At 39.5% G+C, this 56,630-nt stretch overlaps 1 protein-coding gene across 1 annotated transcript; it reads left to right on the forward strand.

Moving 5' to 3' along the window:
• Positions 1 to 10,997: 10,997 nt before the first annotated feature.
• On the forward strand, positions 10,998 to 53,884 carry FRMPD4 (FERM and PDZ domain containing 4). Its single transcript, XM_009578546.1, has 14 exons — positions 10,998 to 11,116; positions 23,367 to 23,412; positions 32,622 to 32,726; positions 33,868 to 33,975; positions 37,141 to 37,272; positions 39,321 to 39,440; positions 40,185 to 40,321; positions 41,456 to 41,582; positions 43,964 to 44,053; positions 44,647 to 44,829; positions 47,941 to 48,079; positions 48,678 to 49,739; positions 50,069 to 51,340; positions 52,536 to 53,884. Exons 1-14 carry the CDS (start codon positions 10,998 to 11,000, stop codon positions 53,882 to 53,884), a joined length of 4,989 nt encoding a protein of 1,662 aa, XP_009576841.1.
• Positions 53,885 to 56,630: the final 2,746 nt, after the last annotated feature.

Genomic DNA, 56,630 nt, shown 5'->3' on the forward strand with positions numbered 1-56,630 from the left:
TGCTCGCCATCCCTGTCTTCCAGCTCAAGTGGCTGAATACCCCTGAGCACTTTTTTCTCTGTCAAGGTGGAAGCAGCACTCCCTGGGATGGGAAGGAGATAAAGAGAGTGACTGGGAAATGAATAAAACCCTACTCAGAGCAAAGTGTCATGGAGAGGTCTTGGTATCTCATGGTCCATTGGTATAATGGTGTAATTTTAATGAATTGTGTAATGGAAAGCTGACTCAGGACTTCCTGAAGATGGCAAGACCTTTCTCTGGCTCTTTGGCATGCTGATGCTGCATCTTTCTGGCTTCCTGACTCTCAGAGTTAGTTTTTAGTATCATAATCATATTTACTTCCCAGACTACATTTAAGCTATTAAGTAAAATGAAGAATGATGCCTCCTGAAGCTCTGTGCGCCCGTAAGGTGGCTGTCCCTCATCACATTAGGGTCCAGTTACAATAGCTATCTCTACACTTCCATTTCATATCCCTGCTCTGACAGCAATGTTGCCTTTCAGTCAGCCAAAGGCATGTGGGGGTGACGGTGCTTGATACCAGACACTTGTAGTTTGTCTATGGAGCTGGAAAATCACAAAAATAATAGAGATGAGAAGTACCTGGCTGAATACTAGTCTGATAAAACTCTCTCAATCCAAACTTCTTTTTGATTCAGAGATGTCTAGACTTAATTGTGTTGTAAGAAAATTGGATCTGGCTCTCGGTGCAGTTGACTTTAAATTTTTATGACTCTCTTTACGTTGGCAAGGCCCAATTTTTTTTTGGAAGCTTTTTCAAAAATACTGAGAAATAAGATTAAAAGGCTTAAGATTGTCATTAGCAAGTCCTTTCTCTTTCCTGCTTCCCTCCAATAAGAATAATTTTGTGACTCAGAGTCTCTCTTAGCAGTTGATAGTATAATGTAATTGGAATAGAAATGTTGTAGGGACTTCTGTGTTGGTTGATGGACTAGAAAACTTAGAACACAGAATTAGATCATATTTTTAATTTACCAATAGTACAGCCAACAAGGACTTCCCAAATTGCCAAGAGATTGAGTATCTACATCTAACTTTATCTGATATGCCCAATCAGAAGGTTAGTTAAAAAGGAAGGAGAACAGTTACCTATATTCTGACTCATTAGTCCCCAAAATGAGATTCTTCAGTCAAATATTACCACTGATTGGGATGACTTTGGGTCATAGTGGAAGGTCAAAGGGCAAAAACATTTTTTTCTCATTAAACAAAGGATCTGAGACAAAAACTAAGTAGAAAATAAAAATGGCTAAAAATAAATTCACCTTTAAAAAATATTGAATGCTTCAAAAGGCAGCTTAACGCGGTAAATTTCTGTGGGATTTATTAGTCAACTCTTCCTGGTTTGATTTCTGATGTGACAATTGATCATGTGTAATTTATTACAAGCAACACATGAAAAACAGTGTAAGAGAAGCATTTTAGCTTTAGCTTTAGCTTTTTTTAGGCCTTTTCCCAAAGATACTATTCTCTGACTTTTTGCTTGACTTGAAACATCCAAGTCTTCACAGGCCTCCTGGAAGCAGCAGCAGTAATAGGGGAAAGACGAATCACATGTATTTCACAGCAGGTGACTTCCAAAGGATGTTGGTTTTAGTCTTATTTTGTCTTCATCTGAGAAACCAAGAGAAACTGGTTCTGAGAAACCAAGAAGTAAGAAATATCAAAATAGAGACCGCAAATACCAAAACAGAGACTGCAGAGATAAACCCAGATTGCCATCAACCTCTGCTACCCCAAAGGCATATTTCTTACATAGTATGTGCTGAAATGTTAATTGTTCTGTTAGCTCTTATTCCTCTTCATGCAGACTAAAGCTTAATGTATTTTACTTACTGCACAAGGGAAAATCCCTGCGGTCCACTGTCTATATTGTTAAATAAAGTAAACCAGCTTGGTTGGAGGTTTAGTTAAAACCAAATTTGTTCAGCTTATGAATCAAACAAGACTCCAGGAGAGGCAAAGGTCTTGTCATCTTATGTCATAGAACCTGCCCATTTTATGATGATCACTTCAGCTTTTCAGCAGGTCTGTTATTTAGAAGGCAAAGACACAAAAAGGCCGTTGTTCTTCTAGAGAAGAAAATTGGTTGCTATAGCAGTTTAAAATCCTTGAGGTCATCTCTATTTCATAAAAACTGTAGGAGTCATGAAGTTTAATCGTTGCACTGAAATCTATGTTCCATACATTGTCTTTCTGCCCAATATCCTTTTCTATGTGTCATTACAGTGTGCCTGAGACTTAAAAAGAAAATATCATCTGCCTAAGGGTTTATCAAGAATAATAGCAACAACTCTCAATTCTGGAAGACAGCAAAAAATTAAAACTATTCATTAATTGAGTTTGCAGTCCAATTGCTTTTTAATTCTTTATCTTGTGTCATTCTCATACTGCTCAATTTTACATGGAAATTATACTTTTGTGATGAGAAATACCCTTTTGTTCTGCATTTTATCTGAAATTCTGTTTGTGTTCAAAGCCTTTAATTAAATATTAGAAAAAATGCGTTAGTAAAGATACCGCTTTTTTCTCCTTAAAAAGTATTGAAAAAATTTCTTAGTGTTCTACACCAATTATAGTCATGTTACAGTGTCCAGCAGGCTTGTTGAGTTCATTAATAATTCATACAAACTACCATGGGTTTAAGGAAGGAGCTGTATCACATATTGACATATGGGACTGAAAGAAAACTCAACACACACTTTTGCAACCATTTTTTTGTTGGAGAAAGAGAAGATTGTATTATTTATGCTCTGAGGTACATGGACTGAGAATACAGTTTGCTAATGTAAGTCTTATGGCTGTTTATTGGACAAGTAACGTATCATAAGCATGCAGGGTATCATGAGGCTTTTGTAAGTCAGGCAGCAATAGCCGAGCTACAGCTCCTGGGAGATGCTGAGGAGTTCAGGAGAGCAGAGCTGGAGGTCAGCGTGATCCAAGGCAAAGCTGGTACTTCAGGCTGACAAACTAAGCACGTCAGTATTTTATAACAGAATCATAGAATCATAGAATAGTTTGGGTTGGAAAGGTCCTTTAGAAGTTATCTAGTCCAGCCTCCCTGCAATGAGCAGGGGCGTCTTCAACTAGATCAGGTTGCTCAGAGCTCCGTCCAACCTGACCTTGAATGTTTCCAGGGAGGGGGCATCTACCACCTCTCTGGGCAACCTGTCCCAGTGTTTCACCACCCTCATTGTGAAAAATTTCTTCCTTATACGTAGTCTAAATCTACCCTCTTTTAGTTTAAAACTATTCCCCCTTGTCCTGTCACAACAGGCCCTGTAATCTGTTGTGCATTTTGGCTGGGGGATGACAGTCCTTCACGGCCCAGTCTTTGTGGGCTGACTTCCTTGCAAGCTGTTGATGATGCATAGCATTTGCTAGAGCAGCCTCAAAGAAATCCTGTGGTGCCTGCCATCTTGTAGTTAACTGTCTGTGCAGCGTGGTGTTGCAGTAACCTCATGCTGGGTCTTCCCACCTCTAGCTGATGGCACCACTGTCACGTGGCAATAGGTGGCCAAATTCCAGAAGTTCAGAAATTTAGGGAAAGGAGCTTTGAAAGTCGTGCACTGGCATTGCAAAGCAGGTGCTATTTCCCAGCGCAGTGTGTTGAATATGGCCTCTGGTAGTAAAAGCTTTGCTTCAGAAGAAGACTGGCCAGGGTGAAGCACAGGGTGGATATGTCTATTGCTCGGAGCAAGTGAATTAAAGCTGTTATCGTGAGCATTCCTGTCTTGATGCCCTTGGCTCGCAGAACTGAAGCTCAGCCTAGGGTGAAACTACCAGAGGCTGTTAAGAGGCAGCATTTCGTGCCTCAGCTTGCCATTGCATTAAATAATTCATTGAATCTGACCTTTCAGAGCAGTACATTGTAGCTGACAGAATGAATATAAAAAGGATATAAAAGGGAAAAGAATATCAAGTGGGAGTAGAGAGGCAATATAAACTGTATATATAATCATAGAAGGTCTGCAGTGCTGTCCGTTTCTGAAAGTGTGCCGGTAATTGGACGTAGTTTGGGAAGAGCAGCAAGAATGAGCCAGAAGTTGTCCCTTTTATGAGAGACGTAAGAAGCTCAGCCTAGTTAGGTTATTGCGGGAGAGATCAAGATGGCTTTATCTGAATGTGGACATCTGAACAAGGAAGAACTTGGATAGCAGGCACCTCTTCAGCTTGGTAGAAAAGTACAAGAAGAAACTGCAGCTAGTGAGAGATGAGAGCGAGCTGTGGTCATTCTCCATGATTTCAAGACTTTAAATGAGAATCTTGTATCTGTTTGGAAAGATGTGCTGTAGCTTAAGCAGAAGTTAAGGCCTTCACAAAACATCTACCAGCTATGGTTAGCAGGGGAGTTTGTGTTTTGCAGGAAGTCAAATTAAGTTGTATGTTGGTCTTAGGATCTTTGAGTGCATAGGAATAATAAGACTGCCCTATCTCATACCTGAATTCTGACTATGAGCAGCTCAAAAAGCTGTGCTCAGTCCCTGTGGGATTATCAGCCTTTACTGGGAAGGTGTGACTTTTCCAGGAAGGTGGCAAAGCGAACAGCAGTATCTTACAGCAGTAAGATACTTATCTTACAGCAGTAACTATCTTACAGCAGTAACTTTCTGCTCTTGGGCTCTTGCTCACTATCACCCATGCCCATGTTCTGTCTACCTGCACTTATCATCACGCAGAGTGTCTTTCAAAGGCTTGCCCATAGCTGGGTGTGTTCTCCTGCCTTGCAGCCTCACCAGATATTGACACTATGCAGGACATGACTTCTTTTTTTTTCTTTTTGGGTTTTGGTTTTTTTTTTCTTTTTTTTGAGGTGTGCATTATTTCACTGGAGCTAGTGAGCGGTTTTTTGAGTGGAAGTCAAATGCAGCATGATAAGCAGTTACTTTTCTGGTACACAGTGCTGAACATACGCAGATTACAATTTCTTCAGCTTTTAGTACTAATTTTTTTCTGCACTGAATGCTTGGAAAAGTTCTGTTTTGGCAATTACAGCTCTGAGTGTCAGAAACAGTAGGAAGAAATGATAATTTGGTTTGGTTGTACTGTGCTGAAAAGTATGGCATAAATGGCTTAATCTGATAGGATTTACTGATCTAAGACTTAGTTTTATTTGAGCAACAGTTTATTTACAGTAGGGATTAATTACTCCTAATGTCTTGATTAGAAAGGCGACATTTTACCAAAGGGCAGCATGCAGTAGGTACTTTGAATAGCTACTTTACTGCACATTTTTAAAATGTATTCATATATTACACTTCATATATTTCATAGAAATCGTCTATTGAGTAAATAGTAAACTTTAAAAAACTATTCCAATATGTCCTTATATAAGTGTTTGATAGATGCTTCTGAACAGTTATATTGTCTCAAGCAAAAAATACTGGGATTTTGAATTGCCTCCTGTCTTCATAGTACTCTCTTCGTGACAGATTACCAACATCTCCATGAGAGTTTTTCCTTCAGCTGCTGCTTTAGAATAATTACAGTGCTTTTGCATATATGTCATTAACAATGAGGGGGAAAAAAAAGCTTTTGTCAACTCTGTTCATTTAGATATCTGATCCATGAGGCAGGATAATATGAATTTCCCAGTAGGATTCCAGTTGCTGCTCATAGTACAGCACCAATGCACTGTTCTGTTATTTCAAAGAAGGTAATATCATGGATTTTTATGTCTAGCTTAATTTATAAAGACATTAGTGGCTCTTCGGTCAAAAAAACATTTGTTATGATAGGTGTTTAACAATACTATTATTATTGTAAATAGAATAACAGAACGCAGCATTTTACAATTATTAAACATGATACAGTGGTAGTAATAGTGCTGTTTCCCCCTATCCTGCCAGTGCCAGATCTATTAAAACTCCTGCCCATTAAACAGTCAAGTGCAAATAAAGCAATTCTTCAGCTTCGTAAATTAATTATTTTTATTTATCTGAGATAGATGGTGGATTTGTTTTTGCAGGCACAGAGAATAATAGCCATTTTAATTTCTGTTTAGAGACAGCTCTGAATGTGATTAATATTCTGTATGTTGAATCTATAAATGATGTGCCCATAACTATAAATACTAAAATGTATACTGCCTGTTTCTAGAAATACTTATCTTTAGCTTTTTGGGAAGAAGATGCCTACTTCTTTAAGGCTTTGTTAAGGGAAATATTTGACAAAGATTTCTTAAAAGCGACAGGAAAGGTGTTGCGTTGCCACCTGTGCTTAGTTTACTTGAAACTTCAGTGATGTTCATCCTCCAGCAAAATGGGTCTGATCCAAAGCCTGCTAAAGATGGTGGAAATCTTTTGATGGATTTCAGGGGGATTTGGATCAGGCTGTTTATGGATTACCCCACGGATTACTTGTAGTGGCTCTATTTGTAGCCTGCCGGTTTATTTAAGATATTGCTGTCAAATGGAGGAATAATACGCTTTAAGAAAGCATTTACCTATTTGATCTAGGGTGGTTCAGGGAGTGGTTTTGTGACATGCCATTCCCAGTGGCTACCCATGCCAGCCATGGCAGATCCCTTTCCCATCACTCTCCCTAATTCTCTCCCTTCACTTTCCCATCACTCTCCCTTCTCTGAAACTGGGTGCCTACCAAGGGCTTCAGAAAACACGAAGTGAAGATTAGGTATTTCAAGTAGGCCAAACCCATTTTTAAGGTAGTGCTATATATTGCAAAACAAAACCATAGAGGAGCGAGACACTGGAGGAGTTTTTAGTGTGTTAGGTTTTATGACTCTGTACAAATGACAATAAATGATGGTTGTAAATAAATGAAACCATGGAGAGCTTTAAAAGTTTTGTGGTTATTTTCTGCCTCAGTAGGATGGTCTATGCCTGGCTTTACTACCATTTTTTCACTGCATCACCCTCTGTTTTCTCCGATTTCACATTAGCATCTCTGGGGCAGGGTGCGGAGGCGCATGGGGCACAACGGAGGGCTGTTGTAGCTTGCAATAGCAGCCTTCGACTTCGCTTTGTAACTGCAAGAGAGAAGAACACTGGATATTTTTTATGTAGTTGCTGAACAAAAGCAGGTGGTTGGAAGTCCTTTCCCTGTATTTCTCTCATGAGTCCAAATTAAACCGTTAGGTAATTTTGTTATGAGTCATGAAAAAGTGAAAATCCCCCTCTTGTTTAAGTGGAAGAGTCCAGTCCTGTTGATTGCAGAAAGAGCAGAAAATCATGAGCTGTGAAAGACCAAAAATGAGAAAACAGAAGATCCACAGTTTATCATAGCTGTTATTATGGCTTTTAAGTCATGATAAACTTTGATACACCATTATTTAATGCATGAGTTTGGCAGCACTGAGATAACGTTTCTGATATAAATCAGTTCGTCTTCTTTTTCCTGAGGCTGTTTTACTATGAAAAGAGGTTAGAGGGGGAAGAAAGGGAGGCCATGCCCAGGAGAGCTGCCTTTGCCCCATCTCCTCTGCTACTTCTGTCTTCATCCTCTTCCTCACAAGTGGTACATGTAGTTTAACCATTTACCTGATTGGTTGTAAGAACTACCTTCATATGCATCATCATTACCACCTTTGCAGTAAGTAATAATAATAATAATGGAAAAGTTTTTTAAATAAAATTTCATTATTTTTCATGTTTCTGTTTTTACTTTTCTGAAGTTAGTTGGTTTCATTTTCTAGTCCTCAGTACAGTGTTAGAGCTGGAAACCCAAAGCAGGCTGAATCAGAAATGTTTCCCTATTTAAAATTCTGACCTACTAAAATAATCTTAAATAAGTAAAACAAAATATGTGGTTAATTGACAGCACTCTTCTTTATAACATATATTTTAATGTGTTTTTCCGTGAAATCATCTTACTTTCTCAGCTAAGCGTTTTGTATGGAGGAAGTTGATTAGATTCAGGACTTACAGTTACATTCCATGTAACAGATATTTCAGTGGTGATTGCTGAAGTTCAGGAGAATTTTGAGAAGCAAATGTCAACCAAAAATGTCAGTACTGTGTGTACTGGGTAACCTCTCAATGTGAGCATTATCACAAGCTTTTACGAAACAAATTAATCACTTGGAAGGGGAATACAACAATTTAGGAACCACCAGACCAAATCAGATCCAAAGTCCATTTATTCCAGCGTTCTGTATCTGATAGGACTGGCTCCAGTTGTTTCAGATAAAGGTCACAGAGACCACACGATGACTTGTTTACAGAATATTCTCTCTTGGGGAAGTTTTATTTCTACAACACTTTTAATTAGAGAAAGCATAAGCATTTTTCTTCCTCCCTTCATTTTTGTACACATCCCCTAACAGTCCTGAATACTCTTGGTAACTTCTGGTCTTTTTTTTTTCCCTTAAAAAGCAGCAAAACAGGAACCTACAGGTTCTTCCCTCTCCAGGGAGGGAGATGAAAGGAGTGGCAGGTCTAAAGTCAGTGTAACGTAGCTGTAGGGATCCATAAGCATCTCCGGTGGCTGGCTTTGCATCCAATGATTTTGGATGGAAACCACCAAAACATGCGTTGCCTTTGGGACACCTGGGATTTTTTGCCCAGGAAAGGAAGAGCTCTTTAGGCCTCTGCTTGGACAGGGACACTGCCCCAACTTACAGCAAGGGCAGCAGCAGCAGCACTGCGAGTGAAGTACAAAGTCACCACCACATTTTGCACAACATTGAGGTGCATCAGGCTGAATAAATAGGTTAATGATACTGGCAACAGCAGCATGCAGAACAGCAAAGCAAAAGTTAGATATTTGGTTTCACAGGACGAAGCAAAGAACTAGGAGAGTGTATTGTTTCTAATTGCCTTTAAAAATGATAATACTACGTGGTTCAAATGCTGAACTTCTGGATTTTGAGTGGCAAAGATCCCCTTCATAGGTGACCTTCCTGAAACTCCCCGTCTGGAGATTGGATCTTCAGAAGAGCCACAGGGAAGGTACAAACTTTGAACATTTCTCGGGAAGCTGCAGCTGGGGAAGAGGTAGAGGGAGGAGAGCAAGCAAAATAAATCCTCTCAAAGCTCTCTGATCTCCCTCCTCCACTTCTCTTTTTAATTATTAGCTTTGAGAATCTGATTCTATAAGGATACTTCTCTCTCCTGCCTTTTTTCTTTATATAATTTTGTGGCTCTTGATCCTTTGTAGACTAAGAGCTCATGCCCTGAGATTATCTTTTAGCATCACTGAAATGCAAAAAGTCAGGATAGGACAGAATTAGGGAATGAAAAATATCTTGGGGGGAAAAAAAAAAAAGGATTTGCAAGGTTTAAAAAACTTCTAATAGTTGGATCATTTTCTGTAGAATCACAGATTAATAATTTTGAACTCTTTTTTTTTTTTTTATTCTTCTCTTGCCATAGATGACATAAGGAATTAGTGAAATGCACCTGGCCAGTTTTGTATCTAGTTTGGGTTGCAGGTGATAAAAATGCATTATCAGTGTTCTGTGACCTATGTGTTTAGATCTTGTTCTTGCTCTCATTCACTTTTCACTGACAGATTCAACCTAAAGGCCAAAATTACGCATGAGGATGGACTCTAATTGTTCTCCTCGCTTACATGCATGCAAAAAACTACTGACCTGTAGATGTGAAGAAACTGCCAGCCAGTACTCATAATCTAGCACTTTGCATCAGCAGTAAATGTAATTTTAAAATAATGGTTTAATTGCTTTTTTAAAATCACATTTGCAATCTAATTAGACTCCAGAGAAGTCTCCAGGTTGCCCAGAAAAATTACTATGTGACTACATAATGAAGAATATTATGTCCATTGGAACACAGGAGATGTTACGGTGATTTCTGCCAGACTTAATTTTGACAAGTCTATTTTTCATCTTGCAATTTGACGTATAGCCTTTAAAGAACATGTATCCTTTGCATGCTAAATCCTCCGTTATGTCCCCTTTGAGAACTGAATTCTAATGCACGTCCTTGGAACAAGGAATTTATTCTTGCACGGATAGATCATTGTCAGTGTGTACAAATGAAGAAGATAAGACTTTTGAAGCTTTTTTTTGATGCTTATCTCGTGATTGCAGCTGAAGTGAGGGGTATCTGTGGTGCCTAACAACTTCATCAACTAGCTCTAAATGAAAGTCTTCAACATCCTAACGATGAAGCAGAAGTATAAGCTGTTCAAGAGAAGAATGGGAAGTTTACCCAAGAGAAGAAAACTGCAACCCCCTAAGTTGTCCTTTATAGGAGTTACTTTGTAGAAGGGAAACCTTGATATCGCATACTTTTCAGACTCGTTGAAGTTGGTTTTTTGCTTATATGGGAGACATTTTTATGCAGCATACTTGAGTTGGCTCAGACTACAAGAGCCAGCCCTGCAGTGGCCAAAGCCAGGTAGTGGAGTGGAGGTGCCGAAAGTCCTGTGTGCAGCCTGCAGAGCAGCCTGCTGCTCTGCTTGTCCATCTGACAGGCCAGGGTTGTTTTTCAACAGTAAAACTGCTCCCATACCTGATTGGAAATCCACCTCTATGAACTCCAGCTGTTTAAAGTTGGGCCTTTTGCCCAAGCTAGTCACCTGTAGCCATGCTGAAGATGGGAGAAACTATTTGCAGCTGTCCCTCTGATTACAGAAAGCATCTAGAGAAGTACTCTAAGCTGTGGTACCTCATGCCATTAGACAGCTCGAGGTGAATCTCGCCACCAAAGTGCTGTTAGGCCGGGTGCGGGGGGAGGTTGGCTGTGCTGGCTGGACTGGGCCTCTCAGCTGCGGTCTCTCACCTCGGCCCGTTTGCAATTCACAGGCAAGCGTCTCTGCGCTCCGTCCCAGAAACCTGCCGGCAGCGAGCGCAGCCCACGCTGACAGCGCTGGCTTCTGCCAGAGGAGATGGTTATTGACAGGTTGATTCAGAGCTGCGGCCAGAGGCAGCAGCAGTGGTGCGCCCTCACCCCTGTGGTATAACGGCTGGTGCTTAGAGAGCGCTGGCGTGAGGCCACTCTGCCTGCTTACGGGTTTTGTGTCAAATAATTGCTCGATGGGGTAGAGCGACTATGCCGGGAGCAGAGGCTGCGGCCTTCCCGGGGCGGTCTCTGTGCCAGGGCATGGCGCGCTCCCTCCCCAGCGCCGCCGGCCTCGAGCCCCTCTGTGCAGGGCGCTGGAGCTCTGGCGGGTCCGGCCGTCTGCAGGGGGGCTCAGCGCTCTCCGGGGAAACAGAAGCGCCCTGTCAAGCCACAGGGGATGTAAATCTAGCTGAAAAAATACAAGCATAATAAATAAATTATTTAGAAAATACCTATAAAATTAATTTAGCAAGTCGCATGAAGTCGCTCCTTTCTTCTTTTTTCCGAATACCAATATCCATCTTCCCTCCTACCACCTTCTGGCTGCAGCTATATGGTGAGTTATGTATTCGCCTCCTCCATGAACAGCTTCCCTCCTCCCCCTCACCATTTTCCTAAAGAGCAGAGAGATGTTTTACTGTCCTTCTCTTCAGTCCTGACTGTTACCCACAGCTTTGAAGGAGCAGGAGAGGACAGTGATAAAACTGGTAAATTTTCACTTTTTTTTTTTGCTGCAGCGCAGCGCATGGCAGCGCTGCGGAGGCGGTGGGCTGGGGCTGGCCTGAACGCAGCGCCTGGGCGCGTCGTATCCCCGAGTGAACTTTAATCTGACTGGTACGGAAAACGAAGCTCTGCAAGTGTGGGCGTTTTCTGGGGGGGAATAACTGATATTGAAGAGAGCGGCATCGTATTTTTACTGCTGTTGTTACCCATGGTATCTAGACTAAAACTCACATTGGTGCGTCCGACTGCACTGCAATTACGACTTCGTTTTCTGTGTGGAGAGAAGAATGCAACTGTTCAGCATTTTATGCGTGATTTGTGTCTGCAGGGTAATTTTCTTCTCCCCTTTTCAAACGTGCCTTCCCCCCCTCTGTTTTGCAATATTTTTGCATTTATCAAGGAAGAATTTCTGCTTAAGTGTAATTTAAGTTTTATCTTAAGTTTTATCTTAAATGTACGTGCAGCGTACATTTGCTTTGTAACTTCTCAGCGAGACTTATATTGGTGATTCTTTGTCCCAAGGAAAATGTAAAACAAATTATGTACTTCTAGTGACACAAAAGGGGGAAAAATGAAGGGTATAACAGTGTAAATACATTATTAAGTTAACCAGCATAAATATTTAGATGTATTACATGAAAATTAACAATATGATTTTGAAAGGCTGGACAGAGCTTTAAATAGAATAGATTTTTAAAGTCATATCTTACTGATTTTAGCACAATAAATAAATATATCCTTTAAAAAAACAAAGAGGGGTGAACCTTCGAATTTTAAATGTTCTAGATATCTGGTATATATTCATGGCAGGACTTTTTAATAACTAATGCAATTTAACAGAAGCAAGAGGTTAACTGGCTGGCAACAATTCTGACTCAATTTCTCCTCCTATGAGTCTACATCTTAAATGTATTAAATAATGTGTGGGGACACTATAGCCAAACAGCTTACACGTCGGGATTGCTACTCTCTGAATTACTGTGCCATGTGCGTGGTAGCTTAAGAAGAGTAGCCTCTTTGGCCGCCCGTCCAAATCATTACAAAATCACATTTGCCATCACTTATACTGCTTCAGTGGCACATGGATATGTCTTTGGCATCTGACCAACCAATTTTCTATTCCAGAGTCAGTAAGTAAAAATCATTCTGCATTAGTCTCTGCAGCTCAGTATCCATCGTCTAACCTTGCAGATATAACAATAATAATAATAATAAAACCTACAAAACTCAAGCCACTGACCACTGAAACTTTTCTTAAAGAGGAATTGAATGAATCTTGTTTTGTTGGAACATTTATTTCTTAAAACTGTCTCCGTCAATCTTTAATTATTTAAAACATAGCAATAGCAATCTGTTCCATAATAAAGAATAGAGATGCTCTTAGATTGGATCAGATAGTCTCATTCCAAAAAAGCAGATAAGACTTAAAAACAAAAATAATATTGCTCAGGCATCTGAAAGAAAAGTACCATTTACTCTTTGAATGAATGTGTTTTTCTTAAGGAACAATAATAAAGCCAATAATACTGAACCGAGAACAGTATATAATATAGTGCTTGAAAGTACAATATTCTTCAGAATTCAAGAGCTTTATCTAATTTCTGAATGCATCTTCCTCTTCTTAATTTCTTTTTCTTTATTGGCTGGACTACTTAGAGCTAAGATAACGTCTGTGAAGGACTTCCGACACAAAATAGCCCTATGTGAATGTTATGCATTATTAATAAAAACTTAGATAGCTCTCTACAACAAGATGCTCCTGAAGCATTTAACATTTAATCACCAAAATTTATCTGATGATCTGCTTTTTGAAAAGCATTAAGGAAAAGAAAAAATTGAATAGCTGCAGGAATGAAGGATGCATGTGAAGGCCGGACCTTTCATTACTACATACACAGTGCCCTAACCTGAAAGTGAAAATGCCAGTGCCATACAGATTATGAATAGCAGCTGTAATGATTTCTAATGCTTCAGTACAAATGACAATAAAGCACTGATCATAAAAGATTATGGTCAATTTGTTACATAATAGAAGTATCTTTAAGATTTTCTCATTTTGAGTGATCTTTCCTCCTCTTTAATATGTAACTCCCATAGATCTCTCTTGCAATCTTACTGATACAGGCATTGCTCCTCTACAGTTTCTGACATCTTCAACTATCTTTTATTTCACTTCCTTGTTTCCAGTTTGAAATGTGATTTTAGAGTATGTGATTTCCTTGTTTCTCAGCAAGGAACAAGTTTATACCAGTATTTATTTTAATTCATTGCTGTAATTATTTATTCAAAGTGTTTGGCATTAGATAATGCATTTTATTGAATTACAGTTTTTATTGATCTCTTAACTGCCATACTATCTAGATTGACCAAACTTGGCTGTGCAAAGTGCTGCACCAGCATATACAGGAAGCCTACTCTCTGTCCAAAGTATGTCCACCTATGACAAAAAGCAGAATAGGGGGAGTCACTGTTGGGAGAGTAGAAGCACTAATGAGGCAATATTTGCATTATATTAGTATCAGTATATCAACTGCCTAACTTTTGTCAAGACTTGGTAGGCAAGGAGGAGCTCCGCTAGAGGCAGGGTTTTGTTGTGGAAGGCAGCAGCGTCGCTTTGCCTGCTGCCAGAAGGTGCTGTGACCGTCACAGCAAGCGCACCTCCCTTCACATCCTTTCATGTCATTGTGGCCGTAAGCAGTCACTTGTCAGTCCAGCTTTGGTTTCACGGTTTGTGGTAGCAGAGCTGCACCTTGCCTGTTCAATCACCAGTGCGGTTTTAACCTGGGCACAGAGTTACATTTCTGTGAAATTAGCCATAAGATATGCCATGAAGTTTTTGTTGTCTTTTGTGCTAACTTTATGGCATTTGCTGAAGGAAAGACAATACCTGATCCTGTATAAAATCTGTTTTATTGGAGTTTCTGAGCATGTTGGTACTGATAGACACAATTCACACACTGCTCCACAGCTGTGCAGCACACGGCCACAGATTTTTCAATCCGGTACTGGAAGCCTGATTTAGTGTGGTCAAACCATCACCATAGCTGTTGGTCTTTTGCTACTGATTTTTTCCCTGATACTGTGTGACTATTCAAAGAATTGTTATTTTTCTTTTGTTCTTTTTTCCCCATTGTCAGGATGTCCTCATCTAAAGCATGCTGCTCTGCCACTTAAAACAAAGAGAAGTAGCCCAGCATCAATGAAATCAAAACTTTCACTTCCCATGGGGCATGAGAGGTCTGCTGCAGCCAGACGAGAGAAAAAAATTATTAACTAAAGGCATGATTGTTACCTTCTAACATAGTGTCATCAAAAACAGACATTAAAAAAAAAAAAACAACATTAGAAGAGGGAATTTCTTTTCTAAGTGGAAATTTACGTTGTGTCTCTTTGAAAGAAAAAAAAAAAAGAAACCAAAAGGCTTCATTATGTGAATATTAGAGTTACATTTGCTCTCTGAAACATCCTTTTCAACTGCTAGATCGTATTGTTAATCTATCTTCTGCACTGAGATAAGTGAATGGAATAACACCAATTTTCAGGGTTTGGAAAGTTACCCCATCATTTCCTACAGTCCTTTAAGCTTCATTATTTTGTCTCTTTCCACTATTGAAGAAAAAATTCAAGTGGCTATCTGACTGCATCAGGATGTCTAAGCAACTGCTGGAAATTCAGTAGAGCACAAGAAGGCCTCTCTTAATCTAATTCAGATAAGGTAGAGGAACATGTGGGACCTGTACACTCAAGGTGTTGTAGTCCTTTTCCTTCCCTCTCCCACGTAAATGAACTCTGAATCCAGTTTGAACATCCAGATTTATTTACAAAAATTTAGGAAATTAGTAGAATGTAGTAATTACATTTAGCGTTTTTCAAATTAGATTTTGCTGTGACCACGTATGCAACTGTAACAAAGTCATGATGGCTTCATTTTTGAAGGCTGAAGTTAAGAAATAGCGGAGTAATCGGATTAGATTTCATAATCACTGCTAGGTCTCTGGTGGCTGCACCAGAGAATTGCTTCATGCCACTGTTTCAAAGCATAATCTGTTTTGTCAGCATTGGGTTGGATTTTGTGGAACGGTTAGGATTTACCATGTTGTGCATTTTGTTCTGCAACCTCAGTGTTTCAGTACAGTCCAAGTTCCTGGAAGTCCTCAGTACAGTAAGGATGTTAGGCAAAAGATAAGTGATCCCAAGTTAATGGCATGAGTTTAACGTACCTGAGTAGTGTGTACGGTGGGCAGCCGGCCTCTGCGCATGGGCAGCTGCAGAATGGGAAAACGGAATTGCACTTAGCTCACTTAGAAACCCTGTCTGAAAGGGCTCGCTCAAAATGCCCGCAGAAATGCCATTTAAAAGTCATTGCAGTCTGATGGAAACAACATAGGCTGACAAACAAAGAAGAGAAATTTTCAGGAGAGTGGAACTGCCCTTTCCATGGTGAAACCACCCTGTTCTGTAAATGCTTTACTTTGATAGTATTGTATAGTAGCTTCATAGCATCATTCTTAAAGATGTCTCATCAGCAGACATCTTGGGGCTGGCTTATATTGCACTTTGTTCATTACACTTTGATAATTAACTTTTCCTCAGAGCTTCTGAGGCTTTGGCAGTTAATGATAGGAAAACTAGCACTGAAACTTTGGCCGGGATGAGTGACCTGAGAGACCAATATTATCCCTCTTTATCTGTCTTTGATCCTTTAAAACTAATGTGCAGAAAGGCTAATTAGAAGAAGACAGCTGAACAATTAATTAATAGGGGAGTAAGCGCTACATTTTTCTCCTTGGCAGTATGGCATCTTCATGCAGCGTGAAGTAATTTATGTTGTGATCGTGTGGCAGTAGCACGCTAACAGTCGGACTTGGTGAAAGTCTCGGTCCATCAGACATACATGCATGCCCATCTGGCTCTCGGTTTTTACACTGGCTAAAACGAGCAAATACTGATTCTGTTGGAGTAGACAACTGCAGTGTTATTAACTCCTAATATGTCCTCTACTCTGTCGTGAGGTTTAACCCCAAGTTCTCTCAGAGGCTGAGGGAGACGGTCATGTATCTGTGTAAGTAGGAAAATGGTTGCCTAAGGAAGGCGACCCAGTCAATGTAGAGTTTTCTGCGTATTGCTGATATTAAGAGTTGCACTCCAGAATTAACTGAAGGCTGATGTAGTAAGAAGGAGCTGGTAAGACACTGTCTGGTAGAGGACTGCAGGTAACATTGCTCAGCAGTTAGATAGCAGCGTAACACTGCTGTTGGTATTCAAGCAGCCTTACCAAGGCACTCTTGTACAGTGCACACAGGTGTTTACTGTTTGACTAACATTTTGGAAACTCAGTTACAAAGATTATAGCCTTAAAGTTGAGAATGTAAGCAACCAGACAACTTTGGGTATTTGTGGAGTGGAGGATTATTTTGGCTAGAGGTAAATATAGGTCTTCACAAAGCACTGAAATTCAAGAACAACTTCTTTATAGGGCTTACCTAGCCACAGTGCTAATAAAGGAGAAAACGGAGTGAATTTGGTACATGTGAAAGCTTGACAGATGGACAGATTCTCCCATTAGAGAATGGGAGGCTTTTTTATTCTCAAAGCCTTTACTGCAGAGGCATCTGAAATGACATCTCCTGTATGAAAGCCCACCAGTGTGCCACAGCCCTGATCTGAAGGGACCACTTCTATCGGAGGAAGCGAGCGTAATTCAGCCTGCAGACACACTCGCTTCTTGGCCCCTTACGGAGACTGCCAACAAGGGTTCCAATTAGTGCCAGCTGCAGACTGTGACAATTTTAAAGATTGACTTTCACACCATGCCAGACCTTTAAGAGAAAGAAGAACATTTATATAAAACACAATTTGCTTTGACAGTAATTTTCTGTATGCTATTATTGAAGTTATTTATGTTCGAATCAGGGTATCTTTTCTCTCAGCTGTGTTTCTGCTGCTGTTTGATCCTGCAGTGCAGTAATAATCCCATGCTTATATCTTTTATACTTTATGTGGCAGTGGTCATTTCAAGCATCCATTACTTGCACAGTTTTTAGGGCTCAGACATTCGAACAGCAATCGTGTAAAATTCCCAGATTCCTGTGCAGATTGCTTCTGCCACTGCAAGTCCTCACATATTTAATAGCAGATTTAAATTTTAAGGACCTTGTGAAGCAGCAGGGATATTCAAATGAAACTGTGGGCTTCAGGAGTTCACAAGTTGAAGTTGCTTGGATGTCAAGAGCATTTCACTGTATTGACAGTGAGGCTAAGGGCAGGTAATACCATTAACAGTGGTGGAAGAAGCAGCCACCAGCTTTCCAAACGTGAGTGTGATCCCTCTGCCTTCTGATACCAGGGATTCCAACACACCCTCCCTATCTCCAAAAATAAGACCTGAACACCATGGTCTTTGTGTTCTGTGGTGTGTCATCCCAGGAAAAAACAGCATCTAACCTGATGCTCCCGTTCATCTCTTAGGTTGTTCCTCAGGTGTCCACCCCCAAAGCAAGACCTTGGCCTCATGTCCCATCTCCTCTATCCATAGACCATGCAACCTTACTCCTCCTCCCCAAATTGGGACCCCGCACCTCACTTTTGTGGTAGTGTACCTTATTTCATGAGCCTCTTGTTACATTTCTTGCCTGCTGCGCTCCCGCAACTGTCCTCTGAAATGGAGTTGGGGAAGTAATGCCATGCGTGGCATACCCTGCCTTGCCTGCATAGCGTGATGGCAGGATAGCCCATATCTAGCTGTGTACAGGATCTTCAGAGAGACTTCCCGGAGGCCAGTGCAGCCAGCTGGACAGGCAGAGACTGAAATCCCACAGCCGCCCTTCAAGCAGTTCTTGTGCCATGTATAGGCAACCTCTTGAGAAAGTATATTTTTCTGTGCTCCCCTAAAAATTGTCTGGAAAATATCCTCCTCCTAGGCTTGGAGAGGTCAGATTCTTCACCTGCTACTAAAACAACGTTCATCTATGGGTAGATGTAATCAAGAGGCCAGAAGCAATCTGCCCACAGTAGCATGGCTTCCAGCCTAGTTTAATCTATTGTACTTCTCAGTTAGACGCTACTGAGTCATGGAAACGTTGCCTGTAGTTTGTGTGCTGCAGTGTTGCCTTTGGAAATGGAGGGGGGAAAGCCCCACACACCATGTCTCTTGCTGGAGGAGCTCTCCAGTGCAGAGGAGCTGGACTGCGTGGGCTTTTAGCTTGTGTGTTTGTGTTTGCACAGCGCTGCTTCTCCTGTGACAAAAATAGCCTTGGGGAAAGGCATAATCTTCTTAAAGCCTCTCTCCCCCTGTCCCTCTGCATTGTTTCATGCGTGTCAAAGAATACCGAGTTTGTCCGCTAGCTTATCAAGTTTCCCCTATTCCACTCACGTAGGTTGGCATCATTGCAGGACCTGAAGGCACACTGTGGGGGGCTGCGTGATAACAGCGGAGGATGAGGCAACACTGGGTTAAGATGGGTCTACTCTGTCCCGCCAAGGTCCCTCCAGAAGATGTCTCCGGCCCTGGAAATAAATCTAGGCAGATCTCTGGGGCAAACTGTTCTTTTCCACAGGAACTGTTGCTCATAATAAAAGTCTGCAGAAGTGAAATGAGGTGATCATTACTGTAGAACAGGTTTTATGTAAAGATGTATATACAGCTCAAATCAAAATGATCCTTTTGAAATAATTAGAAATGTATTACAATAGTGTGACTTTGCAAACTCTTTGTTCGTTATTACTGCCTTAATCTTCATAATAGTGAAAGACATTCAAATGCTGAATGATTTTTCTCTGGCCTAGATGCTAGGATTTGAAGATGAGTTCCACTTTCCTTAGCTTTGAATAGGGCATCTGAGCTAACCTCTTACATTTTGTAGTTAGTTTTTGACCCACTGATTTCCGTTTCCGTACTTCAAAAATGTAGTGTGAAGCATACTGCAAATCGTGGCATCACACTCCACAATTGTGAAATTCAGACCTTTCTCATCAATAGTGAGACCAAAAGTGAAACAGAGGATCCTGAAATAGCAGAGAACAAAGCATTTCAAAACAAGAGTTTCAGAATTTGATGTTGGCTGTGAGTGAAACGGAGATAAGTTATGGTTAAGAGAAAGATTTTTCTTAATTGCATTCCCTGTAAATGATATTATTTATTACATGTCTATTCCTAATTAATTCATCTTCACTGGGAGAGAAACCTAGTACTCCTCCTATGTAAAATTGCTAAAAGCTTTTAAATTAGCATAAACAATAATTTTCCATTCTCAGTTCTTAAGAGTGAGTAGAGGTAATATATATACTTTCTCTTTATTCATATGCTGTATTTGCTATAGGATGCATACAAAGAACAGAGCCACTTATTCCGTATGGCTCAGATACTGGGAGTCCCCCCCCATCCCTCGTCTGCCCTCGCATCCCTTCCTCTTCTCCAGCTAGAAGGAAGCAGAAGAGAGACAGTGATTTCCAGCCGCAAGTTCACAGATAAAGTCAATGGCTGGCATTGTAGCTGAGTGTTAACACCTCATGTAGCCTGAAATGAGTGATACTTAGTAATACAACTTTAACCTTTATAACGTGCCGTAATTTGATTCTCGAACCATCTATATTCTCTCCTTGTTACAGCCTAAGTAGCTGTAAGGAGTAGGGAGAACAGACAACTATAATCACCACGCGGGGCGCGGGGAAGGACAGAGAGATGAATCACTGAAATTCCCATCGCAGTTTTCAGATTTTAGCCTTGTTCTCACCATTTGATTCTAATGTCAGGAAATGAAAGAAACATGATGATATTTTATTGTGGTGTTGGTGTTAGCTGGTCAGATGGCAGAGCACCCAAAAAGTCCGCAGCTGTTGTCCAAGCTTGGAGTTGCAGATGTTTGGTCTTGAGTGGCTTCAAAAGAGAAATAATTAGGTTGTGGTTAAATGAGTATGAAAGGTAATAATATATCTGTAATATATACTCTTCTTTTTTTTTTCTTTTTTACTTTAGTCACATTCTTAAAGGAGGAAAGACATTTCAGGGGGAAAGTAAGACTGCAATTGTTTTTTTAGCCTTTGCCACTATCTTTCAGAAGTTGTTTAAAAAAAGTAGGTCGCGTTTAAGTGTGGTGACGTACCTAGTTTATGTAATCTAATCTAAACTGTTTATATGTTCTACTGTCACACGTGGACATACGTATGTACATATATATTTAAGCTATAAAACTTACAGATCACAGTACGTGGTCAGTGATTCCATTTTTTCCCATTACTGTGATATATACAATATATGGTACGACTGACAGGCTCCAGTGCTGTGCAAGGGTTATCATTTAGATATATAGGATTTGCTAACAGTATTGGAAGTAGAAAGTGATGTACTGTGGTATGGAGTTTTGTCATCATGAATTGAGAAAGTTTTAAAATGAGCAGTGGAGTCATGACCGAGTACTGCAGATCAAAAAGCTGCTGATTAAATATTTATTTCTCTTGTAACTCTGCTATGTTTTGTATGTAGCATGTGTTTTATAGATAAATGTTTTCTCTAGGAATGAGGGGACTGTACATGGTGCTTGACATCTGCTTTGTGTATGTGTAACATGCTTGGGTCCAGACACTCCAAATGGCCTTATTCTAGCCTCAAATATTGAATGAAAGGTCCAGGGTCTAAGCATCCTTCCAATGCAAGTGATTATCCTGTAAGAAAGTCTTGTCTCCAAAATAAGTCTTTTGACCTTTTGGTTTAAAAAAGCTTTTGTTAGTCTAGGATGAATCTTGCCTACACTGGCACCTGGACAGGTTTAATCCAAGAATAATGAAGAGCTGAAAAACATTTTCAGGAGAAGCTGATTTTCTTTTTTAAAGGCAACTCTTTAAGGTAGCTCGACCGCGGGAGACAGGGGGTGGTGGTAATCTTATGTTGCATGAGAACGTAAATTAGTGGGTTGAAAGTAATTGAAGAGGTCAGTTGGGCATGGAGTAGTTATCCCAGGGCTGCAGTTTATCCCATAGCTAACAACTGTGGGCTTTTCTGTCTACTCATATGCCTAGCTTAATATGGTAGTGACAAATTGGATAGATGTGGATAGCATAGATGTGACTGTGAGATTCTTGAAATAAATCACATTTCTTATCATGCATTTTCAGATTCCCAAAAGTGTGGTGGGGAGGTAGAATATAAAAAAAGTAGAGGGAATCCTGTTGTTAGCCATAACAGAATGGAGGTTGCTTTTTTTTAAACTGTAAGCTATAAACTCTTCAAGAATAACAGGGAGAATAATAAAGAATAATTGTGGAGGTTTCCAAAACTGTAGCTTACAGACCTTAAAAATTAACTGTAAATTTTCAGAAATATGAGCACTGTAAATAAAGGCTGTTTCATGATTGAATAAATAATTTCTGGAGTTTAACGTTGGAACATGTTTTATTGAAATGAAAAATAATTGTGGGAAATTCCTTGAAGTAGTTATAGTTATATCTAAAGGGGATAAAATTATGCTGTTTTGGCAGAATATTTAATGTTCACCACATGTAGCTCCTCATTAATTTTTTTTAACTTTCTAACTCAGTTTTATTTCTGTTCTTCCAAACACAGACAAGCAACTAAAGCCTTCAATCCCTCCTTTTGAAAAGTCTACCTGTACTCTTTTTGTGTAATGATACAAATATTTACTTAGAGGAGTAAAAATTGAAGCTTAACAAATTTTTCTTTAGTTAGGGGATATTTGGTCAGACTTTCACCCTTGCATGACTGATGGCTTTGACAGAAGTAGAATTTGCTATCCCAGTTGGCCTTCAGAGATGTGTTGGCTTCATCAAGTATAGTCTGACTTTCCAGACTAATTTTCTGACCGAGCCTTCAGTGTCTCCTCTTATTTTCTTTGCTTTTTGGCTTTTTAAGTTGTGTATCAGTGGTGTGAATATGCATATAAGGTGACACTGTATAAGACCAATACAGTGTGATTTAGTTAGTTAGTTAGTTATTAGTTAGTTAGTTAGTTAGTTCTGCTGAACAGGTCAGGCATGCCAAATCAGTTGCACTTCAGTTAGCCAGGCAATGGATCACATAAATAAACAATTAATTGTGTTTGAAAGTAGTAAAACCAACAGAAAATCAACTCCATCTCAAAAACAGGGCAACTGACCTTTTCTTAGCTAGTATTGCCCTCAGCAGCCATGTGACCAACAATGTAATACAAGAGATACTGACTCTGATGGGCTTCTCTTCCTTCTTCCACCAGTTGGGGTTTTTTTTAGAGATGCTTATATGTTTTCCATTTACTGGTTTCATCCTAAAGAAGAGCTGTTTAATTTTAAAGAAGAATCTTTCTTTAGCAATCTTGTAAAAACATAAAAATTCTGATGGGGGTATTCACCAAATGTTAATCTTTTTCCACCCTTTTAAAAAGGTGAGATAAAGAAGAAATGGGGGCTAAATTTTGTCCTTATTTTTGTTTTGAAAACACTGCTGTCTTCAGATAAATTTGGCATTAAGTGTATAAGAGCTAGATGGTATAAAAGTGACTTGCATTTGTAAGGTAGGTGAAAGAAATTAGTAGTCTATAGATGCTGAACTGAAAGGATTAATCAAATGTTATTCCATTCTTGCCGGAGAAAACCATTATTGCAGCAAGCAGGTCTCTCTGATGAAGCAAATATTTCATAGAATAAACTGTAAAGTTAAGTCAATTTGTTAGATTGGAAAAAACCTATTTTCTAATATCCATCGTTATTTTGGCATATTATTAATCTCTGTAATTCTCTGCTATGTGATTGTAATAAACATTTTGCCATATTACTGCAGTTTTCTCTGTTAAAAAGAAAAGCTGGTTATCTGTAGTAAATAAAAATATGAATCTTTACTTGATTTTACTTCTTTTTTTCTTTTTGTAGAAGCTGCAAAGAATCAATCCTCCTCACTGTTGTTCAACCTTACCCTGTAAGTATCGTCGGTGTTTTCTGAATTAGTTTCCTAGCAACATAGCAGATTTTTTTCCTGCCTATATTCTGTCTGTGTCTCTACCTTATCTGTGCAATAAAAAGAAATAAGTGAGGTAAGGGCTGTGTCTCTTAAAGGTGATGTTTAAGACTGCGTTACTGCGTCCTGCACTCAAAGAATGCATTAGCAAGTTAAATAATAACGGTATCTTTAAACTCATACCAGGAAAATAGGTAGAGCAGGGTGCTGAGTTCTGCTTCAACTTCTGATCCGTTGCAGCTCCTGGGTTTTTCTTGATTCTGCCTCCGTCCCACAGAGTTACGCTGCCTTATCAAACCAGCTGTACCTTACGCAAGGGAGGGCTCTGTCTGCATCTCCAGCGCAGGGCGTGTGGAGGTGAGGGGAGAAAAGAGATAGACAGGCGATTGCGTGAGGCCAGCTTGAAGGCACTGGGAGAAACTGCAGCCCACCTCAGAGCTGGCTGATGCGACGTGCCTTTGCACCTCACTCAGCAGTTTGTGGGAGTGGGTTCATGACCTGTCAGCTCAAACCCATCTGCCATGAAAAAGGAGAGAAACCAAGCCAGGGGAGGAAGCACATCTCTCTCTTCCCATACATCCATGCATAGCTGTGCATACCTTGCAGGCTGTTGAGGAGCCTCAGCCATGCATCAGGAGTGATTTCAGCTTCAACAAGTCCATTCAGCTCCCTGTTGGCTAGCCTGATACACAACAGTTTTGATTAACAAGGGATAATTGCATCCTTTTCACCCAAGAATAAGAGATGAGATGGATTTGACACGAAGATGTGAAAACAAGTTTATCTGATGAAGCTGCCAAAATACACATCTTGCAAATGCAACTTGGCCAGTGCTGTGTGGCTTCATAGTACTCGTTAGCCTTTCTGGCTAGTTTAGAGGTGGCTGTGTAGTTGTGCTGGTCCTGTACCCTTTTTAGAAGCCAGTCTGCACAGCAACTAAATCATGGGGGAAAAGCACGCAGTCCGCAGCAAAACCAGGCAGGGGCTGCCGTGCTGCAGTAAGACCACTGGCAGGAAGGTGAGCTGGGATCTGGTCGACATCAGCCACCTTAAATGAAAATGCAGGCATGGTCTGACTAAATAAAGAAACCTAACCACCTTTAAAGATTGCTGGATTACAGCCAGTGGTTTTGATCACAGGGAATATATATAATATGGGGGAAAAGAAATCCTCACCCACTTGCCTTTTTTATATAGGTTGCCTTATTTCATCCATTGACAGGCTTTATTCTTTTCTTTAAATGTCAGGTGAAGAAAGGGCACGTGCTTTAGTGCAGGTATGCGTAGCCCTTAAAAGCGGACAGTAAAGTGTAGTACGACATGTCTGTGAGGTGGTGTGGCCTGTTTTCACTCTGCTGCTGGTATGAGACCAAGCCTGTATGTATTGAATGTAAGGGAAGCTGAAACCCAAATGAACTGTGCACTCCATGTTCAGTGGGAGACCTTACAGCACAGGTATGGTCCTCCTCCAGCCTTTGACCTGGAGAAGAAGAAAAGTCATGACCTGCTATCTTCCCAGCTCTTGGGGTCCAAGCCCTGTTTGAGGCCTGACAAGGCAGAATCTGTTCCTCTCATTATGTAGCACCAAAAGCTGATGTCACTGAGCTAGGAATGGCACTGAAACACTTTGCTGTCCTGTCAGCCATTTGGGCTGATGTGCCCATCTTATACGTGTATTTGTGTTGCCCCACTCTGGCGTGTCTGTCAGAGTCCCCCATCTGTACCTCAGCAGACAAAGCACACATGGTTTTGGGGGTGATGGACATTTTATCTCACATAGGCATAAAGATTGTCTCCCCAAGAATGTCCACAGAGCGATCAGAAGATGCAATTGATGGAGGTGTATTGGTGCAAGCTTTAATTGACTCATTTTTGTCCCAAAGCTGGGATGCTTCAGTGGCATGAGCTTAGTTGGGAGAGCCTCAACTGCAGGACTGTTGCATCCTGCAGATTTTCTCTGGTTTGTGCACTCTTATTGTACCTCCCTACCTGTCCCGACCAGGGTCTTGTTGATTCATGGCATCCTTCCCTTATCACTTTCAAGCCCAAGTTTTCCTGCAGTGTGCATAGGGATGGGGAGCAGTTGGGATGCTGCCCGTGTGTGCAGCCAAGTTTGAGCCCTGAAGCAGTGCAGGGTTTATGCAAAGCCTGGGCTGTGAAGACTCTTGGGGACTCCTGGGTCACCTTGAACATCTGGCCCATCTTGGCATTCATACTGCTGCAATGTTACTGTCAGTAGTGCCTGAGCCTGCTACGTGACACCCCTCTCAGCAATGCCATCCTGGGTGTTGCTGCACTCCGGCTATGTACCTGTCCTGGTCTTCTGTGCAGGGGGTCCTCTGGCAAATACATTTTGTCTTACAGTTTGGAAACAATCCTTATGTGTTCAAAAATTATGATGCGCATGTGTTTTCCCCTTTTCTTTAATTTTGCCTCCTCCATTTTTCCTTTTCCTTTTATTTTGCCAATAAAACTGGAAAGATGAAGTAGAAACCAGACAAAGGAAAAGTGAGAGCTTTTAAATAAAGACTGAGCTTCTTCCCTATTCTTGGCAGAAATACATCTTTACAAACATTTCATCGATCTCTCTTCTTGATGGTGAACCTTTTTCTTTCTATCATTGCATGAAAAATATCTGCCAAGATGGATTACAAGAGTGCTGTTTCTTAATTGTTTTTATTTGTACTATTTAGAGTGTGTTTTGTTTTCATGCTTTCAAGTAAACATCCTTTATGATTGCAGGTGAAAGTAGACGTAATCCAGATTTATAGTACACTGTAGTTCACTTAGTACTTTTTGAAAGCTTTTGTGGATCATTTTTGCTTAAGTGCATTCAGTTTTGTTTAATGCTTAAACTCATTAAAATTTCATTTTAATTACAATCAAACCAAAGCATTAGGCTATCTTTTTCTTTCCATCAATCTACAAATCTCTGCTAGGTTCATATCACCACTGCTCATAAGGAGGTCACTGAACAGCTAAAGCGGTTGAAGCAGTTCACTTTTGATTTCTGGAAGTATGGCATTTGATTATAATTTCTGACCATTTTATTCTGTAAATGGACTATCATTCTGATTGTTGCTGTATTAAGTTTTAAGCATTACTCAAATCAAATAACTTGCCTCTTTTGATCTGTTCAGATTTTATGTGTAGAGATCATTTGATAGGTTGCTTTCATGATTAATCTCTTAAGCTCCTTGGATGTAGTCCAGGCCCAACTGAGATCTATGGCAGTTTTGCTGTGCATAAGTTCTGCAATGGGAAAAGGATAAGATCTTTTTCTGTTTTGAAAGAGATGCTTCCTGTTGTAACACAGTTACATGTCTGAGACATGACGTTTGCAGAAAAACTACGATAAATAACACTTATTTATGGATCGTAGTGATTGTGGCAACAATCTTACTGAGAGTCTCACAGTATTTTTCATGGTGCTTTGCCTTCTGGAGTCGTGTAATAGCAGCAGCTACCATACCTAGACTTGTGGTTGTAAAGAAGGATATAAAAAAGAAACAGGTTTGTCACAAAGACTTCAAAATCTAAAGTGAAAAAGACTACCAAGGTGTAGTTTTAGAAATCATTTGGAAGTCAGACGTGAGCATTTTGAACAAGATGATTTTTGACTGCTTGAAGTTGTGAAGAAACGATGGCTTTTTTTCTTTGAATGTGTACATTTTTTACAGTCATCCTGAGGACCTTTTCCAGTGCATAACTTCCACATCAGCTTTTTGGTATGGTCAGTTCCGTACATAGCTTTAATCCTACACAGGAGAGGATCATGATGTGGTTAATGACAAACTTGCCATGACTGCATTGCCTCCTGGAAGTGCTGGCTGGTCCATGGCCACTGTCCAACCACTCTTTGCTGTTTGAAGCAGCCTCCTTTCGTGTCAGACTTGTGCTGCGCAGCCTTTCTTCTTCCATCTGCGTGTGGTGCAAATCCCAGTGAGCACTGCTGCTCCTGACCTTTCTTCCTGGAGGCCTCCTCTTAGGCTATATGGATTTTTCTGGAGTGTAGTTGTACAAAATACATGATCTTTTCAGCAGTGAAAACCGTGAGAAAATTCAGTGTGAACTTCCATGTTAATTGTTTCAGCAAAGTGGAAAAGAGCCCCTCCACCCTTCACCCTGTCCACCATTTTCTCTTTGTAGTTCTCCCCTCCCCGCCCCCCGCCCCAGTTGCCTTTAGGTCTCTTTTCCCTCTTCATTAGCCCTTTCTCCTATCTCAGGTGCATTATCATTCATATAGTCCTTCATTTGTTCATTTTAGCCTGGGTTTGTATGGGGTGAAGGTTTCCTTCATTCCCAAAGGACCTCATCCTTGCAGAGCTGTAGGGCTGAAAGTAGTATGGCATGGCTAACTTTTTTTGTATTTTTCTGCACTTAAGATCAGTCACCTGTGTATGAGAGGTAATCATGAATGTAAAGGAGTAATCCATGAATGCAAAGAGCTGAACTTTGGAGAGGCAGAATCCCAAAAGGCCACTGGAGGGGATTTTATGGAAGACCTCCACGTTTAATAAATAATAGGTGGCCCAGGACCATCTAGTCATGAGATGCAATGTGTGCACGTTCCACAAAGTCTAAAGCTGACCTTTGGTTTCGCTCATGTTTTTTGGGACAATCACAGTAAGCTAGGCTGTCGTTTGCTGTAGGTGGAATGGATTGGATTTTCTCAATGCCTGCATTAAAGTAAGGTTTGGCTATTCCCCACCTTACAGGTACATGTTATACATGTATGGGACTAATGATCAGACTGTGATTACCATCTAAAAATAGTAAAATATAAATAATGCAAATAGTAAAATGTAATTGTCTATGATAGATCACCAACTTTTAAGAGAACCCAAATCTGACCACTATTTCGGTAATTAAATTTGTGCCAAGAGTTTAACAAAGAAATATCCCTGATGATCAGCTGTCAGTGCCCTGTGGTTATAACAAATTACTGCGTGGTAAAACAGCTCCACATTATTGCTTCCGTGTCCCTACCTGCTCTTCTACAATGCTCTTGTGAGCCAGTGTAGTTGTTTCAGCCTTGCTTACAGCTTTTACAGTATTTAGTTTGCCTTTGGGCATTATGTAGCCTTTGAGCATTATGTACTGTTCCACTTAATAAATTTAATTCTTCTTCTTATTCACGTTTTATTTGCTAGCTAAATTTTGTCTCATAGAGTTGCCTTTAGGGATGGACCAAAAAGTCAACACATTTTTGCGGTCATGCAATTTTTCCTTATTTCCTAACAAACGTATTTCATATTAAACTAATGACTACTTTTAAGTAACAAACTAAAAATTCGTTGAGTATATACAATTTGTGACTATTTAAAACTTCAGTATTTCTGACAGATTTTGACACTCATTGTCACAAAGCAGGTTTTCTTTTCACCTTGTGGCTGTCCCATACTGCTGCCTTGTTTCGTTTCTGTATGGTAGCTCAGTACTACACTATCCTCTTCTAAATACTAAATCCTTCTTTTTCTTGAGCATGAGTAAAGGTTTTGTTGTGGCAGCACCTCTACTGGCAAGAGCACTCAAAGGGGCTTTTGCAGCAAATAATCGCCATTTCACTTGGAATCTCCCCCAAATTACAGTTTACCTGCAAAAGCAGACAAAGTACTAGACATTCTTATTTTCATCGAAAAAGTTTCCCTCAAAATGAAGGATATTGTTTCGAAGAGCTATGCGAAAATGACCTGCTATAATGCTGCTAAGTAGGATCTAATTTTGAAAAGTCCAGAAAATGAGAAAAATAACATTTTCCAGAAAGGCTCCTCTTGTTATAGTAATCTCGCATGTTTTGACACTGCTGATGGGATGCCTATAGATTGCAGTCCCTAGTAAGTAGGGTTCAAAGGAGGGTCTCAGTATCGTTTTCTCCAAGCAAATCTCTATGTAATGCTTCATTTCTCTTGTTAGCGGTTTCTCCAGGTAGTGTTGAAATGATCAGCTGAATTTTTACTGAATTTGTGTAAACAAGTAAAAATTATTTAAATTCCTGATAAATTTGAGCTTTTAACAGGAAGCAGTGCTTAGGTCACACAGTGTGAAGTTTGTGGGTTTTTGAAGTATTTTGACTCCTTGTTAAAATATATTCCCTCGTTTTGCAAAAGTCACTCTAAATAAGCTGTTTTTATCTGTGACAATGCAAATACTTTACTTGCAGTGATAAATGTTCTGCATTAGTGTAAACACCTCCTGCTTAAGGTCATTAACTGAGGATAATGGCTTCCATTTGGCTAAAAGATGGAGTATCAGAAACAAATGAACCTGGCATTCTCAGAATCATTAATTGATAGCATTCTTCACCTACAACCTGAAGACATTAAAATAGAATAGAGCAGCACATAATCATGCTGATGCTTAGACAAGCAAGTTTCGACAATCAAACCCAACTGTTTTCCTAGGTATTTGCCGCACTCTTTTGAAACAGTTCCTTTCGCAAAGAGAAAATGTCAAGTGCCAAGTTGATGCAAAGGTAGAAACAATGAGATTGTGCAATTAAATGCAAAAGCTGTGCTATTACTCAAACCTTTAACCAGCAGAGAACATTCCCCCAAATACCTGGCGCAGCTGTTGTAGTTTTTCTTACACCCCTGGTTTATAGCTTTTTACAAAGCAATCTGCTTCCAGGCTCACCCAGAGTGTCTGGCAAGGGGCTGGAGTCCTGACCACGTTGCCACAGCAGAAGTGGGAAGGGAGGGAAGCCTCACGTTTTATGGCAGGCCATGGTGTGCTCCCCTGGCTGTGCAATATGTACATTAAATCCCACATCTCGGAGGGGTTCTTGGGAACTCGCGTATGTTCAAATCTTTCAGTTGTGTTGGACTCCCCTATCACATTTTTGTAATAACATAATTTAAGTGTTTATGCCCCCCACAAGTGACTTTTGAGGTGGTAGAGAGGAAAAGAAGGAGGTTGTAGAGAGGTTGTAGAGAGCAACAGAGCCACATAGCGGTTTGCCAGATTTGCTGTATAGGAATAACCTTGCCAAAATCCAGAAGAAAATTTGGCAGTCTGCCTGTAAAGAGAGCCAGACTGGTGACTCATCTGCAATAAGAGCAAACAACTGTAAAAAGCCTCTTCCAACAAGAAGAGTAAGTGAAAGCCGCTCCTTTCCCCTTGCCCTTGCACGGGAGAGCCAGTCAGCCTACTCCTATAGCTGTGCTGCCCTGTGGCAGCAGGGATCAACAGGTTGCGGTTACTTGGATGGCATATAGACTATCCCCCTTACACACTGCAGAAAGGGACTACGTGGAGAGCAGGGAAATCAGAAAAGGCATGTGTACAATTATTACATTAATCTTGCTATTACTGTATACTGGGTCTTTCTAGGAATTCATCGCTAGAGTACAATATGTAAGCATGCTTCTTCAGCGTTTCCATGTTGTCCCTTCTTGCTGTAGAAATGTTTGGGGTCCCCCACCCTGAGACATTGGCTTTTTAAAAAAAAAAAGAACTTTTTTTTTTCTTTCTTTTTGGTTGTTGCTTCTAATCTTCTGGGGTCCTTTGCATTTTTTCAGCACTGGCTTTGGAAGCTGAGCTTGGTTTGATCTTGGGGTTGAATTTCCTGTCACTTACTGTTACTGTTAAAAAGATGTATGGTCATAGCTGCTAGAGAAGAGGTAAGAATGAATGAACCGTAAAAGTGAAGAAGCATTCATTTTTATTTCTTGGTTCTATTTTGTGCTCCAGGAATTATCGGGTGGTTCTGATATTTCCTGGGAGAGCGTGGCATCTTTCATTCCTTGTTCACTGGTTGATACTGAGCCTATGGTAATAGTTACCACATTTTCGATGTGATAATAATTCAGTGGCATACAGAAATGAGCTACACTTCTTCCTACCAGTTTCTAGAAACAAGGCTCTTGTATCACAAAAAAAAAACTTTTTAAGCAATTTCAGCAGAGATCAGAGGCGACAGGAGCACATGGCCTTGGACTGCTCCATCACTCCTGCAGGTTGTTAGTCGAGTCAAAATTTGAGTGATGGTGACAAGACTGTCTGTGTTTACAAGGGCTGCTGTCATGCCACATTGATAATAGGAAGTTATTCCAGGATCATCATCACTGATGCCTGCACTAATTTCTCGCAGGCAAAACAACATGAGTTAGTCTTTTCAGTATCCAAAACCAATAAGGCCACTTCTTAGGAGTTAGGATAAGATTCTGAAAATCTTAATTTACATTCTGTTGAAACTAATGGACCAAAACCTGGCCCAAAGGAGCCCAGTGATTTTCAGCCAAAGCCAGGATTTCTTCCATTGCCCATTACCCACGGTTATGGAGTTAGGCAGTATCAGAAGCTCTGTGTTTGTAACTGACCTGAGAATAAAACTACCTTGCTTCTGCTGCTTAAAACGGAAATCCCGTTGACTGTGAATATTTAATTTGTTACTAAAAATGGGTTGTTAGTCAAACTCCTCAAACGGAGAGAGAATTTTTTTCCAAGGGCTGAACCCTTGATCACAGGTGAATCCATTGAATAATGTAGTAGGTAAAATTTTCTTCCCAGAAGAAAATTAGGGATGTTTCTGGACTTCTAATCCACGAAGTCCCACAAAGTGTCTGATCTGTTGTAGCTAAGCCTTTCACGGGGCTTGTGTAGGGGATACATTCAGGGGAAACCTGCTGGCCTGCAGGTGCCTTTTGGTGGCTCTGAGCTGTGTTTTGAAGTGGACTAATACAGTGAGGCACCACTGCGCTTGGAGAGCTCTGACACTTCTTTTTGCAGAAGTTGTGTGTATATCTGTATCTAGTGGATCATAGATTATGCAGAAATTTTCCATTCAGTGTTTGAAGGAAGGGTCACTGGCTGGTCACCGGTCGGTGTCCGTTCATGCGAAGAAGTTTGGTTGACAGCAGTCGTTGTGGAAGCACTACGAGGAATTTGTATGTACACTGAGAGCCTTTCTCATCACTCCAGTCTGACAGTGGGATAATTTTCAGTGTGTGCAGTATGCATCAGTGATTCTTTATGTGTATGTGCATATGTATTATCTCGGGAAGCATTATGGTTCAACTGTATTTCCATTCTTCAGTGACTGGTTTGCAAAGTGTTGCTGTATACATGGAGTTCCCAATGTGTAAGAAACAGGGGGAATAACTGAAAGAGGAAAGATAGGTTTTAACTTGAATTTATGTGATATATCTTGTCATCATTTTTCCTTCCAGTCTCCTAAATCAGCTTTTATTAGTGCTGCAAAAAAGGCAAGATTGAAGTCCAATCCTGTCAAAGTGCGCTTCTCAGAAGAAGTAATTATCAATGGCCAGGTGTCGGTGAGTATTCAACTACTAAACCTCAGGAAGGACTGAGCATTTCATCCAAAGGTACGCCTCAAGGCTGGAAAGCGAGGGAATTGTATGGTAGGAACAGCGGTGACAGGCTTGCGAAGGGAAGGGTTTTTCTGTTTCTGAAGTTTTAGCAAGATCCATTTTTGAAGTCCATTGGGCTCATAATATTGAGAAAAATTTGTCCCTTCTTAAAATAAATCTAAAATGCTAGCAAATGCATTTTGTGGTGATAGCACATATATGTCTTTTCGTCTTGATAATGCTTGCTTTTTTTTTCAGGGCAATTTTGTAACAGGAAAACCTATAAACTCAAGAGAAGTAGCATGCCAGGAAAACAGATTAACATTACCATACAGACCTCTTTAAAATTTGTTTTATCTACTTGAAGCTATTTCCAGCCCTCAGGCAAAGTCACCCTCCCTTTGAGAGGCGCTGAACTCCTCCTTAAACATGAACTCCCGGCTCATTTTCATTATTTGCCAGAACATCGTTTCACACTGATGTCTTTATCCAACTCTCTTCCAAACATGAATTGATACTGCATTTTGTCAAAAGCAATTTTTGCCTTTTTTAAAGCCTGGTTTCCCTTCCTTTTTCCTGTTTATTTTACTATCCTTGTTACGAATCGTCATAGTTAAGTAGCAATATTATATGTTACTCTTTTTAAATGATGACAGATATTAGCATTTAATATCCAGCTATAAAGAGAATGTAAAACATCTTGATTGTAATTCTTACTAATGAATTCCCATTTTGTAGATTCAAGACATTAAATAGCTCACTATATTCAGAGAAAAGGTAATCTCTTTTTCTGTTTTATTGAAAATGTTTCAACTTTAGAGGTAGCATTTATTGTCAGAGAGATAGTATTTAGGGAAAGAAACTCCAAGCTAGACATAAAATGTATGTGAACACTTACATTTTTCTGGGAAAGAGACCTATAGAGTGCAGCTGTAATGAGCATGGCTAGACACTTGCAGGGCATTGCTAATTCTGCTTTCAATTTGAGCCAACACAATCCTTTTCAGTTGTTACCTTTCCATCTGAATGATATCCTTCTTTATAGAACAACATCTAGTTTTCCCTTGTTACATGTTGTAATCTGATTCACTAATTTGCTTGGCAGGAAACAGTTAAGGACAATTCACTTCTTTTCATGCCAAATGTTCTAAAGGTGTACCTTGAAAATGGACAAACCAAATCTTTCCGGTTTGACTGCAGCACTTCAATAAAGGTAGGCTAGATGAACCTGGGTATGCAATGCCAAAAATGCCAGTTAACTCTTTTCAAGACCTTCAGTAATTACAATTTACTTGGAATGCTTTAAGAACAAAATTACTAGTATGTTCAGTTGGGGCTGGACTCGTAGTTCAGAAATAATGAGGTTTTGGTCCATTCTTCTGCTGCTAAAAATGTATTGTATTGTCAATGAAGAAGAAGTAGAAATTATCATTTTAATATGCCTGGTATGCAATTAAAATTGCGTGGTCCTATCATTTTGATATGCTGCCAAATACTAGCATGATTTGTCAGCAAAAGTCAGGAGATAAGAAGATTAAGATGTTGGTTGCTAATTGAATATCATCTAGCTTGTCATCCAGTGAACTTGGGGTGGGATATTGTAGGGTTATGCTGGTGATAAATTGCTCGTCTCAGTGTAATGCCCTCCATACTTTCCGTAACACATTTCGCATGGAGAAATAAAGAGGTGAAACCCTGGCACACAACTGAGGCTGCTGGGGAGTGTCAGTGACACTGTTCCCCGTAGGTTCCTAAACCAGAGGCGGTGGCAGTGTCTGTCTGTGAGTGCTGTGGAGCAGTGTAGTAAGCAGCCCACTAGCACTGCTGGGCATGCTGCTAGTCTCTCCAGCATTTTTGTTTGGGTGAGCTAGTTTTAACACAAACTGGTTACCAAATCTAGTTCACCGCATGGTAGGGTGCATGCCTGGGACACGGAGACAAGAGAGATGCACGGGTGGGAATGTTCAGTGAAGGCTGGGGATGCAATTTTCAGCTGCACTGTCAGCTTTTGCTGGCTTTAAGGGATTGTAAAGCTCTGCGTATTTGAAGAAAGGCTGCTTTTCTGCTCACTGTGATTCAGCAGTATGCTCAATCAGTTAGAACACAAGGAGAGTGATTTACTAAGGTAAAACAAGAGGAAATTTACTCCAGTCTGAAGGCAAAACAGATATTGAAGTTACACTTAAAAATGGGCTGCAATATCTGTTTATAGTTCCTATATATACCGTAGCCATAAATTGAGTGCAGGTAATGGAGACAAGCCTCCACTCTACAGCCATGGGATACTGAATTCCTTCAGTCCATTTGAGAATTTGGTTGGGTGAAGAATTAGGAGACATGCTTCTTGTAGATAGTGAGGTCTCCATACCCTTCTAAGGCCCACGAGCCCACTTTCCAGTTTTTTTTTTTTTTATGAGGATAAAACCAACCAACTTGTTCCAGGATATTTTGCCTCTGAAGATCAGTCTTTGGCTGTCACATTAGATTAGTTTTCGGTAGTTCTGTCATGAGTGTGTCATGTACTGTGAGACCATATATCTAATCTGAAGTCATTTGCAAAGATACCGACGTGGGCTCAGCGACCTAGCTGTATTGATGTTGTAAGCCTGCTTTGACTTTAGTCATTCTGACTTTTTGTAGGAATAATTTCCTTCGCATCTAATTCAGGCAATTATATATTCCGTAGCCTGCACACCTATATATTACATATTCTTGCATGTATGTGTGTGTATATTCCTCATTGTGGACGGGTGGGTGTGGATTGCTGCTTCTTTTCTTAAACTGAGGTGAAGTAGACGTGCCCCAGTTGAGTCAAAGCAAATGCAGGTTTTTTCCGCCCCTAGCAGTCCAGTAACTCACCACTTAACAACAAGGGTGCAACCAGTGCCTTACCTGCGTCCTCGCTTTCCTTATTGCGGAGAGCCAGCACCTGGGCTCGTTCCAAGTTACTGGATGAGAGGATAGATTAGCAAAAAATTTGGTTCAGTAATTGTGCTTTAGCATCATATTTTAAAAGTTCCAAGACAGCTAGCAGCAAACAGTGCCATTATTACCCCCTCTTAAAAACTTACTTTTAATATTATGTCTCTTCATGTTACCGTTATGCCCCTTGTCTTTGAGCATAGTTTAGGAGCATAAATAAAATTCCCCATTAGTCAGAATAGTGTAATATTAACCTCCATTATTTAGAGTGGTTGCTTGCAATCCATTACTACTGTCTTATATTCTTTACGTGGTACAGAGTTGTCCCCATCCTCCTACATACGTTTTTCATCCTTCCACAAATTTGGTGTTGATTTTCCATAAACACACTGTAGTTGATCAATTAATCTTCCTAAATTATATTAAAACACTTGGATTACAATTCGTCATGATCTCATTACTAAGTCTTATCCATCTGGATACTTAAGTATATCTAAAAATCTTTTGGATGGATAGAAATGTTTTAATCTTTTCACGAACATAATGTGAAATTATTTTTAAATGATGGGTTATTATATATTTCTTTTTCCTATTACATTCACTAAAGCAAAAGATACCTTGCCAGATGATATTAATACTCTGTGTATATTTACAAAGCATTATATGAAAGTAAAGTAGGGATTGGTGGAATGGTTCTTTGAGGAGGTTTGTTTAGCTGTTATTTTAAAAACAATTGTTCTCAAATTGATTACCTTTAGACATAATCCAATGTGAAAAAAACTAATTAAAAGTCTATAAAAATGGCTTTTATGCCATAAATTAACATGGTCCCTGAATTTAGAGCTATTGTTCTGCACAGGTGTATCATCATCGTTGACTTTTCTGTCAGCATTTAGAACTCAAGAATGTCTATTAAACACAAGTATCAAGAAGTAGACTTAAAAAAAAACCCCTTGCCATAAGAACAAATAAAGACCATTCATTTAATTTTTTTTTTTTAACATACATATTTGGTTTGTACTGCTGGGTAGCCCTGCCCCAAAAGTAAGTGAAGACAAGAGCGGCAAGACTGTCTCTCTTTTGCTGATGGAAAGGTTTTATTTCCAGGGAGACAGAGAGAGATGATTTAAGGGCCACACAAGTATAGTTTGCATGTTAAACTGCACAGAAAGTTGTCCATTCACAGCAATCCCATGTATATATTTTTCATGTGCATGTCTGATACCATCTCAGGGATGTCTGAAACAAAGGCACTGATTTTTCACTTGGGTGAACGTGTGCGATGTCCTGTATACTCATGCAGAACAGGCACAAAACACAACCTTCCTCCCGTTTAACATCTGGGCTTCCACCCTGTGCTGCCAATGTGCCTATGTGCAGGGTGCATGGCAGTGAAGAACCAGGTCCCAAGCGCTTCATGAATTTAAGCACATTTTATAAATCCTTTGTTAATTAGGATGTCATCTTAACACTCCAAGAAAAGCTTTCCATCAAGTGTATTGAACACTTTTCCCTGATGCTGGAGCAGAGGGTTGAAGGATCTGGAACGAAACTCCTTTTGCTACATGAACAGGAGACTCTAACTCAGGTTTGTGTAATGATATGTGAAAACAGATATTAATGACAGCGGTTAATCAGTAAATTATCCATCTTTTTAGTTACTCGAGTTAACTGCAAGATTTATAGTTCTATACAGTCTATCAAATAGCAGCAGTATTTAGATGTGGTTGTAAGAATCAAGTTCTCACAGAAAACAATTGTTTTTCTATTATATAGGCATCGTATTTCATTGCTTCATTGGGCCATTAAAAAGTATTAAAAAGTTCATTAAAGATCAGACTGAAAGCTATAAAATATTTATCAAAGCTTTTTTCATATTATATGTGGCCCAGCTAATAAATGTTCTCAAAAGCCAGTAAATCGATGGTAACAATTCTGAGAACCGCAGTCTGCCCAAATTCCTTTAAAAACCTTATTTTGATCTTTGGTTCCTATCTGATTATACAGGTCTGTATCTGGGTGGCAGGAAATAATACTCTTTCTGATGAAGCCAAGTTTGGTTTGTTTACGCAGCAATACATTATGTCACTTCAGTGATGATGAATTGTGACCCAGAAAATGCTGGTGTGACTTTCTTCCTTAGATCAGGGAGGTATGACGAGAGGTAAAGTTGCTTCACAGTTCCCAGCAGAGGACCCTGATTTTAACTGCTCATCATTTTGCCGAACTGTTTACCCTGAAATTTTCCATGATATTTCTATGTTTCAGGAGAACATTACTATTTTTTAAATTTCACCTAAATTTACAAAAAAAAGATAAATGGATTCTTAGATGAGATGGGGAAAAATACTTAATTTAAATGCCAGAATTCCTTTGATCATGTAACTAGAGTCTGTGTAATGGTATGGAGGAACTTAATTTACCAATTAACAGTCTTTCTAGCATTTTCCAACTTCTAAGCATTTGATTTTGCCATGTTAACATTCTTTTTTTGTGGATATAAGCCACCCAATGAATGCACAATATCCAGAAGTACTCGATACTGGCTCTCCTGGCCTAGCTGTCTCTCTTTGAAGTAATTGGTAAAATTCCCATTGAAATCAGAAGGATCAGAATAAACCAACACAGTGAGCTTTCGAAAATCGCATCCAGAGCTTTTATTTATACTTACAGATGAGGTCAGAGACAATGTGAGATAAACATACATTTCAAAAATTGTTAGGGCAAGACAGAGACTTCATTGGAGATTTTTTTAAAGTACAGTTTTATCAGTTAAAGATGTTGATTATAAAGTACACTAACTCTCTAACTACATTGGCCTGATTGAATAAACTACATAAGCTACATTAATTGTCAGGGTTTCTTCTCTGAAATTCCTGTAAAATCAGCAATACTTTAATTTGGCATTATAATGTTGCTGCTGACCATGACTTACAATGGTATTATTGGATTGTCACCTTTTCATCCAATTATTCATTAGCTATGCGGTGGTCCCCCATGAATATACCCAGATTACAGTGTTACATGCTTAACAAAGTTTTGCTGACCAACAAGCAAAGCGGTCTTTTTCATTTTTTAATGTATTGGGAGAGATTTGTCTTGGTTGGAAGTCTAGGGGTAGGTCTCTTAATCCAGAACAACCCAGGAAAATTCCAAAGACCCAATTTCTTGCAAATTCTCTAGTGGATTAAAACAAGCAAGAGAAAGTAAGAATAATAGCTGCTAAGCTGTACTTCACCTGCCTTCTCAGTCAGTCAAAGAAATAAAATGTGACCTCTCCCCAGAAACCTTCTAGCCCTTCTCATTTATGAGTATTTTGGTCCTGCTAGTACTTGGATGGTTTTCATTAAGGTCTGTTTTCCCTGTCCTTTCACTCTGGTTTTGAATGAGTGAATTCTGTTGCTTTGAGGATGAGTTGTATTGGGCAGTCACGCCTATATGAGTCTTTCCACAAGATTATATATATTATGTTCTTATGTGAAGGCCTTAATAAGGACTCCGTGGCAAAGCTCTTTGTTGGATAGAATTATTTTTCTTGCTACCACGTGGTTCTGGAACAGGGTCATGGTGCCCAAGACTACAGACCACGTGGCATGACCAGGTTTGTGCTCTGATATGATTATTGCACTGTCCTAGGTGACCCAGAGGCCAAGCTCGCATAAGATGAGATGTCTTTTCAGGATTAGCTTTGTCCCAAAGGATCCCATTGATCTTTTAAGAAGAGATCCAGTTGCTTTTGAATATCTCTATGTACAGGTAAGTGAAAGCATGGCCATTGTTTAGCATAAAGGAGAATAAAAAGATAGTTGCACTCAGTGTATATATAGATTTATATCTTCACATAGAAAAGCATGGCTGCAGTAAATCCTGGTTTTTGTTTCTGCTGCACAAAGCCAACAAATGCACTTGGGGAATGTGCAAATCTTTATCATCTGCAAAGTCCCCTTCCTTCATAAGTCTCTCCAAATAGTAATGCTTTGATATCTTTCCAAAATATATTTGGCTTTAGAAAAGAGTGAAGCTGAAGTAATTGGTAATACTTATTTCTGGTACTGTAATGTCAGACAGAAATGATGTCTGAAAAGGAACTTCCAGTAAAATGGATGAGAAAACTGATGTGCAAGCAATGTGATTCTCCTGGGTAGCTCACTGGTTAGAATCCTGCTATCCTGAGTCCAGATACACTGATAACCTCCCAACACTCTTTATGAAAGAGGATTACTGTTCTCCCCGGGAAGAATGAAGAAAGCTTACATCAAAATGCTCATGCCGTCTGCTCTTTGGCAGAAGTCCTTGTGTTCTTCAGAAGTGCCCATACCCTGGTGAGCATCTGACACTTCAGAGAGCAACAGTCCTACCTTCAGCATGGTCCTGCTTCCGAGTTCGGGGTTACCCTTCATGCAATGTTAATTTAAAAAAATAAAATAAAAAGAAAGACTATGATTTATTTTTAGTGCAAGATTTTTGAACTTGATGCTCCCTCTACTGGTTCTTTGGCAGAGCTGTAACGACGTGGTTCAGGAAAGATTTGGACCAGAACTGAAATACGACATTGCCCTGCGGTTGGCTGCATTACAAATGTATATTGCAACTGTGACCACCAAGCAAACTCAGAAAATCTCCCTCAAATATATAGAGTAAGTTGAGAATACAGTGTGTTCTTTAAAAGTGAAACAATAGGAGTAACTCGTAGATTCTTTTATGTCTGCACCAATTTTAGGTTTGTTCTTTGTCGCTGAAATTGATTCAGGTGTGTTAAGAGCTGTAAGTATGGTCACCTTTTGGTCATCTGTTCAGGCATGTGAAATAGCCTATAACTGTAAATAAGATTAAGTCACTTGTTTTCAATGTTTTAATGGTCAGATCTAAGTTTATATGGTCTGAATTCTAGGGTTTTGGTAGAGATTATTATAGTAAGATTCGGATGATTTCTTGGTTCAGAAGATTGTAGGGTCTTAGATTCCACTTGAAATATTTCTTAGATATAGAAGGATCCCAGTAGGCACCTGTTTTATGTTAGACAACATGTATTTGTAACTACAAAGAAAAAGAAAATTTCCATAATGCAACTGTGTGTAGATCTGCTTGGATTTAAAAAAAAACCAAACCAAAACTTTTGCTTAGTTTGCTTGCAGAATGCAAATAATAACTGTTCCACACTCGATCTTGTAGAGTTTATCCACCTTGCGGAGGACCATGTTGTACTGTATTATATTAATGAATCAGAAGGAATAATTACTTACAAGTGAAGTGTCAGTCTTCTAACAAAAGAGGTGCTTCAAGCAGAAAACAAAATTTGGTAAAAGGAGGGGGACTGGTTGTTTTTGAGTGGAAAAAAAACCAAAATACAAGTGACAAAGACAACGGTTGACTGCTTTGCATATTCTAAGAAAACCCTAGAAAATAAAATTAAATCTGACATTATGTTGTTAAGTCTTCTGCGATTTTAATCCTATAATGGTGCTTGCCTATGTAATTAAGTGGTGTTTAACAATATAGCATACATTTTAAACATAAAAACTTTAAACTTCTTTTCTGAAAGGCATGGTGGAAGAGATAGAAGGGATGGAAGAAAAATTATGTATCATTTTAAAGCATCTTTTTCATAAGTAATATATAGCTTGAATATAGAAAATAATGTTATTGCAAAACTCTAGACTTGATCAACTCTTGTTCTGTTTCAGGCATTCATTCACTTGGCATCATAGTCATCAGTCTTTAGATAAATAATCGTCACAGGAATGTGAAATTAAATATGTCTTTTATTGCAGAAAAGAATGGGGATTAGAGACTTTTCTTCCATCTGCTGTGCTGCAAAGCATGAAAGAAAAGAACATAAAGAAAGCACTTTCACACCTTGTCAAAGCAAATCAAAACTTAGTTCCTCCGGGTAAAAAGGTATTACATTTGCATCTTAATGAAAAATATGTTTTAAAGAACAGAAAGGGTGGCGTGCACGGGAAACATTTAAAATTAATCCTTCAGAGAAACACCTAGCCATTATATTTTCAGGGAATATAGACAATTTAACTTTTGGTACTCAGTACAATATAGCCAAGAACAATTAAAAATAATTAATTATACCCCAACTAAACTATATTTTTATCTTGAGAATGCCAGAAAACTGGTTATTAATGCTTCATGTATGATAAAGATACATATTTTAAAATTCATTTAGTGCTTCCTATTAATGGCAGATTTGTTACGAAAGTTATTGTTCTCTCTCTGATGCTCAGATCTGAACCACATTAACCTATGGGCCTGACATAAATGCTGTTTTTCAGGATTGTTTTCCACGATGCTATAGATAGAGACTTTTCGCTGGCCAAGACCTAACTGTATAGATGATGCTCTTACAGTAACTGGCCCTCCTTGCTATTGTAAAATGCTTTTCTTATCACTAAGGTTTAACTTGAGCTGGAAAAAACATGTAGAAGACAATGACTGAGAAATGCCTTTGTTACACGCGTACAGCTGAGGCTGGTTTTAGACACCATAATGAGGTTTCTTTCTGCAAGTCATCTAGTCTCTCTTTGTAGTCAATGGAGAGAAACAGGCACTTCTAGGAAGCGATTCATCCCATCCCACATTAGGAACCAAAAATAGGTCAGATGGCTTGTGTCCTAGAAATGCCTATTTCTCTCCATGGACTATAAAAAGAACCTAAGAGTGACTAGTTGAGACATAAAATGAGTTGAATCCTGCTTCGTGACACTTTGCTTCTGAACAGAAAAACCCCAAAACACCCGGTGCCTAAGCTAAGGTTCATTGTGATCAGCAGAAATCCTACTTGGAGGTTTCAGATCATATCATGACTATGAACATAGCTCTATGTGTGTGACCTGCAATGCTCAGAAAGGAAGGCCACCTTTTTGACTGAAGCACTGCACATCTCCTATACTGCTGAAGCTAAAGCTAAATAATGCCAATTGCTTATTGTTTATCCTGGTAGTGTAAATTTGGGGTTATTTTGGAAGCCGTCGCTGCTGCAGGCCTTGCAGGTGATGACAGTGGCATACAGTGTCGGTTCTTGGTTAGAAGGGAGATTGCCACAGTCCCTTCCTGCAGCAAGCAGACTTCGTTGGTTTTGCTTCGTTCTTTTCGATTTGAGCTTTGGAAATATGTTATGTGCCCACCTGCTTTTTTAGCAGGTAGGTCTCAGAAACAAAGCATCTGAGCTCATCGTCAGCTTCTGTCTCACTTGTAGGTATTAATGCAGAAACTGATTTCTTTCTGGGGTCTTCTGTCCCTCCGCATGAAGGAAAGCCTGTCATTCTCAGGATTCTCCTGTTTTTTACAACCCTTGTGTACTTCTCCACCAACTGAACACCTGGTGAAGAGAAGGGGAAAGCATTCCCACTAGTTGCTCTGCTCTGGATTAATTTCCTCCTTGGTGTCTAGAAAAACCTTAGGATAGGGGCTCTTAAAATGCTGTTCAAGATCAAATGAGATTTTGAATTAGAAATCTAATGGCTGAAATGAGAATAGCAAATGAGATGAGCGTGTTTGATCTTATCTTTTAAAAGTCCAGATATGAGGGTTTATACCAGGGAGGTAAAAGATTTGGGTCCAGACTGTTTGGGTGAAATGAACTGTTTCTTGTTTCCATTCAGTCTCATAAAATATTTCCAAGTTGTTTCTTTTTAAGTTGGTAGTTTAAACTCAGAGGAGAAAAAGGAGATAAATTATGACATGTATTGCATGATATGATCATAAGTATTGGTGTACTGTATTTGGCTTTCAGATCTATTCCCTACTAAATATAGCGGAAGAGTTTTATTTAAAAAAAAGGGGAAAGCAGTAATGAGGTGGAATAATATGCCATATGCCAGAAGTACCTAGCAAAATGTAATACACAGAGCTGAGAAAAGCAAATTCTTCATTCTCTTTCTCTGTATAGGTACATAAATGTTTAAGAATTGATGGTGATTATGAATGGAAAGCTGCTGTTTAGCCTTGAAATCCCTGAATGAACAGATGTTTAATTTGAGTAGTTTAACATTTTCCCTTCATTGGAGTAGTTACGATGTTCTTGCATTGCTCTGATCTGCCCATACCCAAGTTCTCAGTGCATTTTAACTACACAAACCAGATCTTATTTTTAAGAATGAAACTGGTTTCCTCATCTGAAACTCGAGCATCTAATGATTTCGTTTCAGGCTCTGAAGAGCTGTTATTGCAGTCCATTCTTCTTAGACTACACAAATACATTTTCTTTCTGAATTTGGTAATGTGATGATTTCCACCACTATCTCTTACCCCTGTTTCTCCTTCCTCAGCTATCTGCTCTGCAAGCCAAGGTGCATTATCTAAAGTTCCTCAGTGATCTACGATTATATGGAGGGCGTGTTTTCAAGGCAACATTAGTGGTAATATTTCTCTTGAAATAGTCTCTCTCTTCCCTTGATTTTTTATCCAAATATCTTTTTGCAAAGGCTGGACCATATTATGTTCTTTAGAAGCTTAGGTTCTATTCATACACGTAAAAAATAATTGTTAAATTGAACCAAATCACTTTTTTTTCTTTTAATCTTGAAAATAACATTGCTGTTACAATTTGAATTTCTACTGAGGTTTTAGAGATAGGTTAGCACCCTTTTGGCAAATAGCACCATCCAACTAACTATAGAATACTAATATTATTAGTCTGAAAAGCTCTTGATGACAAAGATTTTCTTTTAACAGAAGCAGATTCCATCCATCCGTCTGTCCATCTTGCTATCCATTTAAAAACTACAGTACAGTCAATCTCCAGGAGCAGATTCCTCTACTTTTTGTTTTTAATTATGAATCAAGTATGCTCTTCTATATTGTGTCTTCTTAGAAAACCATAATAATCTTCAATGTAGAAATGCCATGCAAATGTAGCTCCATGAAGATGAAAGAAGGCAGTGGCGATTTCTGTCACTATGCAGTGCCTATCATGTTTTTTACTTTTGCTTTTTTTCTTTTTCTGCTAAAGCAGGGAGAAAAGCGTTCAGAAGTGACACTGTTAGTAGGGCCGCGGTACGGAATCAGTCATGTGATAAACACCAAAACAAACCTGGTGGCTCTTCTGGCAGACTTCAGCCACGTGAACAGGATTGAGATGTTTACAGAAGACGAAAGCAGTGTTAGAGTTGAGCTGCATGTCTTAGATGTAAAAGTAAGTTTGTTGTTGATTTATATTGATATAATATCTTTAAATAACATTTTTGTCTTTATTTAAGTATTTCATCAAGCTATACTGTTCTGAACATTTTCATGCCAATAATATTCTGAGGGTGCGTTTTTAGCTTTTTTGTGGTCAGAGTGCGTGTAGGGTATGGCTTGGGCATTTGAGGAGCTTACGGTGTACCAGACTGGTGCTTTGCAGCACTTGTGTTCTATTCTGATTTTTTTCTTGGCTGACCCCAGGCAACTTGCTTTGTTGTTGGCTTCCTTGATTTCCGTGATGGGAGGTGGTGATGATGAAATTGGCCTTCTTTTGAAGCTCCATGAGTCCCTAGAAGCTACTTCTAGTGTAACAGACAATATTATTACCATTAGAGAATCACCAGCTGCATCAGACCAGTGTGCCCTGTAATCCAGTGTTTTATCTGCAAAGTTCACTGCAAGTAACCACATAGCGGTTACCAATGAAATAAACTGTAAAAAGGCAAAGTTTTTTTCTTAGCCCTTATAATTCCAGTTAAGTGTTTTACCCTACATAATATATTCATCGATGCTCTTCATCTACCTATAGTAATTTAATTTCTCTTGAATCCTACTTAACACGGTGTCCGTGGCATCTCCTGGCAATAGGAGGAGTTTTGTATATTATGTTGTCCTGGTTCTTCTTGGTGTGTTTTCTATTAGGTTTTGAAGTGGAAGGCTTCATAGACTGTCTAGAGCATTAATCAGGATAACCAGAGATTGAAGGAAGAGTTCTCATTATACTTGAAACTTAAATATTCTATGAAAATAAATAGAGCCTAACAGTTCTTTTTGCTTAGCCAGCTGTACACAAAAAACATACACAAGGAATATTTTACTAAGCTTTTGCTTTGAATGCTTTAGATTTATTGATGTGGAACTGTTTCCCTGTATTTAAGTTAATGAAAAAAACATTGCTGTAAATTAATCTAGATGCTCTTTGACAGCAACTTAAGAGAAACGTACAGATTGGTGAACACAGCATCTCTTTCACCTTACTTAGCAATGATAACATCTGAGGATCTCTGGCTACTTTACCTGCATTACTGTGCTAAACTCATAGCCCTCTTGTGAGAAAGCTGTTATCCCCTTTTTGCAGATGGAGAAAGTAATACAGAAATTAAATCCTTCCCGTCTACTCGTATGTAAAATGCAGCACTGTATGCCAGTGTATTATATATTACATGATATTGTGTTGTTTTATAATCCTGTTACTGTCTTATTGCAAACCATCTCCTTGCATTTTGACACATGCAATCTTAAACCCAGAGAGACTGGCCTAACATTAAATTACAAATCTAGGAGGCTCTGGGTGGAATTTGACAAAAAATTGCCTTTCTGTGGGGCACAAGTAAGAGTTGTCATTGTGTCCTGGGTAAAAGATGCGGGCACACACAGGCAGTTATTCTCAACTGATGTTTTCATCCCTTGGTTTACCCTAAGGTAGCAGGTTCATATATCCAGATTCTGAATATGCCAATATATGTCATATATGCCAATATTTTCTTAATGAATAAATGAATAAACAGTTTGGATTTTTATTTTATTTTTGGTTCTGTTTAATGTCTTCTCAAGCATGTATCACTTGGCAGAAGCAGGCAGTAAAAGTTTAGCTGTCACAAGACTGTTCAGCAGATCAACAGTAGTTCACAGCACTGTTTTCAGCAATCTGAGATTTCTGTGGAGATCATCCATTTCTGTCAATCACTGCAGAAAATTTGAGATCAACATAGCATTTCAACTGTTAGTTTTAGCAGTCACTCGAAAGAAGAGAGATTAATTAGCCCATTGTAGGTTAAATAATTTATAGTTAACTTTTATAGCTATAGTTGAATGCTTTGAAAGAAGCATGTATTGAATAGAACCTCAAACTATAGCACAAAATACTTTAAAGAAAAAAAAAGCATAAATTTTTCCAGGTTGCTGAAAACTGTTCGTACAACATTCAGGGCACCCAGGGTATTTTGGCCTAAGATGCTGAAGCACAGGCATTTAAAAAATTATCAGACCTATTGTGGGTTTGGTAGTAAGCTATGATCATCAGTTATGTTTTAGCCACAGCCTCCATCAGAATCAGTTGTCTTTTGACTAGTAAGGGGTTGAGTAAGTTGGAAAGCCATCCTTGCTGCATGTAGTGTTCCTCCTGGAACAAATCTCTCTTGTGACAGTGGGCTCTGCATGCTAAATCATGATAAATTGTCACAAATGTCCACATAGCTATGAGTCTCTACAAACTGTGAGTGATAAGATGGGTTGTCTATGGTGTAATTTCTATCTATGTATCATGGTAAGGGCTTCATTTTTATTTCCTCTCTACGAGTTGTAGAGGCGAGGCACCTTGAAATAAATTTGAGAAGAGCAGCTTTTGGTGTTAAAAGCTACAAAGACTTGAACAGAAGTTTTAGGCAAAGTGGTTTATACATTGTGGCAAAAGAAAAGGAAATTAAAGAAAGTATGTCTCACATGGATGTCTCAGGTTCGATGCTCGGTAGCCTGGCAGCCATAGTTTTTCAAAGCTCTGAGGTCTCATTTTTCTGTTAGGTCTGACTTTTTTTTCTAAATGCTTTGAGTTTGTTTTCTTTGCTGATATTCCTTCTGAGGATCTTTCTCCGTTCTCTTTGTCTCTGTTTATCTGCTTATTTTTTCATCACTTGTCTTTTCAGTAATGCCAGGCCACAAACACTGAAGTCTTTAAGCTGTCATTGTAATTCCAGCACCTAAAGTACCGGGTTCTTAGCCCTTGGCAGTTTCAGAGTAACAGTAAACAGTGCTTTGGCAAGAATAATGTATCTATGCAAGAGAAAGATGGAGCCAGAGTCTTAAAACGGTTAGCTTCATTCAGAAAGAGAGCAAAATCAGTTGTTGAAATGTCCAGTTGGACTTCTATCTTACTGCAACTCCAGTCTTTTCTAAATGTTTGATACTGTTTGATACTGGTAGTGAGGAAAATAAGTTCTCGTGTGTGTTTTTCAATGTGGTGTTTGTGATGTAATTCCTTTTGCTTCCATGTAGTAGTATTGTCAGCAGATAAACAGATTGAGGAGGAACAGCCTTAACCAAGACTTGGTTGTGTTCTTCTTAGCCTATTACTCTACTGATGGAGTCATCAGATGCAATGAATCTTGCTTGCCTAACAGCTGGATACTATAGACTGCTGGTTGACTCAAGGCGCTCAATATTTAACATGGCCAACAAGAAAAATACAGGGAACCGAGAAACAGGTATTCATTGCACAGTATGTTAATGATGGTCCAATGTATAAAGCAGGAGCCAGCTTAAGCCAGTGCACCTCCAGATAAATACAAGGCTATGCCAAATGAGATCTGATTCCTGACTCAGACCTAGCACCATAGTATAGCAGTTCAGCTTTATAATGTTCTAATATCCAGCCTATGATAGCATCTTAATGGTAAAATAAAGCAGGTGATGAATTTCTTTCATACTGTAGTGAAACAGATGCATGCTCCCTGTGAGTGTTATTATTTTATACGCGTGTATCTTTTGTAAGAATACACATGGTGTTGGAGAAACTAGCGGGGGATTTGGTTTTGTGTTACTATTCCTGGAATAGCATTTGTACCTAGCTGAGGTTTAGTTTTGTACTAAAGTACAAAAGTACCAGTTAAACTTTAGGTCATTGAATCAACAGGTATTTAACTTAGAGCAGAGATAAGTTTGAAAGTGCTTTTCTGAAGTGTTTGATGCCCCAGCTGTCCTATTCAGAGTGTTTATTGCTCAGCATTAACAAGTTATTGTTTAAAAATTACATGATTTTGCTCTTTGATTTCACAATATTGATTTTATTTCACCACACTATAGGAACTGAAAATAGAGGGAAACATAATCTCCTTGCTTCTGAGTGGAACTGTATACCAAAAACGACCACTTTCCTGGCTGAAGGAGATCAAGAGACTCAAATGTCCTTTGCTGATCCAAAACAGAAGACTGTAGATGTTTCTGAAAGTCTGTTATGTCAAAAAGAACACAGACATCTGTACATAGAAAATACTTATAATTCAGGTGGATTTGATCAGCATCTGGCCAAACAAAGTGACCCCACTGAAGCAGAAGAAAGCAGAAATTTTAATCAGCCTTCACTGCTGTCACTCTCAGGTTTGGAATCTAGCAAGAAAGCACAGGATTCCCCCAGGGGAGCAAAAGTTTCCTTTATATTTGGAGATCACAACTTGGATGGTATCAATCCCCAGACTCTTGGCTATGAAAGGCTTTTGGATGAAAGTCCAGAAGTACTAGAAAAACAAAGAGCCATTTATATTAGTAATGCCAATGACATTAAAGGCCTGGAGTTGTCACCAGATGCTGAAAGCATTCAATTTGCTACGAATTCTGTTTATGCAACTATAAACGATGGTAAAATATTTGGAGCTGCGGAAGGGATAGAAGAGCCTTTGCTGCATGATATTTGTTATGCAGAAAACACAGATGATGCCGAAGATGAAGATGAAGTAAGCTGTGAAGAAGACATTATGGTAGGAGAAATCAGTAGGCCTGCTCTTCTCAGCCTTTCTGGTTCTAATGATGACATTATTGATTTGACTTCACTTCCACCTCCGGAAGGTGATGATAATGAAGATGATTTCCTATTGCATACCTTAAACATGGCCATTGCTGCTCCTCCACCTGGCTTCAGGGACAGTTCAGATGAGGAAGACTCTCAGAATCAAGCAACACAGCCTAGAGACAACAAGGAGCAAGCCAGTAATCTAGGCAATGATGACATTCCAGTGTCGCTTATCGATGCTGTCCCTACTAATACAGAGGGGAAGTGTGAGAAGGGGCTAGATGATGCTGTAGTCTCTACACTTCAAGCACTAGAAGCTTTGGCTGCTTCAGAGGAACAGCAGACGAATGACAATTCAGGTTCTTTCACCATAGTTACATTTATTCATTGAAAATCATTCCATTTCATCCCATCCATTTAGCTTTGGAAATACTCCATTTCATGAGGGTTGGGGTTTTTTTTGGTTTTCTTTTTTTTTTTTTGCCATCATTTTGCATACATCATATTCCATATTATTTAATGGAACTACCATTATGTTACTAAACTACTTGTCCTGGGAACTGTGCAATAAAGTCAGAGTATTCTTACCAAGCATATTTTTGTCTCTAACACACCCCCTTTGCTTGTCACTTATCCAGGTGCTTCAGCTGCTGTCATTTAATTGACTCTTATTTTTTGTGGCTTGCAGGTGTAGCTATCCTGCGAGCATATAGCCCTGAGTCATCTTCAGATTCTGGCAATGAAACAAATTCCTCTGAAATGACTGAAAGCTCTGAACTAGCCGCGGCACAGAAACAGTCAGAAAACACTGCACGTATGTTTTTGACCACAAGTGAAGGCTACCAACCCCTTGTGGAAGAGCAGACTGAATTTCCCATTGCTAAGAATCAGGCTGGAGGGCCAGGCATGAAGCCCTCACAGCCTTTGGCTGGTCGTCAGGCTGCAGAGCTACAGTCAAAAGTTGTGCCTTCAAAGCAGATTCTTCATTCAGATAACATGGAAATGGAGCCAGAGACCATGGAAACTAAATCTGTCACTGATTATTTTAGCAAATTGCACATGGGATCCTTGGTATATTCTTGCACTAGTAAAAGGAAAAATAAGATGACAGACAGCAAAGTAAAAGCACCCTCAGATGGCAATGCTACTGTGAAAAAGCAACAGGGAACTAAAAAAGCAGAGACTGATGAAGATCTAAAAGCTAAATTTGGAACTCTTTCAGCAAGAGACAGTCAACGCCTAAGCACTTTTAATGTGGAGAGAACTGCCTTTCGCCAAAGATGGTACACTGCCGATGATGGGGCAGCAGATAAGCCAAGCCCAGAAACAGTGAACGGGAAGACTTTTCCAAGAGTTCCTGTCCTTGGTAAAACAGAAACTGACTGTAAGGATGAAGTGGATCCTGAGGTGGATCAGGATGATACCTCGGGGCTTAGCCAAGGTGAAAACTTTCTGTCAGATATGACTCCCGTGTCTTCAGCCAAAGACCTAAACGACGCAGAAGATACCGATTTATCTGCAGATGACCATCCTTCAAAGCTTCCAGAAGCTGAGCAGAGCGTGGCTAGACTTTGTGAATATCACTTGGCTAAGCGCATGTCATCTCTGCAAAGTGAAGGCCATTTCTCACTGCAAAGCTCTCAGTGCTCTTCAGTGGATGCAGGATGCAGCACAGGCAGTAGCACGTGTGCTACCCCCGTTGAATCTCCTCTTTGTACCTCTGATGTTAAGCACATTATCTCTGACCCATCAGTGAAGGGCATTGCCTATATTCCAGCAGATGAAAGAGCTGCCATTCTTCCAAACCATGGAACGACATACAAGGACCTGCACCAGCAGCCTGAAGCCGTATGTCACAGAATGACGGTGCCTGTCGTGCATTCAGCAATTAATGCTGAACCACTGTTCGGCACTTTGAGAGAAGGATGTCATCGGATCCCCAAGATAAAAGAAACTACAGGTACAGCAGTAATAAAAAGTTTCTTACGTTTGTTTTAAAGCTACGTGTTAAGGTTGAGGACTAGGTGTGATGTTTGCATTATCTTTACCTGAAACTTCATCATCAAGCTGTAGAAGACAGTGGGATTAGACCTTCGGTGTATCTATTCAATTTACTTGTACATGTTGAGATGTTCTTATGAGCAGCTTACAAAGAATTTTTTTTAAAACCTCTCATTACAGTTAAAAATATTTGGGAGGACGTTAATGGAGAGGCCTCTCTTCCACTCTTTGGAAGCCTCTCCAAAATCCATAGTCACTTGAGTTCCAGGATACATGTTAGATTATGAGATGACTTCACAAGGTATATTAATGTAGGAGAGGAAAAACTGTGATTCATTTATTATGTATCTTATATGCTATTTTAGCAGATTGTCGAAAACATGCCAGTATGAATAAAAAGCTCTAAATGTAAGGATGAGAAAATGTCACTATCTTATTAAGCATGTATTTACTTCACCATCTGACAGTAGGTGTTTCCTTAAAGAATAATTTACATATAGAACCATTACTGCGTTTTTAAGTTCCAATTTCAAGAGGTTTTGTGAACTTACTGTTATAAAAAAATGCAGTTTTTCAGAGAGAACATTGGAAATGCTTTCAGTTGGGTTTTAAATGTTTCTCTCTTCCTGGGTTGCAACCCACATATAGCAGTGGTGTGTGAATGCATGAAAATCCAAAAGTGGGACAGACTAGGAGCAAGAATGAGAAATGTTATTTCTCTGCCAAAAAAACACATTACCAAACCAAAATCATCATGAATACAGCTTTCCATACCCTCTCAGGTATAGTTAAAGAAGGTATTTTAATCTGAAAATATTCATCTAATTATTTAATAGAAAATAGCCAATCCATATATTGGGGGAGATTTAGCAAGTTTTATAGATGATTTTCTATTCCTTTTTTTAAACGAGTCTGCTGTGGTGGAATGAACAATTAACTATTCATAAGTTGTAAGCTGTTGATAGATTGAAATACAAAAGACAGGAGGAACTAGCAATGAATTTTTTGTGAAATATTTTGAGGAATGGAGACCACTGGGAAATACCATGAATCCATTTGTCCTGACTGTTAAAAATATTTAAAAATTCAGTCTCTGAATATTATCAGGGTGATGCTTAATTATTCTGTCTGCTCTTCTACTACCCCTAGTGTAGCTTTCACAGAGCCTGAAAAGGGAAGACAAGGAGGCATGCCTACAGCTTTTCCTAGACAGCCTCTAGCTGACTCCATCATGCTATCATCCATGCTATCAGAATCAAAGGTGCCAAGTCAAAATCAAGACTCTTGTGACATTCCCAAAGTAAATCAGGCTTGTGGGGCAACAGTTAGTTTACGGCCATATGACATGATAGGAGGAAGCCTCAGGATGCCGCACAACAGGAAAGTGCTGAGACGCAGCAGCAGCATCATTGGAGGATCTGCAGGCATTGAGATGCTGTTTGAAAAGAAGGCAGCCGCAGCCAGCTTGAAATGCCTGGACACCACCCGAAGGGACGAATCCAACTCAGAGAGAAGGGTGGAACTCCCCCTGGGCAAAAAGCTGTCAAAAAGTTATTCCCAGGGTTGTGTTATTCCCAGCACTGATAGGAAGGACAGTAAGAGGTGTTCAGGCACAGGCGCCAGTCAGAAGGACTCCAAGCAGTGTCGAATGTTGCCCTTGCGGAAGCTGGACACCAGCGCCTGGAGGTGTCGTGGCCCCTTTAGCTATTGTTTCCTAAGCAGGGGAAACGATGACAATGACGATGAAGATGATGGAGACAGCCATCAGCTCTCGTGTCTCTTCGAACCACAGCTCCCGTGTGAGCTCGCAGAACCAGTCGGTCAGTCGTTTTCCAGTGAAAATGAGCAGAAAGTCTTGGAGTTCCCGAAAGCTGCTGAGCCCCTGCAAGAAGAGGCAGTCGACGTGCATGAGAAGAGTGCTGACATCCAAGGTGGCCAAATTGATGTGAATCTCAACGATGTGGCCTTCGATGCACGAATCACGCAAATAAATGTGATGAAAGAGAAGACGTATGCAATGCCTGATGGATTTATTGCAGCACAAAAGGATGCCAATGAGCTACTCTCACTGGTCCGAGCAAGTATGGGCAAGAGAGAAGATTTACATCCAGAAACATATGACCTTAAACTTTCTAAGTACAAACAACTGTTATCTATGGAATCGAGACAGTTGGGAAGTGCCTGCAGGAAAATGGCCATGGCTGATAAAAGCCCTGAGGAAATGCTTTTAGCTATGACTTCCAGCTTTCAAGTACTCTGTTGCTTAACAGAAGCCTGCATGCGTTTAGTTAAAGTCATGAACTCTGAAACACAGCAGCAGGAAATTATAGCTAAGATAGACGAGGTTGTAATAAACTACATTTGTCTTCTGAAGGCTGCAGAAGCAGTGTCAGGCAAGACCTCCAGTGATCCTAGCATTAAACTCTTGGCTCGACATTCAACTACCATGGCCGCTATTGTAAGCACACTAACACGTTCTCTTAAAATGCTTTTAAACAAATAAAATACAAAAGTCACTTCATAATCTACCTTTGCAAAGCCATACATAAAAAACTTTTATTTACTGTATGTGTATGAACTAATGTAACAAACTCAGCTTTCTCTGTATATTTTGTTATTTTATATAAAATAGGTATGAGATTAAAAAAAAAAGTAAAATACTGAACACTGACAAAAGTAATGACCAGATCTATCCTTCCGTTTATACAAAAACAAAAGCCAAAAAAACCCTCTCCCCAAGACCAGAAAAATGAACAGAAAAAATCCCATATAGGAGCAAATTGATGTTTGGCTATTTTTCATATAGTCAAATCTATGGTTGTATGAAGTGAACTTTTAAAGCCTGTTATGTCAACAAAGTTGTTTTCTGTTTCATCCAGGTTTTCACTTGGAGAATGCTCCGTGTTTAGAAATGAGAAATTAAATCATAATGTATATAACACAATATTTAATGTTTTAAAATTATAATTTTTAAGCATTGAAAATAGCAAAAAGACATTTAAAATCCAAGAGACTATTATAACTTACTAGAGAATATATATAAAATAAATGACTCTTTTGTTCATATGGCCTGAATTACCTGATTCTTCTTTTCTAGGAAGTTCTATATTTAAAAAAAAAAAGAAAAAGTATTGAAAATACCAACTTTAGAGAGTATCTGTTGTATTGAACATTACAGTGTCGCATTTCAGATAGTGAAGGTAACTGTGGAAGACAGAGGACCCAGAAATTAGAGTGTCGTCGTTCTCTCTGAAATGAAAGGTTGATGCCATACTGATCAGACCAGAATGTATAGGGCAGGTCTACACCCTCCTTTCCCTGACAAATGAGAGAGAGGACCATCAGGAAATTCCTATGCTGTTTACTGTTTCATCATATATCTATGGTGCATCTAAACAACATGAACTGCATCTATTTTGTTAAATATTTTATACTTCATATTTTATGATTCTAAATGTTTAACTGTAAATAAGTTAGAAATAAAATGAAGTTTTCAGAATACAATAAATATCTCTGAAATATTTCCAGCCAGAGACAGTTCTTCTTCTGAGTGATGACAAAGGCAATTTGTGAGTAATCTCTCCCATCTGAACTTTTCTGGAAAACATTTTGTAGTCTTGCGTTTGAGAGGCAGCCAAAGCAAAAGCTCTCAGTTTCACCTGGCAAATAGGCTTTCTCAAGAGCATCTGTTAAACTTTTCAGTCACCGAGGAGCAGCAGCCCTTGTGGAAAGTGCAGAATACCATTCTCCCGTCTGGTGTAGGTAATTTTCGTCTGTTTCTCATAATGTCGTATGCAAAGAGTATTACTGCTCTGTTTTGAATATTTACCCATTCAGCTGAAGCACATGTGAAGCTTTCTCTGCTGAACTAGAAAGACTAAACCAACAAGATTAAGTTTTTGCCAAGGAAATATTTTCTTGCATAGAGTGATGTACTTCACTATGAAACCAAGACGTGCTTTTTCCTCCAACTGCAGAAGAACATCTCCAGAAACACAGTATGAGAAGCTTAATCTGCTGTCCGTAGGAGAAAAATCTGGTTTCCTAGACCAATTCACTTAACACGTGGACCCACTCTCGAGGGCAGCTCAGAGGTAGGCTGCAGGCTGAGTTACGTTGGTGGTGGGTGACGACAGCCTGTCCCCGTGGGTGCTCACACTCAGTGCTCTCATTCTGGCAGCCCTGGGAGTGGGGCTGTGCGCGCTGCTCTTTTGCTGCAAGTACCAGTGAAATTCTTTCTGTGGTTTTGAGTATTTCATACTGAGGAAGAATGTGCTGAATTGTTGTATGGGTACATATTCCTTCACTGCTTTGTGAGTTTATGTAAAAATGTCATCAGTGATTCAGAAATACTAAGTTTCAAAAGTAGGTTTAGGATTATCACAACTAAGCAGCAACACAGATCATAGGGATGTGGCACTTCCAGGGTTGCTAGTCCAGTCCTTTTCATTCCGCTCCGTTTCATAAATTGATCTAATTTTATTTCGAAGGTAGGTAGATTTTTATCCTTACTGTTTAAGAACTTTTCTGATTGTAAACCTGCTCATTTTGCTCCCTAAGGTTAACTATGGTCTTCTTTTTTGTGGCAATATTTTTTAGGTTTATCTAGTGGGTTTTTTCCCTCTCCTTCGTAATGCATTTTCACAGACTCATAGAATAATTTGGGTTGCAGAGGACCTCTGGAGTTCATCTAGTCCAACCCCTGCTCAAAGCAGGTCTAATCAGATGAGGCTGCTCAGGGCCATTTCAAGTTGGACACCCTCCAAGGACGGAGATCCCACAGAGATACCTCTCTGGGTACCTGTTCCAATATTCGACAATCCTTATGGTTAAAAAAAGAAAAATTCTTTATGTCTAATCAAAATTTTCCATGTTCCAACAATATCTATTGCCTTTCATCGTATCGCTGTGTATCTTCTAGAAGTCGGGCTCTCTCTTCTCTGGTATCCTTCCATCAGGCTGCAGTAGGCTGCAAGAAAGTCTCCCCTGAGCCTTCTCTCCTCCAGGTGGAATAAACCCAGTTCCTTCAGCCTTTCCTTGTATGTTGTGTGCTCCAGCCCCTGACCAGCATGGTGACCCTCCACTGGACTCGATGGTGTGAAGCTTCAGAAACTGCCACCATGTTCCTGTCTCAGTTTAGATAAATAGGAACATCTAGCCGAGCTCTCCGAGTCACCTCTTTGAAGGCAGCTTCTCTTTCCCGCAGGAATTTCCCCAGGTATCCCCATAGAATCATAGAATCATTAAGG

The sequence above is a fragment of the Fulmarus glacialis genome, unplaced genomic scaffold, assembly GCF_000690835.1.
Source record: "Fulmarus glacialis isolate BGI_N327 unplaced genomic scaffold, ASM69083v1 scaffold40955, whole genome shotgun sequence".
Classification (NCBI taxonomy): domain Eukaryota; kingdom Metazoa; phylum Chordata; class Aves; order Procellariiformes; family Procellariidae; genus Fulmarus; species Fulmarus glacialis.

Bases quoted from the DNA above. Each gene is read 5' to 3' on its own strand.
- FRMPD4 (XM_009578546.1), top strand. From the start codon at position 10,998: ATGCCGGGAGCAGAGGCTGCGGCCTTCCCGGGGCGGTCTCTGTGCCAG. The intron at 23,413-32,621 runs GTAAGTATCGTC...TTTTCCTTCCAG, and splicing joins CTGTTGTTCAACCTTACCCT to TCTCCTAAATCAGCTTTTAT. The intron at 33,976-37,140 runs GTAGGCTAGATG...TTTGTTAATTAG, and splicing joins ACTGCAGCACTTCAATAAAG to GATGTCATCTTAACACTCCA.